Source organism: Diabrotica virgifera, chromosome 7 (assembly GCF_917563875.1).
Source record: "Diabrotica virgifera virgifera chromosome 7, PGI_DIABVI_V3a".
Taxonomy (NCBI): Eukaryota; Metazoa; Arthropoda; class Insecta; order Coleoptera; family Chrysomelidae; genus Diabrotica; species Diabrotica virgifera.
Window position 1 is genome coordinate 163,283,102 of NC_065449.1, and position 72,089 is coordinate 163,355,190.

The following is a 72,089-nucleotide window of genomic DNA, read 5'->3' on the forward strand; positions in this document are numbered from 1 at the left end:
AACAGCTCATATAAAATAGCATACTTAAAAGTATAATCACATATGGCAGTGAAGTTTGGCCACTGAAACAAAGAACGGAGAAAATGCTACTAGTAACAGAAATGGACTTCTGGAGAAGAGCAGCAGGCAAATCAAGAAGATATCGGATACCAAATGAGAGAATACGAGAAATGATGGGAGTCACACCTACAATAATTGATGACATAAAAACAAAACAACTAGTATGACAGATGACAGATTTTTGCATGGACACCACAAGGGAGAAGAAAAAGAGGAAGGCCGAGAAGAAGCTGGAGGGAGGTAATTGAAAAAGAACTAGAGGAAAGAGAAATCCCTCCAGGTCTATGGTTAAACAGAGAAGAATGGCTGTTAGCAGTCGGAAGGCGTCGAAGAACGCTGTAAACCGATAGTAATAGTAGTAGTGTATTTTATTATCCAATATAAGCGAATGTAATGTCCAATATAAGCGAATGTAATGTCCAATATAAGCGAAAATATGAGGTTATCGTTGTAATTTCAGTATTTTATAAATGCTAGAATATTCCACAGAGTGATGCTAGCTCTGTGAAAAAACACACTTTTATTGGTACACCCGGTTTACAGTGACAATAATAATTGACCTGTCTAGCAACAATATTACACAGCAGTATTTATAAAAATACGACAACATATTAAAAAATCACTTAAATCGAACAACAGGCTTAGGAAATTCAAGACATTAACAATGACCTGTTTTTAAGGTGGTGAGTAAATTTTTTGGAGAAGTGTATATCGTTAATTTCGGTATTTTATTTACACTGTTCCTTTGTCTCGTAATCATACTTTTAAATAATAGTCGCGATGTTTCGGCAAATTTTCTGTAACCCAGTGATCTCATAGCATAGGTCATAGCACATTCAGCAAAACCAATACATAATAGTCTTACTATTCTATATACCGATAAGATTAAATTTATTACATTTTTTATCAGCAAGGTGACATATTTTTAAAAAGTTTGGATACGATATTTGATATTACTATTGGCGTCGCAAAGCAAGAATGTTATGTTATGATTAGAAGGCGACTATTTTCATAATAGGTCTGGATCCCGCGTCTGAAAAAAAAGTTGATTAATAGCAAGCTGAAAATTTGTTAAGAGCTTAAGGGTGTCTAGTCGGACAAACTTTGATATATGGGAACACTGGAACAGGGGAAGTTTTAATTGTGGAACAGGTTAAAAATTTGGAAAGGTCAGACCACGAAAACGTCACATGTATTTTGTCCGGCAGAACTTCCAATTGATTTGTTACCCTTTCATTAAACTCTACGCTCATTTGACATGCTCTACGCGTTCCACTCATTATCATGCCCGTTTGGTAATAAATAGCAGCCTGATTTTTGCATGAGAGTTTAATGAAAGGTTAACAAATCAATTGGAAGTTCTGTCGGACAAAATATATGTGAAGTTTTCGTGGTCTGACCGTTCCAAATTTTTAAACTGTTCCACAATTAAAATTTCCTCTGTTCCAGTGTTCCCATATATCAAAGTTTGTCTGACTAAACACCCTTAAGCTATTAACAAATTTTCAGCTTGCTATTAATCAACTTTTTTTTCATACGCGGGATCCAGACCTATAACCCGGACAACTAATTTCAGAGAAGTCGTCTGATGGGAAGGAAAGTACAAAATATTTTATTTTTACATTGTAATAATGACCTGAGTACGTGTCAAATGTGTCAAGTGTTCTTTAAATGGATATTTTGACTCGCTATGTATGTTTATGGTATTGTTCGTAGTGAACATAAGTCCAATTTTCAAAATTTTTGTTACAAATTTTTTTTTTGTTTCTCATAAAGTATGTAAGAATATAGCCGAACTATATGCCTAAAACGACCCTCAGTTCTAACTGCAAGACGCAAGAGTCTCGCAGGCTAAGTCTTGTTCTTGCTCAAGTCTTGCACGGTAAGTCTTGGTCTTGGTCTTGCTAAAATAAGGCGGTCTTGGTCTTGGTCTTGGTCTTGCGATAACGCAAGAACAAGACCAAGACTGCAAGACCAAGACCGATTTTGGGCAACACTAATTACAAGTAATACCCTCAATGTTTATGGTCATCATTGTCAATGTAGACTCTGAGAAGAGCCGTTGATTCTCGTTTGTTTGTTGGGATCCAGTGGTGGAAGGATTGGCCGCCCGGGGGAGCGTTTCCAGGGAGCGCCAGTGACATTTTGTTCTTATAATATCACTTGCGTGGAGGCTCCTTCCGTGCTCCCCTACATTCCAACAAATCTCCATTTTTGTTCAGTGGACCCGTCATTCCAGTGTACCTACCATTCCTCATCACTAGGTCCCATCAACTAATATAAAATATCAACTTCATATTACAAATTTCTTTTAATATCCCAGCAATAATTTGACCTGAAAAAGTCTTGTTTTATTTTATTTATTTTATTTTATTTATCTAATGCTTCGACAACTAATGGCCATTGGCATTATTTTTTATTTATTTTAACATAAACAATATTTAGAATAATTTTTATTATAAATGACAAACAATTGACACTATATTTACCTACATATTCTTAATGTCAGTTTCAAAAAATTCCAGTTGGCAAAAATGTTTCTGTGCATTAAAAACCAAATTCCTGAACTGTTAATGAGTTTTAAAGAAATAAATTTAGTTAAAAAGAATTCAAACGTTGAAGATGTGAAGCCTGTTAAACTATCATACAAAACCTATAACAATAGTGCTGCTCCCCCTTTAGTGATAATTCATGGTCTATTTGGAACTAAAACAAATTGGTCTACGATTGGTAAATCATTTAATGATAATACTATACCTAGCAGGAAAGTTATAGTTGTAGACTGTCGTAATCATGGTGAAAGTCCCCACACTGAGTCTCATACATATACACATATTGTCGCCGATTTAAAGGCATTATTGGATAGTTTATCAATTCAAAGGCTAGCATTACTCGGCCATTCTATGGGAGGAAGGGCTTCCATGCTATTTTCACTTAAATATGTAAGTAAGTAACATTTATTTACGCAAACTATGAAATAATCACGCATATAAGATTCCTATACAGATTTCTGAATCATTTCGCAAGAGAACAACATATTGTAGCGGTTATCAGTGTAATTACTTCTAATTACAATAAAACTAGCGGTTCGTAATTTATATACGACTTTATTTTTTATTTATACAAGTTTACTTTACAAACTTTAGCTTAAGACTAACTCTATTTACAAATATGTCCTATTTATATATGCGATACAGATATTCCAGAAATATCTATATATCTCCAGCTATGTCCATGTGACCGCTTGCACGTCATCGGCGCTGCATCGGCGTATCTCGAAACATCGATAGTGTTCTGCCTGTGCTAAGACGGGAGCTGGTATACGAGGGTAGGTCAATAATTATTTTGTTACACTGCTCCCCTCTTAAGATCTGAGCGTCCCGATCAGCAACTCTAGATGGCCCAGGATGGCGGAATCTACAGGATTCTCCAGCTCTGCATACACCCCTAGAAAAGAAGTAACAGTCTACTGTCTTTGAAGGGTATGACATCTTCGGGTTCATGCAACACACAGTAATCCGTACGCCAGTTTCTCTGAAGATCACTTCCAGCATGCTTCTCACAATCTTCCAATCCAGATTTTCTACTGCATGGCCAATTTTTGGTAAAGCCAAATCTTTGATGTCATAATTACAGACCATTTTCTTTAAATTAGTTAGAGCACGCCATATGTTCTCGTAGCTTGGCGTGTCCGTATAAGACTTCCTGGTCACTATATACAGCAAAGATCGAGGACCATCTTCCAATCGCAATACTCTTCCAATTTTAGGTTGTTGATTCCTTAACTCGTCCAGGCGGCCGAACTTTCTATTGAATACGGACGAGATTCCTTTAGTCATCTCGAGGTCTTGTGCAACACAGTGGGCTAGAGAGACGTTTTCTGGAACACCAAACAGATCTTGCTGAACTTCTGTGGTCACGCCGAATCTAGCACTCTTTCTTTCTGCGTAATTTGACATAAATTGATTAAAACTTGGCTGTGCGACATCTTTCATCTCCTGTTGGAGGACTCGTGCTTCTTCTGTTTCATTTGAGCCAGCATATGGTGCAAGACGATTTATGTGAATAACTTTTGGTTTACCGTTTGGCAACTTCTTAATTCTATATATTACGTCATTTATTTTCTTCTTAACTTCATACGGACCTTCCCATTGTCTTTGCAGTTTAGGACACAGGCCTCGACGACGTTGTGGATTATAAAGCCAGACAAGATCACTTACTTCGAAGCTTTCATTCTTGCAGCGAGAATCATATTGATCTTTCATTCTGTCACTGGCTATCTGGATGTGTTGTCGGGCAAGTTCATGAATGTTGTTCATTCGTAACTTCAGGCGGTCTACGTATTCTTCGCCTGCAACATATTCCTCGGAAGGTCTGCAGCCAAACTCTAGGTCGCAGGGCAAACGAACTTCACGACCCAACATCAGGCAGGTTGGTGTTTGACCTGTAGTTTCATTCACGGCCGAGCGGTAGGCCATCAGGAATAAATGAATGTGTTGGTCCCAATCTCGCTGATTTTCAGATACAACTTTGGACAAGTGTTTACCCATCGTTCGGTTCATCCTCTCGACCATCCCATCTGATTGAGGATGCAGGGGTGTTGTTCTGGTCTTATTGACACCAATCAATTTACAAACGTTTTGGAAAAGAGCTGACTCAAAGTTTCGCCCTTGGTCGGAGTGGATCTCCAAGGGAACACCAAATCGGCTGAAGAATTCTTTAACAAGTACCTCTGCAACGGTAGCAGCTTCTTGATTTGGTAATGCATAGGCCTCGGTCCATTTCGTAAAATAATCCATGGCTACCAGGATGTATTTATTTCCAGCATCAGTTTCTGGAAATGGACCTGCAATGTCGATTGCTACTCTTTCCATAGGACTGCCAACATTGTACTGTCTCATGGGTGCTCTCTTTTTACCAACTGGACCATTACCGGATGCACATTTCTGGCACCATCTTCTTACATCATCTTTACAGTTCACCCAATAGAACCGTTCTCGAACCTTTTGCAGAGTCTTCGTAATACCAAAGTGTCCACCTGATGTACCGTCATGCAACTGACGCAATACTTCTGACACTTTACTTTTAGGTACAATCAACTGAAGCTTAGATTCTGTACCATCATCGTTCTCAAAGGTTCTGTACAGAAGATCATCTTTTAGTATCAGGCAATTCCATTGGCTCCAGTAGGCCTTGACTTCCGGACTACATGCACTAATGTTTTGCCAACTAGGTCTCTCACCTCGACGCATCCAATCCAATACTCTTTTTATACATGGATCGTCTTCTTGGGCTTCTTGTAACTGTTGTGGCTGCCATTGCTCATTAACGACAGTAGTTCGTCTCACAGGGCAAAGCTGTTCATCTACTTTAAGCCGGTGATTACAACTTTCACTGCATGGCCGTATCGAGGAAGCATCTGTATTTGAACCAACTCTTCCAGCCCTCTTCATGCGTCTCTTCGGCATCGTGTCACGAATCACCCTCCGTACCATTTCCACCAAACGTTCATCTTTTCTCTTATCGCCTTTTTCCACGGTTATTACTCGATTGTTTCGTGAAGCTTGGCTAGCTGCTTCGTGTTCCAAGGCAATAGCAAGTGCTTCATCTAAAACTTTCGGTCTTGCTAGTCGTAAAGCTTTCTGTAGTTCATTATCTTTCAGCCCATTGACGAAGGTATCTACTGCAATTTCTTCTAAAACGCTGTCTGGCACCTCTGGATAAGCCAACCGCACCACACGAGCCACATCTGCTTCAAATTCTTGCAGATTCTCACTTGCTCGTTGACTTCTACTTCGCAGTTGTGCTTTGTATACTTGTTGTAGATGGGCATCTCCATAGCGTTTTTCTAGACGAGTGAACAAGGTCTGGTAACAATTTTCTTGACCCTTGGGAATTGACCTTAATATATCTGCAGCATCACCTCGTAAAGCAGCAGTCAAGGAAACAGCCTTTTCTTGTTCGGTCCAATGATTGGCGGTCGCAATAGCTTCAAACTGTCTAAGATATATGGACCAAGAGGACTTTCCATCAAATGGTGGTAATTTGAATCTCATATTATGCGACATTTCTTCTCTCGGTAGTTCATCTTTCACTACAGGATCTAAAGCTACTGCATGAACTGACGGTTGCACTTTTGTATCGGTTATCATGCTCTCTAATTCTTTGATCTTCTCTTCTACGGCCAAAACTACTGCATTAACTGAAGGTAGCACTTTCGTATTGGTTACCATAGTCTCTAGTTGTTTGATCTTATCTTCTAACATTTCTTTACTGTCGTCTACGCTTTTCTGTATCTTATCGAATGTTCTAGAAACCTCTTCAAATTTCTCGTCGTTCTGTCTACAAACGTCTTTAATTACTTGAGAAACACTTTCAAATTTCTCGTTGCTCTGTCTACAAACTTCTTTAATTACTTGAGAAGTCTCGTCAAATCTTTTAGCAACATTTTCGAATTTATCGTCGCTTTTTCTAGAAGTTTCATCGATCTTTTGAGAAACACTTTCAAATTTCTCGTTGTTCTGTCTACTAACTTCTTCAAGTTTCTCGTTGTTCTGTCTACTAACTTCCTCAAGTTTCTCGTTGTTCTGTCTAGAAGTTTCATCGATCGTTTCAGAAACAGTTTTTAATTTCGATAAGATTACTTGTTCTGCTGACTGGAAGTGGAACGTCTCTGGGTCATCTCCGTTCTTCGTGAGGACATCCTTGAGTCGTGCTTGTAGGACTATCTTGCACCCACTGCTGTCTAATTCGTACTCTTCTAATTGTTCACGGAGCTGTTTTATGGTCAGTTCTTGTAGCAACATCTTTGGTCGGCACACACGTACTTTTCAAAATGTCTAAGTCTTTCCGAATACCGAACAATCAACGCACTTCAATTATTCCTGACGAATAAAGTTCAAAAGTCTTTCCGAATACCGAACAATTAACGCACTCCGATTATTCCCGACGAATAAAGTTCAAAAGTCTTTTTTTTTCACTTTTCATTTATTTACACTCCACACCGTTAACACCAACTCTAGCGGTTATCAGTGTAATTACTTCTAATTACAATAAAACTAGCGGTTCGTAATTTATATACGACTTTATTTATATTTATACAAGTTTACTTTACAAACTTTAGCTTAAGACTAACTCTATTTACAAATATGTCCTATTTATATATGCGATACAGATATTCCAGAAATATCTATATATCTCCAGCTATGTCCATGTGACCGCTTGCACGTCATCGGCGCTGCATCGGCGTATCTCGAAACATCGATAGTGTTCTGCCTGTGCTAAGACGGGAGCTGGTATACGAGGGTAGGTCAATAATTATTTTGTTACAATATTTTAAACATACAGCTCACACTCCCTCTAAGGGAAAAATTGAATCATCCCAGATACCTACGGTATCAAAAGGATTGAGCTTTGGTGGCACTCTTTTCCGTGTTATCGAGCCCTAGGTCACTTGGTATGCTAGAGTATCTCACAGAAATTTTCGTACACATCTGGCCGTCGCGAGTAGTACAGCTTTCTGCATGGTCTTATAAAGGTAATCATTTAGACCCAGCTTTTTAATGTTTTCGAGGAGGTTCTTCGGAATGACTCCAGTAGTAGACATAATAATAGGTATATTCTGGGTACTTTTCATTCTCCATTGTCTTCGTATTTGAATTTCCAGATCTCTGTACAGGGCCCTCGTAAGGGTTACTGGCGCCTGTGTGCAAAAAAGAATTTTGGCGCCCCCCAGATTTTTGGCATTTTGGATCATGTTTTTTATTTATTTTTTAAAGGTAGGTAGGTGCTTGAAATAAACCAAAAAACTGAACTTAAAAAATCATATCTATAGTCCCTTCACTCAAGATAAAATATTGTAAAACCTACGAATTTTTAAGAACCGCTTGGAGTGACGTGACATTTGGCATACAGTAGGTATACCTACATATAGCTTAGCTAACGTGTCAAGGAATAAAGTGATATATTTTTTTATTTTATTCACCCCTTTTCGGAGACGAAAAAACATATGTACATACGTTCAAAAAAGTCCGGAATTGGATAAAATAACTAATTTTGAACAACTTTTTTTCTACTTATAAAGTTTTTTCACTAAGTCAATACTTTTCTAGTTATTTGCGAGTAAATATGTTCATTTTCCAGCAAAAAACACCTGTTTAGACGGATTTTCGCAAATACCTAACTCAAAAAGTGTTTAAAAGAAGGTATATTTTTATTTTTTTTAGGTGTTTTTTTTTAATATCAAAAGAAAGAGTAAGGTACGCTCAAAATAATGTTATTCCCTTTTTTTGGAAAAGCAAAACCTTATTTTTACTGCTTGAAATTTTTTACTGAGATTTTTGGTGTCACTAATAATTTTTAAGTTATTTGGAAAAAACGAATGTATTCAAGATTAAGATTAAGATCAAGATTAATAACTCGAAAAGTATTGACTTGGTGAAAATCTCTATGGAACAAAAGTTGCTTATAATTAGTCAGTTTATTCCGGACTTATTTTGAAGGTATGATTTTTCACCCCCCAGAATATTCCCAGGTACAAAAGCACACATCGGCACAATATCACTTATTTTCTTGTTAGCTATGTGTATGACAAATTTCATGTCAATATAAGCGGTTCTTTAAAATTCACAGCAAAAACCGTGAGCAAGCGGACTATTATTTGTAGACTAAAATATCAAAATGAAACAAGCAGAATAAAATCGTAACAAAATAAATTAAAATGCCTGATTTCTGATATGTTCTTGCAAATGGAAATCGGCAGTAGCTGGTTGATATACTAATAAAATTTCTTGTGGAATCCTATTTAATTTCTCAACTTTTATTTTAAAATAAATTTTTGTTTTTTTGTTTGTTTGTCTTTTTTTTTGCAATTTTTGACCCCGGTTTTGGCGCCCCTAACGCCCTAACGGATGGCGCCCGTGTGCATTGCATACTTTGCACAATATGGTAGCGGGGGCCTTGTCTCTGTACTTGGCGATCTTTTCAGTAAATTTAGCACGTAGATCGTAGATTATTGTTGTTAGGTATCGCCACATCAATTATTGATGTTTGTCTTGTTAATTTATTATCTAGTAGGAGATCTGGTCTATTATGTGCCACTGTGATCTGTGAGTACAGTGCGGTCCCAGTATAGAATAGAATAGAAATATGCTTTATTGTCATGAAAAGTTTAACAATTTTATAGAGAAAGCTTACAAGAATCATAAATAAAAACAATAACAAATCGCCAATATAAATAAAACATAATAAAGTGAAATAAAAAAAATCAGTAACAATCTATTGCAAAATTAAAAAAAAATTTGCAAATTGCGTAATCTACCTTAAGAAATTTAATAAGTAATTCAATAAGTTATGCTGCTGCATATGATACTCAAATATAGATTAAGATTCTACTTGTACATAAGAATACTGTAATTACTTAGTTATTGGTTAAGAAACTCTGCTATTGAATAATATGTTCTTTCAGATAAATAGTCTTTTGTCATTTTATGGAACTTAGGGAAAGATGATGCAGATTTAAGTTGTAGAGGGAGATGGTTGTATAGTTTTTTTGCAGAATATAATATAGATTTCTTTACTAACTCACTGGACGGGATCGGTAAATAGATGTCAAAGCAGTAGCGTACTGATAGATCAGCGGGCCCTGGTTCCAGTTGGGATGCGGGCCCCCGCCCTAAACATTAAATATAAATCGTCATAAAATCATTATATCATAAATTATATCATAATGAATTATATCATAAATTATATCATAAAATATATCATAACAACTCAAGCTAATTTATAGTCCATTTACTCACGATTTTTGCTGTAAATTTTAAAGAGCTGTTCGGATTGAGATGAAATTTGGCATACACATAGCTATGTCAAACAAAAAAAGTGATACCTATTGTGCCGATGTGCGCTTCTGCCTTAGGGGTGTTTCACCCCTTCTCGGTTGAAAAACATACGTTCAAGATAAGTCTGGAATTGGATAAACTGACTAATTCTAAGCAACCTTTAAGTTCTATAGAGTTTTTCACTAAGTCAATACTTTTCGAGTTATTTGTGAGTGAATATGTTCATTTTTCAAAAAAAACACGTTTTGAGACGGTTTGTCACCAATACCTCAAAAAGTAAGTATGCTATCGAAAAAAATATTCTTAGTAAAAATATAGCTTATTCGTCAAATTCCAAATCGAGTATTTCAACGTGAAATAACCAAAAATGAAGCACTTTTCGAGACAAAGTCATCACAGCTTTTATTTTTTACTTTCTAGCATCAATATTCAATATTAACTATGTAACGCTGAAAATAAAGTTGGACACTTTTTTTTTGGTAAAAAATCGTAAAAATCACACCTTAATTAGCATATCAAATGAAATTACTCGTTACCGCTTCACAAGTTACTTGACTTATGTATTGCATATATGATCTGTAAGTTTTACCGCTTCAAAGTGCTCATTTTTGAAAACAATTTGGTTTTAAATAAAAATAAAATTATAATTTTTTTTTCAAAATAACTTACTAATTATTGGTGATACCAAAAGTCTCAACTAGTAGAAAAAATATAGGTTTTTCCATTGTGAATATTTTGGACTTTTGGTTTTCCTGAAGACAAAAATTGGTTATAAGACATGTCTGTTCAAAATTTGCATACACTCGTGATTAGTGACTCGTTTAAGCCCATTTGACTAGAGCCTTTTCAAAAATAAGCAGTTTGAACCAACAAATCTTACATATCTTATAAAAAATAAGTAAAGTAATTTTTTCAAGCGGTAACGATTAACATCTTTTTGGATTCTAACTAGAAGGTGATTTTCACGATTTTTTACCAACCAAACAAAAGGTACTAACGTTATTTTGATCGAAATTTATTTACTTTTGATGTTAGAAACTTAAAAAAAAACAATAGACTATTAAAACAGTAAATTAATATTAATCCTATTGTTTTTCATACTGACATGACTGATCACGATCACCTTACGCCAGCCGTTTTTATAAATAATAAAATTCAAAAATTTTCTACATCCAAATCTCCAGTCATAATTAAAAACCTTAATATCGGAATACTAACACAGCTTTTAAAAAATGAACATTGGAATGAAATTTATATCAACAAAATAGATTCTCAAATTGCATATTATACATTTATAAATAAGTTAAATAATTACATACAAACCACTAGGGAGATAAAACACTTAAATAAAAAAAATATCAAAAAAACCTTGGAACGCTGGGGTTGATATTTTTTATCAAATGACGAGATTTTCTTAAAAAGAAATTAGTGTCTATGTATATAGGGTCTTGTTATTCTTACCACTATTGTCTATATTTAGAATTTAATTTCAATTTTTAAGAATTACCTACCTATACAGGGTGTAACGAAAATACAGGTCATAAATTAAACCACATATTCTGAGACCAAAAATAGTTCGAATGAACCTAATTTACCTTAGTACAAATATGCACATAAAAAAAGTTACAGCCCTTTGAAGTTACAAAATGAAAATCGATTTTTTAGAATATGTATATCGAAAACTATTAGAGATTTTTTATTGAAAATGGACATGTGGCATTCTTATGGCAGGAACATCTTAAAAAAGAATTATAGTGAAATTTGTGCACCCCATAAAAATTTTATGGGGGTTTTGTTCCCTTAAACCCCCCCAAACTTTTGTGTACGTTCCAATTAAATTATTATTGTGGTACCATTAGTTAAATTCAATATTTCTAAAACTTTTTTGCCTCTTAGTATTTTTTTGATAAGGCAGCTTCTATCGAGTTGCGGCTTCTTTTTTAATATGTTTACATAAAAATTTTATGGGGGTTTTGTTCCTTTAAACCCCCGAAATGTTTGTGTATGTTTCAATTAAACTTTTAATGCGGTGCCATTAGTTAAACACAGTGTTTTTAAAACTTTTTTGCCTCTTTGTATTTTTTTGAGAAGACACTTTTTATCGAGATATTACTTCTTTTTTAATATGGTTTAAAATATACCTAAAAATGTAAATCATAAATAAATTTTCATATTATTACCAAGGCTCCATAATCGTACTTAGCCATATACAAATATGTGGTGGATTTGACAAATATTCAAAATATCTCGATAAAAACTGACTTATCGAAAAAGTACTAAGAGGCAAAAAAGTTTTTAAAATATTGTGTTTAACTAATGTTACTACAATAATAATTAAATTGGAACGTACACAAAAGTTTGGGGGGGGGGGGGGGTTTAAAGGAACAAAACCCCCATAAAATTTTTATGGGGTGTCCAAATTTCACTATAATTTTTTCTTAAGATACTACTACCATAAGAATGCCACATGTCTATTTTTAATAAAAGATCTCTAATAGTTTTCGATATATTGGAAAAAATCGATTTTCACTTTGTAACTTCAAAGGGCTGTAACTTTTTTATGTGCACATTTGTACTAAGGTAAGTTGGGTTCAATCGAACTATTTTTGGTCCCAGAATATGTGATTAAATTTATGACCTGTATTTTTGTTACACCCTGTATAAAAGTACAGGCTGAATGATGACGGTTCTATAAACACAAGTATCGAGCCTATTGTATCGGAATTATTTTTATGACCCAGTATAAAACTTGCAATGCATATTTGCAACTTGAGAGTTTACCTACCTACATCTTATTCATGAAGCTTGCTAATATAAAAAATATAAGTCTTTGAGTTATCACGTGTAGGCAGGCCCTGGCGGTTAGCCTTTACCTGGTGTTGAAATATGGGCTTTGGAAAGCAGGTAAAACTAGTAAGGAACCTTACAACAGTATTGTACACTGTATTTCAATAAATTTTGTTTTCCAATTTTTTAAGGAATATAAATTCTTCGTTTTTATTTATAAGTACATACCTACACAAAAATTCAAATCTATTAAGCAGATACATTGCCTATGTGTGTACTTGTGTAGTTCAAAATGTCCCTATCAAATTAGAAACAAAAGAAGCAAAAAGCGCGTTAAAGCGGGCCCCTGCGGGGCCCGGGCCTTGGTTCCGCGGAACCCGCGGAACCATGCTCAGTACGCCACTGTGTCAAAGGTAGAATTTCTGGTGGAATAGTCATGTCTAGGTCTTGCTGGAAAGACATGTAGATGTTTACGAATTAGGCAAACAGTTTCTAAAATATATAAAGAAGGTAATGTTAGAATCCTGTGATCTTTGAAGTAGCTTCTGCAATGTGTTGTTCTTCTGAGGCCAAACAGATATCTTATTGCTCTTTTTTGTAATTTAAAAATAACATCGGATTGGGCAGCTGTACCAGAACCCTAAAAAGGCAGACCATATCGAAGATGGGACTCGAACAATGAAAAGTATGTTATTTTGGAAGAGGCTAAATTCATTTCCTTCGAAACAGATCTTATTGCAAAGCAAGCTGAGGATAGTTTCTTCCTTAACACATCGATATGAAGGGACCATTTAAGGTTGCTATCTAAAAAAATACCAAGAAACTTTACAGAATCAACGATACTGATCTGGCTGTTATGAAGAGGTAAGGGTTGAAGAGTTCCTTTATAGGGTAATGTTACTTTTTTATCTATGCTAAAAGAGAGTAAATTAGAAAGAATCGGACCAGGATTTTATTGTGAGTAGATCAGAAGTTATAGTAGCATGAAGAGTTGCAATATTTGAGTTGCTCCAAGTGATACTGGTATCGTCAGCAAATAGAAAAATTTTTCCATCGATTTTTAAACTAGTGATGCCATTAATAAAGATAAGGAAAAGTAGACGACCCAATACTGAACCTTGTGGTACCCTACATACAACATTTTTGAGACTAGGGCCTGTATCATTTGCTCTAACCAGTTGTTTCCTATTATCCAAGTAAGATTGAAACCAGTTCAAAGAAATACCTCGAATTCCATAGAAATCTAGTTCTTTTATCAAAATGACGTGATTTACACAATCAAAAGCTTTGGCATAATCACAAAAAACAGTGGCAGTGTGCAGATTATTGTTTAATGCTTGATAAATTTCATGTAGTACAGAAAACATGGCATCGGTGGTACATTTATTATTTAAAAAGCCGAACTGATTTTGTGATAAAATCTTGTTATCAACGAGAAAGGACATAAGTCGGGCTTTTATGAGTCTCTCAATAATTTTGGAGAGTACCGGTATTAATGCAATAGGTCTATAATTGCAGGCATTAGATTTTTCACCACCCTTACGAAGAGGAATAATGATGGCCGTCTTTAGGCACTCTGGAAATTTACCTTTCTCAAAAGAATCATTAATTAGAGAGATGAGGACTCCCAACACATTGTCTGGGAGATTTGAGAAAATTTTTATGGATAGTCCATCGGTACTACAGGAAGATTTGCTTTTGATACTATTGATTGTTTGGATCAGTTCGGATTTATCAACCGGTCTTATAAAGAATGAATTCGAAACATTTCTTGAATTAGGGAGATAGGAAATGGGATCTTGTTGTGACACAATAGTTGATGTTATATTTTTAATCACATTACAAAGTATTCATTTAGATTTTCTGGGTCTGGAAGGGAAAATGTTTGAGCTGTGTAAGTTTTATTTCGAAGATCGTTTATTATGGACCAAGTTTCTTTTGCAACACTTTTAGAGCTTCTGAGACGATAGCTTGTAGTTGTCATTCTCAAGCGTACTCTGAGGGACGTATTGATAATATGGGAGATGGTCCGTCTGAAGAAGTCCCAGCTTGATAGCTATCTCCTGATGAAGGATCTTTCCTACTGAGTCATGCAGTTCCTTATATTCAGTTGCAGCAAATGCCTGACAGCCCACTGTAAGATGTTGGATCGTTTCTTGAGTTCGACATCCATATCGGCACTTGTCGTTCTGGATCTGAAGGTCTTTCACTATATATTTCAGGTAATTTTTAGTTGGTATAACCTGATCCTGAATGACCAATAATGAACCTTTTGTTTCAGGGAACATCTTTTCTAATGTCAACCAATAGTTCGACGCCGTATTCTCGACATAGTCTTGCCCATCCAGGTGCGCATTTTTTAATCCTTAGTAAGGTGGTTTATGCTCATTTCTGGTTCCCTCAGTTTGATCGGTATTTTGTCATCTACTGCGCAAATGGCGCGGTGTAATGAATTTCTCATGAATTTCTCCTTGGCTTGGGTAAGACTTGTCGACACTTTCTACGGTGGAATTGAGTTTTCGGTAGAACTCCTTCTCGGAATTCTCAAAAAGTGCATTGTCACATTTTCGGTTGTAACTAACTTTGTAGCTCCTTAATCGCCCTGAATAGACGAAGAGTTTTTGTTTTAATGTATCCAGACATTGTTGAGCTGTGTTATTTTCTGGATCGTATCTCGAGTGTCTTCTATTTCTTCCGCTTCTCCTAATGACTTTTCTACTTGATACTCCTCGTAAATATTCTGTGACTTGACCAATATCCCTACGCAGTAATTCAATCTTCCCTAGCAGTCTTTTTTCCCAGGGTGCAATTCTGTTACCAGTTCTTCCATTATTAGTACCCCGACGTGTGCTGATCTTAATGCCCATTACATTAGCAATTGCTATTGCTGCACAGTAGATGAGCATATGCAAATATTCTAATGTGTGAGTTTCTACGACGTAATTGGGTAGTACTTCAATGTTGACAATTTGTAACAGCGTACCTAGTTTCTTACAAGAGTTTATTCTTGGTAGCGGTGGTCTACTAAGTGAATATCTGGGTACTCTCTGCAAAATTCGGCATACAGCTGTTGTCGGTATGGCCGATCGTTTCTTGACCGAGGTCTCTCACCTTGTAGTAGAAACGCAAAATGTTTTCATTGATGTTTTCGCTGATGTTCCAGCGCACCACCTTCAGCGGGTGGAGATCTTGCTGTTGTTTGGCTCGCTTGTGGTTGTTGTTGTTGGGCTGTAGCTGATTGTATGACAAGGGCCCGCCTGCAAACATTATTTTTGTCATTATTCCTGTGCGTCTTAAGCCTCCTTAATTACCTACACCTTTTTATAAGTTCCTTTTCATTTCATAAATAAAACACAAAATGTTTTACATTTGCTAAAATATAAAACGCAGAGAAACAGTTCCAGTCACACATAAAAGAAATCCTACAACAAATCTGAACAGTCGAGCAATCAAGCACGGAAATATTGAACAACAACGAGGAGGCTTTGAAATTAACAGCTGAAAGCACGTTGGTGATATCCCGAACCCAAGAGAGACACGACTGGTTCGACCAAGAATGCAAAAAAATAACAGATGAAAAGAACGAGGTATTCGGGACCATCAAATAACTAAGAACTAGGACAATAATAGATAAGTAGGCTGTTTTGAAAGAACTTGGATCAGCTAACACCAATTTTTCGACAATTTCGATATAATTCTTGGTAAAATAATTATTAGAATACTGTGTTGTTTCGGATATACGTTACGCATAGTGTATAAACATAATCTAACCTTACCTAGTAACCTTGTACCTTCAGCAAATTACATCATATTACATAAAATGTCACGACCAGACATTGAATGATAGTACATTATATACCGCGGGACTGAAGTAGTACATTTAATCCTGAAGGTAAAGTTTATGGCCCGACCGCAGGGAGGGCCATAATTTACCTGAAGGATTAAATGTACTTCAGTCGCAAGGTATATACGATACTTTTCGTACTTCCGGTATGATTTTATTAATTATTTCAATAATTTCAATCAGTTTTTTCTCTCTTCAACTCATTTAATAAACTGTCTTTAAAATAAGTTACCATAGTAACATTGCGTTGTGACAGTTATAATTTAGAAACATTGTCATTACTAGTGTCATTGTAAAGAAACATTGTTATTGATAATTATTGGTATCATGAGTGAAGAAGGTGTATCTGATATTGATAAAAGAGCAGCCGAAGTAGGTGAAGAATTGTTACCACCGAAATCTAGAAAACTATACGAGCAGCAGTACGATGCTTTTAAAAAGTGGTGCCGCTTAAAAAATGTGAGACAACCTACTGAAAATGCGCTGTTAGTCTACTTCGATGATAAATCAAAAGCGGTTTGTGCCTCAACTCTCTGGGCACATTACTCAATGCTGAAATCGGTTATTAACATTAGAGAAGATATTGATATAAGTAAATTTCCAAAATTATTAGCTTTTTTGAAGAGAAGAAATGAGGGATTTAAGCCAAAGAAGTCAAGAATTCTCACGTCTGAGCAGGTAGATCAGTTCTTACGGGAGGCTCCGGATGATAAACATTTAATGCTTAAGGTAAATTTGGAAATTTGTTTATATTCAGAAATTTTAAGAAATCAATTTTTTTGTAGGTTGCACTTATTTTGGGCGTTGCGGGAGCTTGTCGTGGAAAAGAGTTGGTTGATTTAGAAATCGACGATGTGAGAGATTTGGGCGATTCCTTCCTAATTGCGATTAGAAACACCAAAAATAAAATTGACCGAAATTTTGTGATCAAAAATTCAGAAAACAGTGCCATCAGTTTTGTGGCGATATTTCGGAAATATGTGGCATTGCGAAAGACAGGGACAACTCATTCAAAATTTTTTGTTCAATACATCAACAAAGAATGTACTACGCGAGTAGTAGGAAAAAACATGTTTGGTACAATTCCACGGCAAATAGCAGCTTTCTTGAAATTAGAAAATGCGACGTCTTATACGGGACATTGTTTTAGACGCACATCTGCGTCTTTGTTAGCTGATTCGGGAGCAACAATAGACGTGCTGAAGAGACATGGAGGATGGAAATCCTCCAACGTGGCCGAGGGATATATTGAATCGTCTATTAAAAATAAACAAAAAATTTCAGATAAAATATTTGGTCAAGTCGCCGATTCGTCCACTATAGTTATGCCACAGTCCTCATTCTCGCTTCCTGTTTCCGCAGGATCTTCGAAACAAACACCAGTTCAATATGAAAAGGACCTATCTGTTACTCGTCAGTTACCTGCTGCATTAACCCAGGAAAGACTGGTCAATATGACGAACTGTCACAATATTAATTTGAATATTAACGTTAATTACCATTCTAATTAATTATATTTTTCAATAAAATATCCCTTAAATTCGTTTGTTTGTGATTTAATCGTTCCGGGAGTTTCGTCAATATTTAATCCCGGAGGGATTAAATGTGACACTTTAGTACCTGTCACAAGGGAGTGAAGTTGTCACTTTAGGCCCGGAAGTACGAAAAATATATTTAAGCTTGCTGTGAGAAAATAGTCAGGAGATAATAATAGTCTTTATTTGAAGATAGAGGCTGTAAGGGCACGCTACAGTTTCTCAACACGACTCTACCTTATCGGCAGAGTCTACGAGAAGTGTACGGTAAATTGAAGCTGTAATTACAAAAAAAATAATTATGTATGTCTTTGTACTCACTTTATAACGCTCAAAAAATTACGGGATCTGTATTTCAATGCTTATTTCTTTTATAATTCTTGTATCAAAGTTACGTGTGAAATTAGTCGTCAGTGTTGCCGATGTCACGATATGAAATTATGTTAAGCGGTTGCTAAAATTATCAGATTTTGCCAAAAATTATGTTACAATTTTTTATCGTCAACCCCTGCCGCAAGCCACAGAACTTGGACAAAATTTCAGTAGAATTGCTCCTAATTTTTCGGTAGAAATCGTCAAATTTCGGTTGATTTTATTTTTTACTTCTTTTGCTATCACATTGCAAAAAAATGATACTTTATTATACTTCTATTATAGGTACAAGTATTCAAAAATAAACTACCTTCGTCATGATATGATGATCAATAATCATCATTCATCATAAAAATCACTCAAAGTTCAAAATCGGTTTACATTCAAAAATGTATCCATAATAATCCATAAGTTACTTAGTTTGATATTAATGATATTTTTTATATGAAAACCACAATCCTCATTCACTATTCAGGTAGGTACATTAGTCCCAAAATCAAATATAAAAGGACAAAGGTGGTCATAAAATTGATATCTGTATCTGCTGAACATGTGTCGCAAGTCGCAAGCTAGTAAATGAAATGCAAACAAATTGAAGAATTCTTGAAAATTTACTAAACTCTATTGCCAAATCTATCCGTATAAAATTATGTTAAAATTATCAATTATGTTAAAAAAATATTTATTATCAGAATGCCATAAAAATTATGTTAAAATCTGATAATTATGTACAAATCGGCAACCCTGTTAGTCGTATTCATGAGGGTTGAGAAAACGTCGGCGACCCAGGCTGTCGTAAGGGCGTTTGATTTATCCTACGGCACGGGTACAGTACCGGTGCTAGGGTATAAGGTGCCCGCCTGCAAATCTATTATAGTATAGACGCCCTTCAGTTTTTTTTTTAAATCTAGTTCTACAGTGCGTCCATAAAGTAACGCATAAATTCATTATTTCGCAAACCGGAGACTTTAAGGAAAAATCCCGAAACAGGTCGATTTTTATTTTTAAATTACAATTTTTTGGCATACATATCATACTAGTGACGTCATCCATATGGGCGTGATGATGTAATATGTAATCGATGACTTTTTTAAATGAGAATAGGGGTGATGTAATAGCTTATTTGAAAGGGTATGTAATTCTCTATTCAATAATATAAACCTTAATATAATTATTTATACATTGTGTCCAAAAAATGTTTTTTTAAATTAAATTAATTGGTACAAAAAGATGAATGTATGTAATTTGTTTAATTCTAAATATATTTTATTGGTGCCAGAAGACATAAAAATGTTTATTTAAAAAATAAACATTAATTTTCGCTTAAGCGTAATGTTAAACTTCCAAGAGGCAGGTGGGTGGCAGTTCTAACATTGAATTTAAGCGAAAAGCAATATTTATTATTTGTCAAATAAACATGTATTCCTGTTTTCTGACAAAATTAAAACGAATTTTGAATTAAATAAGTTACATAAATTCTTCTTTTTGTCTCAATTAATTTAATTAAAAAATTATTTTTGGACACCCTGTATAAATAATTATGTTATTGTTTGTATTAGTAAATAGAGAATTAAATACCCTTTCAAATGAGCTATCACATGACCCCTATTCTCATTTAAAAAAAATCATCGATTACGTTATCAAACCCAGATGGATGACGTCACTAATATGATATAAATGCCAAAAAATTGTAATTTAAAAATAAAAATCGACCTCTTTCGGAATTTTTCCTTAAAGTCTCCGGTTTACGAAATAATGAATTTATGCGTTACTTTATAGACGCATCGTATATTAAAAAAGGCGCCAAAATGGACAGAAAAACTCATTTTGGCGCCCCCCAAACACGGGCGCCCGCCTGCAATGCATCCCTTGCAGGCCCGTTATGGCCGACCCTGACGGCGTACATCATCTCCTGATAAAGTCACAGTATAAAGAGGGATATCCCTCTTTCTTCTTCTTCATGTGCCATCTCCTCTAAGAAGGTTGGCAACCATCGCGGCAATTCGCACTTTCGATACCGCTGCTCTAAAGAGATCAGCAGAAGTGCAATTATACCTCTTTATACTGTGATAAAGTAGTGAACTGGTGATGTAGTGATTAATAAATAATTTAAGTTATGTCCAAGATATATGCGATAAACTATAAGTGGATGGAGATGTCGATCGAACAACTACATCGTGGGAAGAACTAGACATTGAAGCATGATGTTCCAAACAACTATTCCGTATTGAAACGTGAGCAGTGTTGCCAACCGCTGAGTGAGCTTTTTCCCTCAACTTTCCTTAAAAATTCCCACTTTTATGAAAAAAATCCCTCCCTGTTTACAAAATCTGCGAAGATATGTTGAATAATATTCAAATATTTTGATTTTTTTTTTAAATATTTTACAATTTGGACTGGAGCAAAAATTCTCTTTTGAGTAAACTTTTCCCTTTTTTCAATTTTTATGTTCAAAATTCCCTCAAAAAGGGAAATTTCCCTCCGGTTGGCAACACTGAACGTGAGCATCAACTGTTTGAAAAGATCTACATGAGTTTAAGCATTTTAAGTGTACACGGTGCGTGGACAGGGACGCGCCAAGTAACTTCGGCGCCGTCGTGCAAAATATTGATAAGCGCCTTGATCAAAATTACCCTAGGGTAGAAATATCAATCACTCCTTCACATTTCAACGTGGAAAACTATGAAATTTTTCTACGTCTACCCAGATTTTTTTAAGGAAATAATAAGTACACAGTACTGTTATAAAAAATAATGTATTCTTCTTCCTTCTTGTATGGAGACTTTAAAGCATGTTTATTCTTCAATATTTGCCTCCTAAATTGTTTAGATTATCGCACCATATTTTTCTTGGTCTGCAAATAATTCTTCGTCAATTTGGTGACTTATCTCGTGCTATTCGTACTATCCTATCCTCTGCCATTCTACTAATGTGTTCGTTCCACTCCTGTTTCCGTTTTGTCACCCATGTATTTATGTCTTCTACATTGCATGATCTTCTTAGGTTTTCGCTTCTCTCCCTATCCAACAGACTTTTGCCTGATATTCGTCGAAGTATTTTCATCTCTGTTGTTTCTAGTAGTCTGGTAGTTGTTAAAAATAATTTTTTAAAACTATATTGCATAATAAAAGAGAACAGAATAAAAACTATGTTAAAGTTATACAGCATTACTTAAAATTATTAAAAAAGATTGAAGATCAAAAAACGAAACATATTTATATTGCGATTTTTTAAACAAATGTACTTATTATGATCAAAACCAGCGGATATTTCTTATAGAAATTGAACTTTTCTTGTTTACCTTTGACAAATTCATTAATTAGATTTTCATTATTCAGGTCCTTTAAAAACTCAGATTCTGTAGAAATAATAGTAAGATTTTCTAGCCGTTCCTGACCCATTCTAGATCTTAAGTAATTGAAGCGTTTATTTGAAACACAACACTTGTCCAAAAATGAAAATTTTGGAAAATCAAGTAAAACTGCCCAGCTTTAATTTATTTCAAATCTTACTTTTATTAAGACATTCATTGGAAGGAATGTGGATATCAAAATAATTGTACAAACTTACCAAAATATATTCGAAAATAGAGAGGTATTGTGTTGTACATATAGTTTCTGTTATGCTGAACTATTTCTAATACAAAAGAAACAAACATCACATTATTACTATCGAAGAATGCACACAACTGATAAATTTAAGGATAAGATCATACACACTTACAACTACCGTTGACTAGGATGGGACAAGTGTTGTTTTTACAAAAAACGCATGGACATCTGTTGTTTTTCTAAAACTTTCAAAATTTTCTATGCAATGTGAACCAAATGTGTGAACTGGAGAAATAAACTACTATTCTATAAGAACAACAAATAAAGTCGAATTTTCGAAAAATGGACATATGTTGTTTTTCAAATAAACGCTTAGCTAGAACGGCTGAAGCTACAGAAATCGGTACCTATAGTTAACACATAATATACGTAACGAAATAGTAATATTTGGAAATGAGTGGACTAAGTTATTTTTTGCAATGTTTTTTTTGCTTCAAAAAATATTTAGTTTTGAATTGGATATTTATTTAACTTTCCCGAGTCAAAGGGCGCCTTTAACGCCTTGGCGCCGTCGTGCGCCGCACGACCTTGCCCTTGCCCATATGGACGGCGCGTCCCTGTGCGTGGACATGACTTCTCGCTTATTCAAGTCAATATAAAGTAGAGAGTGATGGCTTCTGTTGAAAATATGTCATGCATACCTGGAAATGTAATCAACAGCGCGATGCTTGGTTTCAAGGTAGTTAGAACAAAGAAAACTGTGTTTAACAACATTACGTCTAGAGGGAGCGGATAGACATGGTGCTGTGGAGGACTACAGTCATGCCGATGGTAATCTTCGTCACAAATGCCCTGTTAAGTATCTTCCATGAGATCTTCTTTGATATTTTTCTCCTACTCCTTCCAGGAATTCAGTGATTCTTTCTAGTAAATGATGATGATCGTTTCGATTTCAAATATCCCCTAACTATTGCAGCGAAAAAGTACTTTTGACCGACCCTCGCATAACGGTTCCCAACTTGAATGTAGACCAGAGTATTCTGGGCGGAGCACGATATGTACTGGAAGTCGTTTGGAGGGGCAAGCGGTAGGTGGAAGGTTATGCGAAAACTAGAGATGGTGAGTCCAGATTTCTCAACAATAATAGTCCAAGCTGTGGGTGAAAAATAGGTCGATTTCAGGATATAATTCAGGAATTTATGAAACCTATTAGGTGTTGTAAAGAACGATGTCAGGAATAACTTATACTAAAATGTAACCAAAAATTTTGTGCGGTTTTTTATTTATGACGATTTTCATTTGTTAAATTTGCAATTTTTAAAGATTTTTAATTTTGCAGCTTAGGATATTCATTTTAGAGAAAAAGTTTTAAATAGAAAATTGTAGTAAATTAAAAAACCTACAATTTGAGATATTGCAAGTTTAATTTCGTTAATACGTTATTGCAAAACAGCCTGCGAAAGGTCCAAAATGGCCGTTTTTTGCAATTGCCTTATTTATTGTAAAAATAACTTTTATGTATTTTTTAAGGCTTTAAAATGAAGATCTATCAATACTAAACATAAAAAAAATTTGTAGTGCCCCATTTGTGAACTTGTTGCTTAGATATTATAATTTGTTTATCCCAAGAGGTCAAATGTCCAAGGCTATAACTTTTTGAAAAAAAATCGTACAGAGTTAATCCAAGATCCACTCTCCTTCTAAAGACTTATATTTTCATATTCTGATGTAAATAAATGCGTATAACATTTTTCAACCTCTTATTTCGGGTTTGAAAATAAGGGGGCAAATTTTGTTATAAACATTTAGAACTGAAGCCGCCCCTGTACATCCCATGAGTTTCTAACTTACAGGTTATTATTGCTGAAGCCAAAATAAAGATTCAAAACCAAATAAAAATATTCTACGGCCAACTAAAGCCGAGATAATTGTTTTTGTTTTCTTAAATCGTAGTGACTTTATTTATAACAATTAAGAAATTATTTCACAGTCATTGACTAAAGAAAGACTGATATTATCTTAAAATAAAAATTATTTTGACCGAAAGTTACATTTAATTATTAAAAATGATTTTTAAAGTGTAGTGGACAGTGGCGGATCCAGAAATTTTGTTTGGGAGGGGTCATGGGTCTTGAGGGTGATTTAATTACCTATCTCTGATGCAAGTTCACTTACTTTTACCAACCCTAGGATACGTGGGTTTACAATTATGGGGGGGGTCATGACCCCCGTGACACCCCCCTGGATCCGCCAGTGGTAGTGGAGATTTATTTTTCGTTTCGACTGTGATTTATTGTGTCGGTTGCCCTTAGCAACGGCTAGCAACTTATAATACATTGAATCGCGGTTTTCGCTTTAACTTTTAAAGCACCGCTTGGATTGACATGAAATTTGGCAAACACATAGATAACATGTTAAAGAATAAAAATGATATTGAGCCTCTGTGTGATTTTGTCCTAGGGGTGAGTTTCACCCCTTATAAGGGGTGAAAAAATATATGTTCAAAATAAGTTTGGAAATGGATAAAACGTCTAATTCTAAGCACCTTTTGTTCTATAGCATTTTTTCACCAAGTTAATACCTTTCGAGTTATTTTCGAGTAAATACGTTCATTTTTCAACAACAAAAAAGACACGTTTTTAGGCGGTTTTTGACAAATACTCAAAAAATAAGTATTTTATTGAAAAAAAGAGTGTTAACAAAAATATAGCAAATTAAAAATTGAAAAAAACGGTGTACGCGTGAAATCTCTAGACCCAGTAAAAACTAAGTTCTAGCTAATGAAAAAGAGGTTCATATCCGTCAAATTTCAAGGTGAATTATTTCAACGTGAAATAACCGAAAAATCATGCACTTTTTGGAGAAAAATCATTACAACTTTTTTAAAGTGTTTAAAAAAAAAGGTTTAAAGCATCAAAAGTAAGCAAGTTACGCTGAAAATAAAGTTGATTTCTTTTTTTTTTTGGTCAAAAAACTCGGGAAAGTCACCCCCTAATTAGCATCAAAAATGAAATTAATCAATTTTACTTCAATGTTGTGTTACTCTTGTATGTGTCGTTTATGTGTGTAAGTTTCATAGGTTCAAAGTGCTTATTTTTGAAGGGGCAGTAGTTAAAGGACTTGAACTAGTCAATAATAACGAGTGTATGCAAATTTAGAACAGCCATATCTTAAGAAATTTTTGCCTTCCAAAAAAAAGCAAAAAATCCAAAATATTTGTAACAGCAAAAACTAATTTTTTTTACTCTGTGATTTTTGGTCACATTAATAAATTTTAAGTTATTTAGAAAAAAACATTTTTTTAAATTAAAAGTTAAAACAGATTTACTTTAAAACCATTTTTTTTAATAAGCTCTTTGAACCGATGATACTTACAAATCATATAAATAATACATGAGCAAAGTAACTTATGAAGCGGTAATAATTAATTTTATTTAAGATGCTAATTGGGGGTTGACTTTCGAGTTTTTAGAACCAAAAAAAGAGATTAACTTTATTTTCAGAGTAACTTGCTTACTTTTGATGCTATAAACATTTTTTAAAAACAGATAGGTATACATATTTTTTTAAATACTTTAAAAAATGATTTTTCTCCAAAAAGTGCATGATTTTTTTATTATTCCACGTTGAAATAATTCACTTTGAAATTTGACGGATATGAACCTATTTTTCATTAGCTAGAACTTTGTTTATACTGGGTCTACAGATTTCATGCATACGTCATTTTTTTCAATTTTTAATTTTCTATATTTTTGTTAAAACCCATTTTTTCAATAAAACACTTATTTTTTGAGTTATTTGTCAAAAACCGCCTAAAAACGTGTTTTTTTGTTGTTGAAAAATTAAGGTATTTACTCGAAAATAACTCGAAAGGTATTAACTTGGTGAAAAAATGCTATAGAACGAAAAGTGCTTAGAATTAGACGTTTTATCCATTTCCGAACTTATTTTGAACATATATTTTTTCACCCTTCATAAGGGATGAAACTCACCCCCAGGACAAAAGCACATACAGGCCCAATATCATTTTTATTCTTTAACATGTTATCTATGTGTTTGCCAAATTTCATGTCAATCCAAGCGGTGCTTTAAAATTTAAAGCAAAAACCGTGATACAATGTATTATAAGTTGCTAGCCGTTGCTAAGGGCAACCGACACAATAAATCATAGTCATAACGAAAAATAAATCTACATTACGCTTTAAAAATAATTTTTAATAATTAAATGTAATTTTCGGTTAAAATAATTTTTATTTTAAAATAATATAAGTCTTTCTTTAGTCAATGACTGCGAAATAATTTCTTAATTGTTATAAATAAAGTCACTACGATTTAAGAAAACAAAAACAATTATCTCGACTTCAGTTGGTCGTAGAAAATTTTTATTTAGTTTTGAATCTTTATTTTGTCTTCAGCAACAATAACCTGCAAGTGAAAAACTCATAGGATGTATAGGGGCGGCTTCAGTTCTAAATGTTTATAACGAAATGTGCCCCCTTATTTTCAAACCCGAAATAATGGGTTGAAAAATGTTATACGCATATATTTACATCAGAATATGAAAATATAAGTCTTTAAAAGGAGAGTGGATCTTGGATTAACTCTGTACGATTTTTTTTCAAAAAGTTATAGCCTTGGACATTTGACCTCTTGGGATAAACAAATTATAATATCTAAACAACAAGTTCACCAATCGGGCACTACAAATTTTTTTATGTTTAGTATTAAACGATCTTCATTTTAAAGCCTTAAAAAATACATAAAAGTTATTTTTACAATAAATAAGGCAATTGCAAAAAACGGCCATTTTGGACCTTTCACAGGCTGTTTTGCAATAACGTATTAACGAAATTAAACATGCCGTAGCTCAAATTGTAGGTTTTTTAATTTACTACAATTTTCTATTTAAAAGTTTTTCTCTAAAATGAATATCCTAGGCTGCAAAATTAAAAATCTTTAAAAATTGTAAATTTAACAAATGAAAATCGTCATAAATAAAAAACCGCACAAAATTTTTGGTTACATTTTAGTATAAGTTATTCCTGGCATCGTCCTTTACAACACCTAATAGGTTTCAAAAATTCCTGAATTATATCACGTTTTTTCACCCACAGCCTGGGGTATAACGCTGTTTAGTATATAAGCGCGCTCTTATTAGAATTAGTTTAGTAGTTTATATATAAGATAAATTCAGTCTGTAAAATTGTATTAATAAATTCGTATAAACGAACCGATCGTTTATTGTTACGTACGTAGGTACGTAGATTTTTTTACTTTTCAGATCTAAACTTTCCTAATGGTAGGGGAGCCCAAGCGGGGATTTTTGCAGTTACTCGAGCGCGTCAGATTATCATATGGGGAGAAACCTGGTACCCTGCAGATGTACCTCTACCATATATTGGCTCTTAACACAGGGGAGTTCGTTAAGGGGGGCCCGAAATAAAAAATCTATCCTTAAAAAACTCGAAATTGTCAGATTAAGATAAGGTAAATTAAGTACATGCAAAAAAGTGTATATTTTAAAAATCTGACGATTTGGGCGGGGCGTAAGGAAATGGGTGAGTCCCAAAATTTCACAAGAAAAAAGCGAATATTTCGCGAAATGAATGACAGATCGAAAAACTAAAAAATATGTGCTCAATATTTTTTAAAAATCTATCGAATGATACCAAACACGACTTTCCCACGGGAGGGGTGGGGGGTAAATTTAATATTTTAAATACGAATCCCGCGATATTTCGCGAAAGGAACATCAGATCGAAAAACTGTAAAATATACTTGTTCAATATTTTTTAAAAATCTATCGAATGGCACCAAACACGACCCCCCGCGGAGGTGGGGTGGGGGGTTACTTTAAAATCTTAAATAGGGCCCTTATTTTTTATTGCCGATTTGGATTCCTTACGTAAAAATAAGTAACTTTTATTCGAAACAATTTTTAGAATTATGGATAGATGGCGTTATAATCGGAAAAAACGATTGTTGAAAATGGAAAATTAAATTAAAAAATGGCAAGCGCCCACTAAAATGGAAAACTTTACTTAACTGTTTTTGGTTTTTGGACCTATTCTTCACAACCCAATAGGTCACCAAAGCGCTCGAGTGACTGCACATTTAGCATACTTTGCTCCCCTACCATAATATATTCATTCCTAATTTACTTGACTCATGCATTTAAACATTCTCGTTTCCCACACATAGATATATTTGTTGTTAATTTTCTTGTCAACCTTCCAACTATCAGTGCTGCAATAGCTACGGCAGTTTTATAGTATTTGCTTTCTAGTTGCATTGAGATAGTTCTGTCGTATTTCGTATTTTACCCCACTCGCCTCCTTCCATTTCATCTCCTCCACCTTACTGTATACTGCATGTATTATGAAATTATTGTAGTTTATGTTTCTTTCTATAAAAAACGTAATACTATTTGGTAAATTGCTGATGTAATAGTGCAGCATTCTTCAAAAGATAAACAGTGGCGTAACAAACTCCGTCGGGCCCCCCTCGCAGAATTGGAAATGGGGCCCGCTATAAAAAAATTACTAAATGTGACTTGTGTAACAAAAACTTATGTGTTACAGAGTATAGCCCAGTAAATGAACGTGAAATAGGGCGATACCGTGTAATTTTGAGTGACCACGCCAAAGTGGTTAAGTCAATATTTTTCGAGTTATTTGCGAGTGAAAATGTTTATTGTTCAACAAAAAAAAAACACGTTTTCAGGCGGTTTTTCGCAAATAACTCAAAAAGTAAGCATTTGATCGAAAATAAAGTGTTTAAAAAAGCTTTATTTTCATTTTTTTCATAAAAGTTTCTAATATCAAAACTAAGCGAGTTAAGCTCAAAATAAAGTTGACCCCTTTTCTTGGTAAACAAAAATTTGTGAAAATCTCCCCATATTTAGCACCCCAAATGAAACTAATCATTACCGCTTTACAAATTACTTAACTTTTTATTATATGACCTGTAAGTTTCACCGGTTCAAAGTGCTTATTTTTGAAAGGATTATAGTTGAAAGGGCTTGAACGAGTCACTAATCACGAGTGTATGCAAATTTTAAACAGACATATCTTAATCAATTTTTGTCTTACATAAAACCAAAATATTTATACAAGCAAAACCTCCATTTCTTTACTCTTTGAGATTTTTCGTATCACTAATACTGTAAGGTTTTTTTACTATAAAACCAAATTTTTTTCATAAATAAGAACTTTTAACCGGTCAAACTTACAGATCATATTTATAAACAATACATATTTTTGTATATATACAGTAAGAGCCACTTACAGATACAGCTGATTTAATTTTGAAGTTTATAGTTGTAAAAATGCTACTTTAAGGCACTGCAGTTCGTATTGACCGTATATGCAATTTTGATGTAACGTCAAAAAAATATAAAATTGGAATGTCAGTCAAGTTCAAGTAAAAGTTTTTGTAGATATTGTCCTGTAATTACGTTTGTAGAAAAAATATTGTATAATATGCGTGTTAAAAAGTACATTTTTAAGGCACTCATGTGAATTTCAGAACTCGCTTTCGCTCATTCTGCAAACTTTCACATGTGTGCCTTAAACGTGTACTTTTAACACTTATATCATAAATAACTATTTAGTCCAGAAAGCCACTGCGCATCCGCTAGGAAAAATATGCTAATTCGGATTTTTTGCACAATCTTACTCAAAAAGGACTCCTTTTAACAAATTTGCATGTTGCCAGGATCAAAAGGTAGTCAAAAATTTTTTAAACGTTTTTTTTTTTGTTTTTTTCCTAAAATTATTTTTTTTGCATGGAACAAAGTTTTTTAGGTTTTTTGGATCATTCCAAACAGAAAAGGTCTTTAGTGACTTTTCTCTAAAAATGATAGTTTTTGACATATAAGCGATTAAAAATTGAAAAATTGCGAAATCGGCCATTTTTAACCCTCAAAAACTATGTGAAAAACTGAAAACTTGAATGTTGCCAAAGTAGGCAGATATTCTTTAAACATCGATTGATGAAATCCCGAAGAGTTTTTTGCAATATAATATTCAAAACTCCTTTGTTTTTAATTTCTAATCACGCGTGCGCGACACTATTTTCCACTGTTGCATGTGTATACAGTATGGTGCAAATGAAAGGAATAAATTCGTTATTTCGTAAACCGGCTACTCTAAGCAAAAAACCCGAAACAGGTCGATTTTTATTTTTAAGTTATGATATTGTGGCATGTTTGGTATACTAGTGACGTCATCCGTCTGGGAGTGATGACGTAATAGATTATTTTTTTAAATGAGAATAGGGGTCGTGTGGTTCATTTGAAAGGTTCTTCAATTCTCTATTCAGTAATGTAAATATTTACATAATTATTTATACAGGGTGTCCAAAAATTTTTTTATTAAATTAAATTATTTGACAAAAAAGAAGTAGAAGGACACCCTGTATAATTAATTATATAAATGTTTATATTACTGAATAGAGAATTGAAGAACCTTTCAAATGAGCTAGCACACGACCCCTATTCTCATTTAAAAAAATCATCGATTACGTCATCACGCCCAGATGGATGACGTCACTAGTATACCATATATGCCATAATATCGTAACTTAAAAATACAAATCGACCTGTGTCGGGATTTTTCCTTAAAGTCGCCAGTTTATGAAATAACTAATTTATTCCTTTCATTTGCACCATACTGTGGGTGGAAAATAGTGTCGCGCACGCTTGATTATCAATTAAAAAACAAAGGAGTTTTGAATATTATATTGCAAAAAACTCTTCGGGATTTCATTAATCGATGTTTAAAGAATATCTACCTACCTTGGCAACATTCAAATTTTCAGTTTTTCACATAGTTTTTGAGGGTTAAAAATGGCCGATTTCGCAATTTTTCAATTTTTAATCGCTTATATGCCAAAAACTAATATTTTTAGAGAAAAGTCACTAAAGACCTTTTCTGTTTGGAATGATCCAAAAAACCCAAAAAAAACTTTGTTCCACGCAAAAAAAAATAATTTTAGGAAAAAAAACAAAAAAAAAAACGTTTAAAAAATTGTTGACCACCTTTTGGTCCTGGCAACATGCAAATTTGTTAAAAGGAGTCCTTTTTGAGTAAGATTGTGCAAAAAATCCAAATTAGAATATTTTTCCTAGCGGATGCGCAGTGGCTTTCTGGACTAATTAAAACAGAGTAATAATACTATTAACTAATGTATTTTTTTGTATCAAAAAACAATTATTTTGAATAGTTTCTTGACAGTAACATGACAGGGATGAAAGTCACATCTGAGAACGGACCGGATTAGCCCATAAGCATAGCAATTAAGTAGGTACATACCCATGTGTCTAGTACGGTGACTCTTACTGTATGTATAAAGTAACTGGTAAAGTGCTAACGATTATTTTTATTTAGGGTGCTAAGTAGGGGGAGATTTTCACGATTTTTTTTACCAAAAAAGGGGGTCAACTTTATTTTGAAAAATAAAACAAAAGCATCTCTTTAAACATTTAAAAAAGTTTTAATGCGTTTCCCCGAAAAGTTTTCAAAACCAAATTTCTCGTTATTTCACGTTGAAATATTCAATTAGGAATTGGACGAATAAGAACAATTTTTCATGAGCTACAACTTTGTTTTTACTGTGTCGCTTGTCTTCATGAATACACCATTTTTTTTTGTTTTTTTGTGAGCTACATTTTTACTAAAAATATTTTTTCGATAATATTTAATTCGATGAAATACTTATTTTTTCAGTTATTTACGAAAAACCGCCTGAAAACGTGGTTTTTTTGTTGAAAAATAAACAATTTCACTGGCAAATAACTCGAAAAGTATTGACTTAGATAAAGAAACTCTATAGAACAAAAGTTGCTTATAATTAGTCAATTTGTTTGTCACCCCCTCGAGACTTTTACCCTCCCCCCCCCAAGTAAATGCAATCAACGGCACAAGTCCAACATTGAAGTGGAGGGTAAGTAGAACCTAAATGCAAATTGTCAAGCAAATCCATCGTCACATTCGTCACGCTGATAATTATACTACAAAACGCGGTCCTTTACTGGGCTACTAGTAAGTGTATCCATGCACTGTTTACGACAACTTACATTTTTTATCTTTATTGGTATATAATAAAATATAACAAAAATTAATAAATGATTACATGATTACATAGTATTATTCTGAGATGAACAACTTCCTTCGTGCACTACTATCAGCGAATATATCTACAATTTTATTAATACATAATATTAATAACTGTCTGATGGGCAATTTAATTTTCAATACTACACTGCTTAAAAACGTTGCGTATGTATGTGTAAAATAATATAACAATATCGCATTTTTACATATTATATTAGACGACAAGATGGGGCCCTTGACATATTGCGGCCCCCCTGCATGCTTCATGCTGCGGGGGCCTCTGTTACGCCGCTGAAGATAAATTATCTATGAGAAAATCGCGCCTAAATGGAGTGTAATCTTTTTCTTCCTTCATCTTATTTATGTTGGATAAGTTACTTATTTCGATCAATACACTACTTAAAAGTTGTTAATATTGCTGCTCTTTTAGGTACGTTTAGGTAAGGTACGTTTTAGTAATTTAGGTACGTTTTATATTATGTTCTAATCATTTACATATGTTTAATTTCTTCAGCCCAATCTGGTAGAGAAATTAATTGTAGAAGACACTTCTCCAATTTCTGGAATGCAGATGGATAACTTTTTACATGTTATTGATACGCTTATGAACGTCAAAATACCTACAAATGTCTCCCTCTCTGAAGCAAAAAAACACGTAGACACACAATTAAATTCAAAAATTACTTGTATGCTTGTAAGAAATTTTCTCCTGTCAAACCTTATCAAAAAAGAGGATGGAAGGTGAATAATATGAGGGTAGATATATATTTTTAACAGATGATGGGTATATTAAGAGGTTTTTGTTTTAGCATTAATTGGAAACTAAATTTGCCTGTTCTAAAAAAGGATTTAAAATATATGTGGGAATTTCCCCTCGATGATACAATGAAGTATGAAGGACCTACTCTTTTTGTCGGTGGAGAGAAATCGAGCTTTCTACCGTGAGTATATTATATTACAAATGATTTTTTCGTTTCCGGGTTTGACTACACGTTAAATAATTCGGGTTTTGAGAAAAACCATTGTTTTGACAACGTTTCGGTAAGGTCCCACTTGCCATTGTCAAGTCAGCCAGTCTTGCTGGTCTTCTTCTTAGGGTGCCTGTCCGTTCCGAACGTTGGCGATCACTCTGGCTATGATAATTTTGTTGGTTGCTAGACGGAGTAGTTGTGTTGAGGTCTTTCTATACCATGTTCTTACGTTAGCAAACCAGGATATTCTTCTTCGTCCTGGGGCCCTCTTTTCTTCAATTTTACCTTGCAAAATGCATTGGAATAGCTCATATCTGCCTTGATTTCTCATTATTTGTCCCAAGTAGGTACTGCAGCTTACATCCCTTCACGATGTTGAGCGAATCTGAGGTTGTGTTTATCTCCCATAGAACTTTTTCATTGGTGACTTTGTCTGTCCATGGTATCTTCAGGATCCTTTTGTACAACCATAGCTCAAAAGCTTGAAGTTTTGATAGGGTTTCCGCCTTCAATATCCACGTTTTTACTACGTATCTACCACGTCTTGCTGGTGCTTGAAATAAACTGACTCTCCCGGTCAACGCTGTTCGCTTTTCCTTGGCAGTGCTTCTTGTGATTGGCCCTGAACGTTTATAGGTAGGAGTGGTCCTACTCGTTGGTCGTGTTGCCTGATTTATTTTTGTATTCTTCAATACTCTTTTCCATTTTATTGGAAGTCACTGAGCATCATATCTATGGTTTAAACTGTTGGGAGTTTCTTCTATTTCTATCGATTCTCTGAGTTCACGTTTTCTTTTAATTTCCATTTTAGCTAGTTGTTTTCTAGCTTCCAATCGTTTGCCCAATTGTTTATCTTACGTCCTTTATTTGGCACATGTTGTGAAAGGGCAACGTTTTTCTCTCCTTTCGATGTTCTTCTCACCTAACATGGATTCTACTACCGGGTGTCCACTTATATTTTCCCCCATTTTAACTGCCTATAACTTCTAAACGGCTTAAGATAGAAATATGCGATTTTCGATGAAATGTTTTATTTTAGTAAAAGTTTTATCTGAATGGATTGAATTTTTTATATCGCTTTCAAATACGAATAGAAAAATGGCGGATATTTGAAAAAAAAACCTTGTTGACTTTTTTTTAATGGAACACCCAGTATATTTTTTGTAAATTGAAAGAAAGATCATTCACCTATCCAGCGATATAAAGTTTTTCAAAATCGGTTGTCAAATCACTGAGTAATTAATTTTTAAAATGAGCGGTGCAACGTGGATATCACATACCTAAATAACATAACTAAGCAAAATGATATTATTCCACATTGCATCTTTCATTTTAAAAATTATTTGCTCAGTCATTTGACAAATGATTTTAAAAAATTTAATATCGCTGGATAGGTAAATGACCGTTTTTCCAAGCTACAAAAAAATATGCTAGGTGTTTCAATAAAAAAAGTCAACAACGTTTTTTTTCCAAAATTCCGCCATTTTTTATTTAAAAGCGACATAAAAAATGGCCATTTACCTAAAAACTTAAAAAAACGGTCATTTCTCTATCCAACGATATAATTTTTTTTAAAATCGGTGGTCAAATGACTGAGCAATTAATTTTTAAAATGAGAGATGCAATGTGGAAATCACATAACATAATATCAATTTGCTTAGTTATGTTATTTAGGTATGTGATATCCACGTTGCACCGCTCATTTTAAAAATTAATTACTCAGTGATTTGACAACCGATTTTGAAAAACTTTATATCGCTGGATAGGTGAATGACCTTTCTTTCAATTTACAAAAAATATACTGGGTGTTCTATTAAAAAAAAGTCAACAACGTTTTTTTCAAAAATCCGCCATTTTTCTTTTCGTATTTTAAAGCGATATAAAAAATTCAGTCCATTCAGACAAAACTTTTACTAAAATAAAACATTTCAGCGACAACCGCATATTTCTATCTTGAGCCGTTTAGAAGTTATAGGCAGTTAAAATGGGGGAAAATATAAGTGGACACCCGGTATTAGTCTGACCGATGTATGATTTGTCACAATCCCCACATGGAATATTGTATACGTATTGATTTTATATCTATATTTTTGTTGTTTCGAATGGTAAAATAGTTCAGTATTTTCTGTCAGTACTAAATATCCTCTCCATTTTGTGTTTTCTTAGCACTCTCCCTATTTTCCCTTTTTATGTACCCTTTACATAATATGGTAGAAGATTTCTAAAAAGGTTTTTCGTCTCTTTTAGGTTATTAACTCCTCTTTAAGCATTCTGGACTTTTTCGATAGTAGGTACCTATATGTTAAGAAACCACTCTTTCTTAACGCTGTTTTCATATTACTCATTTCTTCCTTTTTATGTTCTTATACGCTCTGAGCTTCGCTGGTGTCGCTCCTAGCGGTTACTAATTCAACTTTTACCGGTAATTTTTAAATTTATTATTTAATTGTTATCGCTTAATATTTACAACGCAAAAAAGTAATTAAATTGTAATCGATTTTTTTAAGATTTTTCTAATCATTTTGACGTTCTATTGATAAAATATCAATTTCTTACTTCGGATACTTTGACAATAATCGTGTAGATGGCGCTAAGATTATAATAGATTATTTATAATTAGATATTACGGAACATTAAAAAAACTTAAATTCAGTATTTAAAACGTAGGTATATTTAAGGTAAAAATATATACCACAGCTTTGACCAACTAATATTGTTTATAATTAATGTTTTTAATTTTAATTTTAAATTAATCACTTTGACATTTATGTCAAATTTCCAGTAAACGTTTACAAACTTGTCACTACTGGCGTTCGCGAATTTGTAAATATCCCCTCTACGTACGAGCTCACAGCGTATAGTCTGTCAGTCTTTCAGATTTTGTAATTAGAGTTTTAATAGGTAACTTAATGTAATTGCGCACGATGGTGACGTGAAGCAGTTTGTAGATATCTCTCGGTACGTGTGGGTTTTCGGTGTATACTGTGTGTATATATCCTATACAAGAATAAAAAAAACCGCTAAACGCCGTAAAAATGAGTGGCGCATACAATATTCCAGCTACAAAAGATCTGACATGAATATTACGTGGCGCGAAAATATATTTTCATTTTGATGCAAAACAAAATTCTAATTTTATTTTAAAAGATCTTTTCATATTTGCTAAATTTGAAGTAAACGCGCCACAAAAGAGTAACTTTGATACAGTTTGAATTTTGAAACTCTTTTGTGGCGCGTTTACTTCAAATTTAGCAAATATTATGGAAAATCTTTTAAAATAAAACTAGAATTTTGTTTTGCATCAAAAAGAAAATACATTTTCGCGCCACGTAATATTCATATCAGATCTTTTGTAGCTGGAATATTGTATGTGCCACTCATTTTTACGGCGTTTAGCGGTTTTTTTATTCTTGTATCAGGAGTTTTTCTAAGATATTTATAAATTAAATGTATCAAGTTGAATGCAATGTTCCTCGATTACACGGTAAGCTTTATAAATATGGTCACCTTTGTTGCATTATCTCCCAAATGATCTAGTGTCCATCGAATGTACACTAGATTTTTTCTATTCGAAATAGATTGAAAAAAAATATTGAGATGGCCGGTAAATGAACTCGAATTGCCCGTTGCCAGATCAAATTTAGCGTCGTAACCACTACAACTACATAAACCATTTCGGGAATAATCTTTAATTGGATTATACTTTTGCAGCTTAATAACTTCTAAACAGCTTAACCGATTTTGATCAATAAACATAAGTTTGAAACGTATTGACCAGTTGTATCTGATGAATCTAAGGTCAAGTATGGTAACTGAAGCTATTACAGGACTTATTGAGCTTGAGAAACCGTTTTTCCCATAGGAAATAGATTTGATCATACTTATGAAACCTATAACTTAAAAATTAGAATTTTCCCGGATATGAGGTATACACCGTTAGATTCGTCTAGAGTCCTTCTACAAATGCTCAGTTATTGGCGTAATTCGTAGGTTGAAATTTTGAGTAATTGTCGAAGAACCAAAATTTTCAAAGTTTACTTTTTCAGTTTTTCGGCTATACTGAGCCGTGTGTATGCCTGATCCTGACGGCTTAGACACCATTTGAAAGCTTAACTCAACACTATTGATTTGGTGTATTTTCTGTTCTCCTGTCTCTTCTTGAACCGAAGATATATACCCCCAAAAAATATGCCGTTTTGTACTTACTAAGTCCTATAGCTGGCTTATGGGTGGTCAAGTCACAAACTACACCGGTTCTGAATCGGTCCTGACCCGCTCTTCAAACACAGAAAAAAAATTCAAATCGGTGTAACTTTTCCACACACGTACATACATATCCACAAACATTTTCCATTTTTTAAATAAAAATTGAGTCATACTTCTGAGCTCGGTAACTTTTGAATGGTATAACCGATTTTCAAAATTAGACATGCGTTGGAAAGGTAATGATCATTACTATTAGAAGCCGCAAAGGTCGGACTTAAATTTTTGAAGCTTTTGGGGACGAGAACGAAAAACAGACCCTAAATATGAAGGGCCGTAAAATCCACACCCTTGGACCAAAATGGATGGTTGACATAATGAATGGGTTGGGGGTATGGGAGTTGGCCCAATTTTTAATTCAGTCAGATTTAGAAAATCGAAAATTTCGTGTATATATAGTGTCGCGTGTAGGGGGTGGGTGTGCGCCACTGGCGAGAACTACCGTTCTCTGGTAATGAACGTCTTCCTTCTTTATTATTAACACATCTAAAAGTGGCAGTTGTTCGTTTTCTTCCAGTTTCATAATAAACTGAATTTTATGATGGATATTATTTTTCTAAAAATATCTTTAGTGTGGTGTCCACATCCAAGAATATTAAACAATTTAGACGGCATGAAACCTTTATTCATTATACTTAATGAACATATGCTAATATCTGAATTCAGGGTTGCCAGATGAAGTGAAGCAAAAATCGTGAAACTCGACTACTGAAAATCGTGTAAAATCGTGTAAAGTCGGGAAATGCTTAATAAACCGTCCTTGAGTGGTTACGGGTCTGCGCAGTAACGAAAACTGTGTTATTGCGCATAATTATTCGCTATCGCGCATGCGCGTAACCATTCAAGAACGGTTGGTGACTGGCTAATATTTATACCTTCCTAATATTTTCAGGGGATTCCCCTATATTTTACTTTAGTGTAAATGAGTACTTAACTTGAGACTCTTCCAATGATGTTTATGTTATCATTATGGTATATTACAAATTTCCGAGGATTTATCTTTCTTTGCAAAGTAATTTTTAAACAATACATGGAAGTATTAAGTGAATTTTAATAAAAATGTATTAAAAATACTACTGAAAATTTTTAATGGTAAAAATCGTAAGATTTCGTATTTGATTCGTGTAATCGTGTAAAATAGGAACAAATCGTGTAATTACACGATAATTCGTGTAATATGGCAACCCTGTCTGAATTACATATTATAGGTTATCTGTGAAGTTGGTCATAGATAGATTTGTAGAGGTGGGAAGTAACATAACTGTTACAGGTAGCATACATTACATCCCTCCACACCAAGATCCGAATATAAAAACCACATTGTCATAGTCTTAATTATAAATCTAAACGATCCGGCGGTCTGATGGTTCTTCTCAATCTTTCCTTAATATTAGGTGACTGCAACCCAACGGTTGATTCTGATGCACTGTCTTTAATTGACGAAGGAACCGCACTGATATCTTCACTCGAAAATTCGGTTTCAACACTACCGGACACTCCTTGGGTCTCACTGGTATTTTTTAAGGTTACCAAAGCTTCAGTTTCACTTAAAGGTAATGGCGAACTTATAAAAGTACTTGGAACTGAACTTAGTGGATCACATGTATCTCTATCCTTGTCATCAGAAATTTTAGATATTTCTTCATCGTAAAAATGACCACATTTAACAATTTGGTCCAAATGTCTTTTCCATTCAAGACTTGGATTATCTAAAGGCTGACATAGAAATGTTTGATGTCCTAATTTTCTAACTATTTTACTCTTTGCCCATTTAGGCTTTTGTGCATTTACCCTGTAATCCCTAACATAAAGATCTTCTCCTTCTATAAATTCTACCACCCTATTACCTTTATGGTATTTTATCTGTTGTTCTCTAGCTCTCAATGTCTTATCGTTAAATGTCAAAAAGTCAAATCTGGTTTTAATTTTACGCCCAAACATGAGATAGGCAGGAGTTTGAAATGTCACTGAATGAGGGGTAGTTCTGTAAGAAAATAAATATTTTGAAATCAACTCAGATATACTCTTGCTCGGGGAGCCTGTTAACATTTTGTTTATTGCATATTTTAGGGTTTTAACTGAGTTTTCGGCCGCTCCGTTTGTCGCTGGATGATAAGGAGCTGAAGTTTTATGAATAATGCCATTATTTTTACAAAATCGCTGAAACTCCTCTGAATTAAACTGTGGACCATTATCTGAAATAATTTGATTTGGCAACCCAAATCGGGCAAAACAGTCTCGAAGTTTACCGATGGTATGTTCTGAGTCAGTCTTTGACATCTCATATACCTCGGGCCACTTCGAGTATGCATCTGTAATAACAAGATAATTCTTCCCATGATACGGTCCTAAAAAATCAATGTGAATTCTATCAAATACATGAGCTCCTTCTTGGAACTTAATTAAAGGTGCCTTTCGTGGAGTTGTAGTATTCTTTAAACATGCTTCACAAGATTTTACAAACAATTCAATATCTCCATCTAAGCCAGGCCACCAAAAATATTGCCTTGCTACTGTCTTCATTCGAACTATTCCGCTATGAGTACTATGCAATTCCTGTAAGATTTGTTTATGAAACTTGGAAGGTACCACTACCCTATACCCCCACATAATTAAATTATTATCAATGGTAAGCTCATTAGCCCTGTTAGCATATGCTTTCAATTCATCTGGAACTGTTTTTGGCCAGCCATCTCTTACATACTTAAAAACTTTGCTCAAACCGATGTCTGACCGTATTCCTTTAATTATTTCTACAGCGGTAACTGGTAATTTATCCTCTACCAGAAAATTAAAATAATCAAACTCAACATCACTTTGTACCTCCTTAGGTATGGAAAGAGGCAAGCGTGAAAGTCCATCAGCTGTTTTATTCTCTACTCCCTTAATATGTTTAAAGGTGTAATGAAATCCACTTAAAAATAGTGCCCACCTCTGCAGTCTCCCTGCTGCCATTTGCGGAATGCCCTTTGTCTCTCCGAATATGGCCATCAGTGGTTTGTGATCAGAACATAAAAAGAAATGCTTCCCTAATAAATATTGATAAAATTTTTGTACACCCCAATATATTGCCAAAGCCTCTTGGTGTATAACGGAATACTTAGCTTCATGTTTGCTTAACACTCTTGAAGCAAAACTGATTGGCTTCTCTGACCCATCTGGATACACATGCATTAAAACAGCACCTAAGCCCACGCTGGAAGCATCACAAACCAATTTTAAGTCCATCTGTGGATCATAGTGTGCAAGGCCCGCACCTGAAGAAATTTCCCTCTTAGCCTTTAAAAATGCATTCTCACACTCTGACGTCCACTTAAAACGTTCATCTCTTCTTAATAACCTATACAATGGCTCCAGTACTGTTGATAAGTTGGCCACAAAACGACCATAATAATTGATCATCCCGACATATGCCCTAACTTCAGAGATATTTTGGGGTCTGGGGCACTCAATAATGGCTTTAATTTTTCCTGGATCTTTATGTAACCCTTCCTTATCAATAATATGCCCCAGATACCTTATTTCAGGCCGGAAAAACATGCACTTATCTAAATTTAATTTAAAGCCTGCCTTCTGAAGTCTATTAAAGACATTTTTCCAAATTTTTTAGATGCTCCTCTCTATTAGGACCTGTTACCACAATATCATCTAAGAAATTAATAACATTTGGAATACCTAACAAAACTTTTTCTACAATTTTTTGAAAAATGCTACAGGTCGGTCTTGTACCATATGGTAGCCTGTTTACCTGATAAATACCTCTGTGTGTGCTCCAACTTAAAAGTTTTTTTGTCTCCTTCGTTAGCTCCAATTGGTTGTAAGCATTTTTGAAATCAAGTTTTGTAAAAAGGTGCCCACCCTGGAGGGCTGCAAATAACTCCTCCACTCTTGGCAATGGATGCTTGACATCAATTAGAAATTTATTTACGGTTATTTTGTAGTCAGCACATACACGGATTTTGCCTGTCTCCTTGACAATGGGAACCAGTGGGGTGCCCCATTCAGCATTTTCAATCAAGGTAATGACACCCTTACTTTCAAGTTCATCTAATTCTGCATTAACATCCCTTTTAAAAGCAAAAGGTAATGGCCTTGGTTTGCAAAATATAGGTTTTGCATTGGGTTCCATTTTTAAGTCAACCTTTTCAAACCTATAATGCCCTAATTCATTACTAAAGAGAGAACTATATTTTTTTACTAACCTTGCTATCTCTGCATCCTGATCTATTTTATTTATATTAATGTTAGGAACTCCCGGTAATTTAATCTCGAAATTAAATGTCTTCATTAAATCTCTACCAATTAAGGCTGTTGTTCCATTTTTTATTATAATTAACCTACAGTTATCTACCCTAACATTATTATATTGAATAGTTACGAAAATCTCACCTAAAGGTGTAATAATACTTCCATCAAATGATCTGAGTCTAACTTTAGTTGGAAGTAATGCACTGGTTTTGAAATATCTGATATAAATATTTTCAGGAAGGACAGAGATACCTGCGCCTGAATCCAGTTCCATTAAAATAGTACAATCATTAATTAACATATTTGCCTTGTGTGGTTTTATAAAACCATTATTAACATTATCAAAAGAGGTATGGTACATGTTTACAAAATCAAAATCTTGTACATTTTCTGAATCAGAATTTTCACTCTCTACAGGTTCTACATAATGAGTACTTTTTCCTTTGTTTTTATTACACATTCTAGCCAGATGGCCAACCTTCCTACAGATCTTACAACTATATTTTCGGTACTTACAATTTCTAAAGTCATGTTTTATTCCTCCACACGCATTACACTTTGACTCTCCATCCAAACCTCCTGAACCTCCTTCTCGTGCTTCTCTATTTCTGCCTTGGTTAACACTGGTGCTTGATATCTTATTTACTGGAACTGAAGTGTTGGCTTCTACTGCTGCAGCTTCTTTTCTCAACGCCAACTCATATAGATGTTCTAAGGTTTTTGTATGATCCTCCTCACATAAGCGATCCAGGACTGGTCCCTTTCTCACACCACAAACGAATTTGTCTTTTAAAACATCGTTTAATGTAGTCCCAAACTTGCAATCTATTGCTTTATTTTTAATTCTTACGTAAAAGTCTGCCACGGACTCCTTTTCAGCTTGTCTCAAAGAATAAAATTCTATTCGTTCCTTAAAAACAGAAACTTTTTTAGTGAATTGCTTTTGTAGAAGAATACATAGTTCATCGAAAGTCTTATTCTTAGTGTTTTTTATTTTTATTTTATTTTTTATTCTTAGGTAAAACTGGGTCACACAATCCTTTTAATATCTCATAGGCCTTATCACCAATTATTGTCAATAATACTGGAACCATTCTATCATTCTCTACATAATTTGCAATAAAATATTGCTCTAACCTCTCCTGGTATATATTCCAATCAGTACCTATCCGGTACTATTGTAGGCTGCCTATTGCGCCCCTTAGAACACTCACTTGAGTTGAAGGAAATACTGCACCTTCCATTTTGCACCTTGCAAATACTAAATTATTCAAGCGCCTTGCTTGTAAAATTGTCTACTGCTTATTTATCTTCGTCGCCATATTATGTGGTGTCCACATCAATGAACTGTCAATACGGATGGAATGGCCCTGTCCCATTCAAATAGTGAAGCGAGATTGCCACCAACATACAAGAGAGAGGTTCTAGAGAGAGACAGACAAGGTGCTGGAGAATTTGACAGGCCGTGTAATTTGAGTTGCCTATATAAATGGACCCGATTGAATCAGTATTGACAGTTCGTTGAATCATAGCCACCTTTACTTTACAAGCCATGAAGTTGAAACTTGGCAACATCTAAGCGTAGACCGGTTAATTCTGACAGTTCTCATTTATTTTTAAATGTTTTTAAATAATATTCACTGTATTTACAGAAAAACTCAAACATTTTACAATACTTCGTGCCCCAAATTATAAAGAATATTAAAAGGTATGTATTAAGATGATTTTAGTTCAATATAATATATTTTTATATACCATATTTTATAGTATAATATATTTTTATATAAACTTACGTGCATATAGAAATGCGTCCACTTAAAATTTTTGTCATTTTTGATGTCTTATATTTACTAAACCTGTTGGCCGATTCAAGTGATTTTTTTAATATGTTATAGCCTGATTCTTTAACAATACGCTGTAATAATATTGTTGCTAAGCAGTTAATTCTAAACCCCAACACTTCACATCAAACCATGCGAGAAATTGTTGTTATAGTTATTTCTAGCGATATTTGTATATAATTTAAAATAAGATATTATTTATTTAAAATAAAGTATTTTACACATATTCTTGTTATTGGTTTTTTTTGTATAATAATAATAATATATTAAAACCCAACTATAGACTCTGGTTTTCTTAATAGCATTCTGTTTTTTTATTATTTCGTTTATGTTGGATAATAAAAAAAGTTAGCAACTTTAACAACTAGATTTTTGTTCTTTATCAATTCAGGGTGTTTCTAAATAAGTGCGAAAAACTTTAAAGGGGAACAAAATGCAAAATTTTGACGCCTGTCAAAATTTTCAGTGTATTTTAAATGCAATCATTTTTTTCGAATCCTGAGAAAACTAATAAGTATTTTTGAAAAATTTAAACGCTGAATGAAAGATTACTTTATTATCGAGGGCCAAAAGTCCCTTAGAATTAATGAAAAGTTGTTTTTGAATAACATATTTGAAACTAAAAATCACACTAAATTTTCTTAATTGTTCGCCCCTGTAACTTATTAAAATAAACATAGAAGTTTTCAGGGACTTTCGGCCCTCGGTCCTACCGTTATCTTTCATTCTGCGTTTAAATTTTTGAAAAATACTCATTAGTTTTCTTAGGATTCGAAAAAAATTAATCCCATGTATATTCTTGTTATTAGTTTTTTTTTGTATAATAAACGTTACTTACAAGGAAGTACTTTTAATTTTATTTTGTACAAACTTCTAATTAATAATATTTTCTTGTTCGACTCAAAAAATACTATAAATTTTACCAGAATTTCTACTTTAAAATTGTGTTTTCAAAAGCGGTAGTCCGAAAGTCGGACTACGCACGTCATCAATTGCGATGTTGCCTTTTTCTCTTCATGGCTTGTTAAGTAAAGGTGGCTATGGTTGAATGGACCTCATATTTTAATTTTCAGGGCTGATTGGTAGTACATATTTCAAAATTTAAATACTTTTTTGTATTTACAGAGTAAATAGAGAACAGAGTACCATACTTGGTGTTTAAATCAGTTTAAATACTTTTCAGAATTGTTATTTGTATTTATCAAAACAAATACCTACTTTCCTAAAGTATTTGGGAGTTAAATAATTTTAAAACTATTTAAATACTAAATTAGTGACTGTTTTATATAAAGTGAAGAAGTAGTCCTTGATTATGTTTTTATGTTACTTTTATATTTCCCCGATTTAAGTTGATATAGGCAACTCAAATTACACGGCCTGTCAAAGTTTCCAGCACCTTGTCTGTCTCTCTCTAGGACCTCTCTCTTGTATCGTGGCTGCATTAATTGTCTTCCTGCCGATTCCATCCGTATTGACAGTTCATTGGTCCACATCCAAGAATATTAAACAATTTAGACGGCATGAAACCTTTATTCATTATACTTAATTACTTAATGAACATATAACATATGCTAATATCTGAATTACATATTATAGGTTATCTGTGAAGTTGGTCATAGATAGATTTGTAGAGGTGGGAAGTAACATAACTGTTACAGGTAGCATACATTACATTTAGCTTGTCTTCTCGTCTTCTCCATGTGTCCATATGAAAAAAGTATCATTCACGTACCTAAGCCAAAGTTTGGGTTTCTGTTCGGCTGTCCGCTATGGTGTTTTTTTTAACATTTTGCAGCCTAATCATAAAATCGTATTATATATTCTGATCCAGGTCAAAAGAAAAAGAGATAAATTAAAATAATAAATACACTAATATTTTTATTTTAGAAAATCAGATTTTCCGGAAATTAAAAAATATTTCCCTAAAGCAGAACTAATCTATATTAATGGTGCCAGTCATTGGTTACATCAAGAAAAACCTAGAGAGTTCTTGGATATTACTTTGGAATTTTTAAACAGACCTATTAAATAACATTGTATTATATAAAGATATATCGTTTTATAAGAAATAAAGTTATTTGAAAAATTAATGTAAAGGTATGTATTAGTGATGTAACGAATGTCATTTTTTGAACATTTGCGAATACGAATGCGAATATCTGCTACCGACATTCGCGAATGCGGATGCGAATGCGAATATTCAGTTTTTTTTAATTTGTTTCTATTTTTGTAATGTTTCCTAAATTTTTAATGAAAAGTTAATTGATATTTAGTGTAAATCAATCTGAATCTTAAGCTTTATTACATAATACCAAATAATAAAAAAAAGTGAAGGCTGATAATGTGATTAGGATCCAAGGTTAAGTTCTATCTATATATTGCCCTTCATGTGTCCAAAGTTGAAAGTAGGCCTCCCTCTAATTTTTCCACTCTCCTTGGTTCAGTGCTAATGCTATCGATCTGGTCCCTGCGTATCTTTTAAGGTCATTCGACCATCTCGTCTGTGGTCTGCCCCTTCCTCTTTTGTATTCCCAAGGTCTCCAGTGAGTTATCGCTTCATTCCACCTTCCGTCTCTTTGTCTGCTGTTGTGTCCTGCATATTTCCATTTGAGAGTACCTACCTGCATGTTTGAGGTTAAGTTACCTTTTCTTAATAAAAAAAGATGAGAAGTGCATAGATTTTGATTTTATTAAGCTAATATTATCTTAAAATTATTTTTTTCTGTTTTTCATATTCGCAAAACATTCGCACAAATTTCGCGGATGCGAATGCGAATATGCAAAAACATGCGAATATTCGCGAATGCGAATGCGAATACGAATATTCGTTACATCACTAGTATGTATATCGTTTTATTTATAAGAAATAAAGTCATTTGAAAACTCACGTTGATTTTTCTTCCAATACAATCGTTTAATATGTTTATTTATAAGAATTTAAAGTTTTACTTTAATAAAATTAAACATAACATAATATTAACATAAAACTTTTATTGAGACCAAGTTTCTGGTAACGCCATCAGGATTTCTATAATTTTCAAACCCTACGAATACTGAGGGGGTGGCAACGTCGGATTGATTAATCGGGAGTTACGTATCGTATAACGAAAACTAAAGTCGGATTTATAGTTTGACGTAGCGTAGACGTAGACGTAACGGAGACGCAGTGGAAAAGATCAACACTGAATTTTGTGTACTCGTGTTTATAAATGAACGCAAGCGTCTGACGGAACATAAGAGAAACGTAACGTAACGGAAGAGATGACCAACTTTCATCTTTTACAGTGCGTTTCTTACGTCTGGCCAATCAAAATTAAGAATTTTGTTCTGTCACCCAAAGTGGACACTCCCTCATCAATTTTGTAAAGATAAAGTTGTTTATCAACATATTCAAATTTTGTTAATTATTTGAATACAATGGATGTTAAGTTATTAATTTAATAAAAATATATCATAGAGTCATTTCAATATTTCAGATAAATATGAGTTGTTTATTAGCCTAATTCGGGGTTATATACACATATTATACGATAGGTAAATCCAATAAACATTTTAAAGACCAGAAATGAAACAAAATATTTGGAAATCCCACGGCATGCGGCACCAAGGAGCATATCTTCGTTTATTTCCTAATCCATGTAACACACAAAACAGATAAATATTATAATAAATAGTAGTATAAGTATAAATAAATAAACACAAAGTTTGTTTATTACTGTTCGCATAATTTATAGGCTATGTTGTTGAATTAGAATTAAGTCATTGTTTACTCTTTCTTCTACTCATGCGCAAAAATTCCGCTACGTCGAACTATAAATTGACATAATATTTTCTTACGTTTCCAGTCCGTTTCTTACGTCTCCGTTGCGTCTACGTCTACGCTACGTCAAACTATAAATCCAACTTAATTCGTCGAAATAGATAAGTGATAATAAACAATTGATTTAGTGAAAAGACAAAAATATATACATATAATTACTGCAGAATTAGAATAAATTACAGTAACGAGGTTTACTGATAAAACACCAAAACAAAAACAGCTGATGGTAAGAAAAGAACGTGGATTGCTTGAAAACACCGTTGCCAGATCTGTAAGTAAATACTTAAAAGTAGTAATATGTGTTAAGTTGAATTTAATTAAATAGGGGAATTGTTTTAAAATATTGCATCGATAAAGGGCACAGATTCGACGGGTGGACTGGTCTGTGGTCTTTTCCGAGGTGCATTAAAAAATAATAATAAGATAATACGGAAATTTTAATTAAAATTTTATGCTGGTGTTGGGTAATATTTAGAAAGATAATATAGGGTAATTATAATTTATTAGATATAGCGTTAAGTAGATTTGGAATAGATAATCGAACAGATTAAAAAAAAGGAAAAGAGATGGAAGGACAAGAGAAACATAACTCTGAAGATGAAAAGAAGATGGATAAAATAATGGAAACTTTATTAGTATTGACGCAAGAGATAAAAATGATAAGAGAGGGGCAAAAAGAATATAAGTATTAAAGTCATACATAAGGTGAAAGAAGAGAATGAGGCGATAAAGAAAGAAAATGTGCATTTAAAAGAAGAAATAAGAGTACCTAATCAATGAAAAGTTGGAAGAAATAAACAAATAAAGACGGCGCAATAATATTGTAATACAAGGAGTTAAAATAGACACGAACGAATCGAAAAATTTTAGAATGTGGAATGAAAACCTTTATACAAAATAATCTGGAAATTGAAGTAGAGATAAAAACAGCAAAAAAGATAGGATATGAGACCTGTTAAGTGGAATTCAATAAAATAGAAGATAAAATCAAAGTAATGACAAACAAAAACAAATTAAGGAACACAACCAACAGAAATATACAGTGAGCACGTAAAGGTTGGAATAAATTCATTTTCTCGATAATGGACGATTTTGGAAAAAAATCCGGAAACAAGTCAATTTTTATATTTAAATTACGACTTTTTGGCATATATATCATACTAGTGATGTCACCCATTTGGGCGTGATGACGTCATCGATGATTTTTTTAAATGAAAATAGGGGTCGTGTGATAGCTCATTTGAAAGGTAATTCAATTATCTATTCAGTACTATAAACATTAACATAATTATTTATACAGGGTGTCGAAAAAAATTTTTTTTGAATTAAATTTATTGACATAAAAAGAAGAATATGTGTAATTTATTTAATTTAAAATACATTTTACTGCTCTTAGAAAATAGAAAAAAAATGTTTACTTGAAAAAAAAAATCATTGCTTTTCGCTTAAATTAAATGCTCAAATTGTCAAGAGGCAGGTGGGTGGCTGCTTTAATATTGAATTTGCAAAAAACAATATTTATTTGTCAAATAAACATTTTTTTCCTATTTTATGATAGCAGTAAAATGTATTTTGAATTAAATAAATTACACAGATTCTTCTTTTTATGCCAATAAATTTAATTAAAAAAACATTTTTGGTCACCCTCTATAAATAATTATGTTAATGTTTATATTACTGAATAGAGCATTGAATTACCTTTCAAATATCTATAACACGACCCCTATTCTTATTTAAAAAAAATATCACGCCCAAATGGGTGACATTACTAGTATGATATATATGCCAAAAAGTCGTAATTTAAAATTTAAAATCGACCTGTTTCGGGATTTTTTTCCAAAATTATCCATTCTCGAGAAAATGAATTTATTCCAACCTTTACGTGCTCTCTGTATATTATATTATTAACGAGATGACTGTAAGTGAAAAACGTATTCAAAGAAAAATGAAGGAAATAGCGATTGAGGAGAAGAATAAGGGAAAGAAAGTCAAAATGGGTTTTCAAAAAATATGGATTGAGAATGAAAATGGAATACGGATAAGGAAATAATAGAAAGGGTTCCAAAACGAGATAAAAAAGAAATAAAAGCTGATGTTTCAAAAAACTAAGTAAAGAACAGACGGGAAAGGAAAAACGGAAAATGGACTGGAGTGGAATAGGACAAACGAATAAAATTGAAGGAAAAGTAGAAGGGATTAATAAAAAAAAAGAATGCAGTATTAAAAGAATTTAAAATAGGTACGTGGAACGTAAGAAGTATTAATGGAAAAGAAATAGAACTAAACAAAGAATTTTAAAACGCGGATTTAGATATATTAATAATAACGGAAACAAAGAAAAAGAATAAAGGAATAGCAGAAACCGACAATGACCACATTTTCATATAGAGTCGAGTAGAAAAGAATGCACGTGCAGCAGCAGGAGTGGGATGTTTAATAAAGAAAGAACACAAAAATACACTCAACAAATGGAAAGCAATAAGTGAAAGAATACTGGTGATAGAATTAAAATGCAAGACACACATCAAGACAATAATAGCAACTTATGGACCAGATGGAAATGAAAAAACGGAAGAGAAAGATAAATACTGGAATAAACTTCAAGAGACTATAGAAGAGTGTAAAGGAAAAATATATATCGCTGAAGATTTTAATGGACGAGTAGGAATAAAGGATAATATGGAGCAGTAATCGGAAAACAGTGAAATTACAAGAAATAATGGAAAAAGACTACTGGAATTTTGTATTAACAATGACTTAATAATAACAAATACTTATTTTGAACATAAAGAGATTCATAAGATTACTAGAGAAGAACCGAGCAGAGGAGAAAAGTCAATAATGGACTATATATTGGTAGAAAGAAGTAATAGAAACTCAGTAAGGGATGCTAGAGTTAAGAGAAGTTATGAGATAAACAGTGATCATTAATTGCTAATAGCTAAATTAGAAGTGAAGAAAATATGTCAGAGACATGCAAAGAAAAGAAAAAAGGACATATAAAAATAAGGACTTACAAACTGGAAAATAAAGAAATAGCAGAAAAATATCAACAGATAGTATCGCGAGAAATAAATAAATATCAAGAAAAAATGATACAGAGGCCGCTAGAAACAAAATGGGAAACCTTTAAAAAGATATTGTAATACAAGCAGCAAAGGACGCCTGTTGTACTTACAATAAAGACAACAATAAGAAACAAACATCTTGGTGGACGAATGAAATTAAAAAACAAGTAAGAAAAAAGAAGAAAATATGGAAAGAATATTTAAATAATAGAACAGAAGCAAATTATACAAGTTACAAAGAACAGAGAAACATAGTAAAACAAATGGTAATAAGGGAGAAACAGAGAAGTTGGACAGAATTTGGAGAAAAAATGGAAAAAGGTAATAAAGGAAATCAGAAGCTATTCTACAAAGTTCTCAAAAATCTTGAAAAGAAAAAGTAGATATAAATACAACCGCAATAAAAAACGAAATTGGGGAGATACTGATAGAGGAGGAAGAGATAATGGAAAGATGGAAAGAATATTTCAAGAATCTACTAAACACAGAACAGAAAACAGACAATCAAGATAACAGAAAACAGACAATCAAGATAACGAAATGGAAGAGGAAGAATGGAATATAGAAGAAGAGGTACTAAATGAAGAGATAGCTAGAGAAGTGTTAGAAGAAGCAATAAGGAGTCTAAAGAACGGCAAAGCACCAGGAAGAGATAATATAACATCGGAAATGATAAAATATATGGGAAATAGTGGAAAACTAGTATTATTGAATATATATAGTCAATCATAGAGGGAAGAAATAACACCTGAAGATTGGAGAATGGGCCTAATAATGCCAATATAAAAGAAAGGAGATAACAAAGATTGTAAGAATTATAGGGGACTAACATTATTAAGCACAATAACAAAAATATACGAGAAAATAATAGAGAAAAGATTGAGATTGATCACAGAAAAAACACTAACAGAATCTCAAAGTGGATTTAGAGAAGGTAGAAGTACGCAGGATCATATATTTACTTTGAAAGAAGTTATTAACAGGAAGTGGATGGCGGGGAAACCCATATATTTAGCCTTTATGGATATGGAAAAGGCATTTGATAAAGTAAATAAAGCAACAATTTGGAAATGTTTAAAAAAGAAAAATGTAAATCAGAAACTAATCAGGGTAATACAAAGTTTATATAAAGAAACAAATAACTGTGTGATAAGATATAATATGATATCAGAAAAAAATCGTACAAATGTAGGAGTTAGACAGGAAGGGGGATTGTGTCCACTCTTGTTTATAATATTTATGGATGAAATAATAAGAGAAAGTAAACAAAGAACTAAACCAATATATAGGAAATTAGAACAAATAGGGGTGACAGAATGTGCATTTGCGGATGATGGGGTTATTACAGCAGGAAACGGGAAAGACCTAAGAGAAAACTTGATAGTATGAAATGAGGCATTAACAAAATACAGTATGAAATTTAACAAGAGTAAAACAAAGACAATGGTAATAAATAGAAATAGGAAAAGGATAAATTGTAAATAGATGGGGTAGAAAGAGAGCAAGTCAGTAAATATCAATACCTAGGTGTAATATTTGAAGAAAATGGAAAACAAGAAATAGATATAAACTATAGAATACAAAAAAATAGACTATATTATGCAATAAACAGTGGATTTGTAAATAGACGAGAAATATCAAGAAAAACGAAAATGAGTGTATACAAAACTGTGTATAGACCTGTACTCACATATGGATGCGAATCGTGAATATTGTCAAAAAGGGATAAAAGTAAACTACAGGCAATAGAAATGAAATATCTAAGAAGAGTAATGGGAGTGACGAGAAGGGATAGAGTTAAGAATATAAAAATAAGAGAAGAATTAGAAATAGAACCATTAGAATCTTATAGAGAAGAAAGAGAGCTGGGTTGGTGGGGACACCTACAAAGAATGAGTGATAATATAGCCGTTAAAAAATCTGGTAAAGTAGAAATATAGAAAGGAAAAAACGAGGTAGACCAAGAAGACAGTGTAATGCAGTAATAATAGATATTTTAGGGGAACAACATGGAACGATGCCAAAAAATTAAGAGAGAATAGAAAGATATGGAAGAAATTTGCGAAGAACAAAAAATAATGAAAGAATCAGGAACAGATCCCTACACCTCAGGGTAGAAGGAATAAAGATTATATATACGAAGAGAGCAAGAAGTCTGGGGATCTTTGAATTGCATCTCACTTCCTGCCTACTTAGCGTGGCAAAAATTCCAACGAAAATTTGATCCTGCTTACTCCGTTAGAAGTAAACTAATAGAAACTAATAGAAATAAATAATAATTTTGTTGCAAAACAAAAACTAGAGACGTCATATTTCAATTCATTCAGGAGAGTGCCATAAATACTTTAACCGGTTTCAAGCTCCTATGCTATCATCAGAGAGTGTATATATGACTTTCCATGAATAAACTAAAACAAATCCGACTGCTATAGTACCAAATTATAACAAAATAACACGATACGGGTGCCGTGGCGGAATAATTTTGTTGCAAAACGAAAACTAGAGACATCTTCGTTGGAATTTTTGCCACGCTGAGCAGGCAGGAAGTGAGATGCGATTCATAGATCTCCCCTAGCCTTCTCTACTCTCAGTATTTGTATGGTCTGCAAATTATCGAAACCGCGAAAGCGTTACCAGAAACTTGGTCTTAATAAAAGTTTATTTTAATATTATTTTTAATTTAATTAAAGTTAAATTTTCTTTTCTTGTAAGTAGATGCCGCCACGGCACCCGTATCTTGTTATTTTGTTGTAGTTCGGTACGTGTCGGTACTATAGTCGGATTTGTTTTAGTTCATTCAGAGAAAGTCATATTAAAACTACTACTACTTAATACAACTACTTACGTACTACTACCTACTACTTAATAGGTTTGTTCCAACCAGAGTCAGAAAAGTTGGAAACGTCAGGATTCTGCGAAATAACATAAAACCGCAGAATTTTATATTCTTGCGCAGAATCCTTACGGTTTTCTGACTCCGGTTGGAACAAGCCTAATATTACTACTTTTTATACACTTTGATGCTAGCTTGGGTAGATAGGAGCTTGAAACCGGTCAGAGTAGTGTTTCCCAACGTGGGGCCCATGCCCCACAGGGGGAAATTTGATTGTTAAGGGGGGCAATTCGAAAATGGACTCGACACGAGTTTAACCAACAAAGAAAGTCAAAAGTTTCAGAAGATAAGTGTCATTTTGTTGTTATCAGTAACTTAACCCCAGCATATACCCCTATACAAATAGTACACTACATTAAAGAGAGGCTATGTATTAAGGATTATATTAGATGTTACGCTCTCCCTAAAGACGCCAACACAGCAACTGGTTCCTCATTCAAAATAGGCATAAAATCCAAACCATCTATCGACTTATTATTTAATAAGGAAATTTGGCCACCTGGTGTCAACATTAAATGGTCTATAGTGTGGTCAACCACACTCTGAACCAAAGACTTCATCTGAAGAAAATATGAATCCGAAGTACATTAGAAGCCAGGTTAGCTTGGAAAACCCAATTACCATTCCAAGCAACAAAAATGAAGTTGAAGACACCAATATATTTACAGACAAGCAGGCCATCACAATTTGCAAATCTCAAGAGCCTTTCCGTTCCCATATCAACTTTGTTAAGAAAGATACTTTGGAACCATCCATAAATTTGGATCCTTTAACACCACCAAGAGTTAGACTAACTAATAACTCGAACAGTCGATATCTTCTTGCAAGATTAAGGGAACCGGACATCTTAAAGGCAATTAAACTACATCTTGCTTTTCTTCACGATCAGCCTGCTTCTGTATTTTACGACGGATATACCAACACCAGCGTGAAACTTTTTTGGCTTCCGAAGGACTACCTACTAAGACTGAAGAACTACGAAAAGTTCTTGTAGAATTTAACCACGCCTATGGAATTGGTCCAGCTGAATTGGAAGCTGATCTTGCCGCTTATAGGTCCTATCTCACTTCGGAAAGAATTATACACCTACAAAAGTCAAGGGAATGTCACCGAAGTTATTATTCCACTGGCTCTCCAAAGCGAAATTTTTAAACAACACGACGTGTTCTGAGGGACTAGAAACCTCAAATTATTTTAGTGATGACAACTTTGGCATGGTTCTGATTAATATTCGTTCTATAAGAAATAAAACTGATGAATTATTTTTGTTTCTGGAGGAATTAGGATTTCCTCCGATAGTTGCGGTTACAGAGCACTGGCTTGAAGTTAACGAGCCTTTTTTTGTAGAAAAATATACCACAATTGCCAGGTATGATCGTCCAAGTTCGGCTCATGGAGGCACCCTGATTCTCTCTAGAAATAATGATTTTTCTCTGGTAACAAAATATGACTTTTTGTTAAGTGAATCCTTCTTTGAGTTTTCCTTAGTTTATAATAAAAATCTTAATCTTTACATTATTTGCATTTATAGATCACCTGATTCTACCGTGGAACTATTTTTTCAGAACCTGCTAAATTTGTTAGATAACCTGCCTCATAAAAGCAGAAAAATTCTATGCGGTGATTTTAACATTAATTATGCTGCTGCTAGTGCTACCCAAGTGTCCCTGGCAAACATATTTGAATCGTATGGTCTCTCAATGCACGTTAATTCTCCTACAAGGATTACAAAAACTACATCTACCATAATCGATTATATTGTCTCAGATTTCTCACCCCTTGATGTCTGCTCTACAGTTATTAATGCGGGACTATCTGATCATGAAGCAGTGTTTACGAAGTTTAACATCTTCAACAAACCCTCCTCAAAAACCCGACGTTTAGGTAGGATTTTTTCCGCCCAGAATTTTCGTAAATTCCAAAATTTATGCTTAACTTCTGAGTGGCAATTTCCTTCTATAGACGTGGACTATAATTTCAGTATTTTTCTAGATAAGCTTCTCCACCTCCACATCTTCAATAAGGCATTTCCTTTAATTCCTATTAAGCCAAAACATCGGAAACCTTGGGTTACGAAAGGTATTCGCATATCAGCTAAGAATATGCGTTCACTACTATACATCAAGAAATTTACTACTACATAATGTTGCTGTCACTAAATATATCATGAAGTACAGGACAACATATCTAAAACTTGTCAGGTCAGCTAAAAAAGCCTATTATCAAAATCGTCTGGGAAGCTCTAAAAGTGTTGCAAAAGAAACTTGGTCTATAATAAACGATCTTCGAAATAAAACTCACACAGCTCAATCATTTTCCCTTCCAAATCCTGAAAGTCTAAACGACTACTTCGTTAATGTGAGTAAAAATATAACATCAACAATTTTGCCGCAACAAGATCCCATTTCCTATCTTCCTAATTCAAGACAGGTCTCGAATTCATTCTTTTTACGACCAGTCGATAACTCTGAACTGATCCAAACAATCAATAGTATCAAAAGCAAATCATCCTGTAGTACTGATGGACTATCTATAAAAATTTTCTCTAATCTCACAGAAAATGTGTTGGAAATCCTCCTCTCACTAATTAATGATTCCTTCAAAAAAGGTAAATTTCCAGAGTGCCTAAAGACAGCCATTATTATTCCTCTTCATAAGGGTGGCGAAAAATCTGATGCCTGCAACTATAGACCTATTGCCTTACTACCGACTCATTAAAACTCGACGTATGTCCTTTATCGTTGATAACAACATCTTATCACAAAATCAGTTCGGCTTTTTAACAAATAAATGTACCACTGATGCCATGTTTTCTGTATTACATGAGGTTTACCAAGCACTAAACAATAATCTTTATACTGCCACTGTTTTCTGCGACTATGCCAAAGCTTTTGATTGTGTAAATCACGACATCTTGATTACAAAACTAAATTTCTATGGAATTCGAGGTATTTCTTTGAATTGGTTCCAATCCTACTTGAATAATCGGAAACAACTAGTTAGAGCAAATGATACTGACTCTAGTCTCAAAAACATCGTATGTGGAGTACCACAAGGTTCAGTATTGGGTCCTATACTGTTCCTTATCTTTATAAATGACATCACTAATTTAAAAATCAATGGGAAAATTTTTCTTTTTGCTGATGATACCAGTATCACTTGGAGCAACTCAACTATTGCATCTCTTCATGAAACTATAACTTCGGATCTACTGATGATAAAGACCTGGTCTGACTCTAATTTACTCTCTTTTAACGTAAATAAAACAGTAGCATTATCCTATAAAGGAGCTCTTCAACCTTTGCCTCTTAATAACAGCCAGATCAGTACCGTTGATTCTGTAAAATTTCTTGGTATTTTTTTAGACAGCAACCTCAAATGGTCCCTTCATATCGATTCGTGAAGTAATAAACTCGCCTCAGCTTGCTATGCAATACGATCTGTCTCAAGGCAACTCAATTTAGCATCTTCTAAAATAACATATTTCTCGTTGTTTGAGTCTCATCTTCGATATAGTCTTCCTTTTTGGAGTTCTAGTACAGCTGCTCAATTTGATGTCATTTTTAGATTGCAAAAAAGAGCAATAAGATATTTGTTTGGCCTCAGAAGATCTACACATTACCGAAGTTACTTCAGAGATCACGAAATTTTAACACTTCCATGTTTATATATTCTAGAAACGGTTTGTTTAATTCGTAAACACCTTCATGTCTTTCCATCAAGGCCCAATCATCTTTACTCCACCAGAAATTCAATCTTTGATATTTATTTACCGATTCCATCCACTGAGTTAGTAAAGAAATCTATATTATATTCCGCAAAGAAACTGTACCATCATCTTCCGTTACAACTTAAATCTGCAACATCTTTCCCTAAGTTCCGTAAAATGACAAAAGCCTATCTATCCAAAAGACCATATTATTCAATAGAAGAATTTCTTAATGAATAACTAAGGTTTGAAGAAAATTGGGTTCCATACGCAGTAGCATAAACTTGTCAGTTCCTTATGTTGTACATATTTTATTTTATTTGTTGTATGTTCAATTTGCAATTTATATATATTTTGCAATAAATTGTTTTTGTTTTGGCTTTTATATCTTATACTGTACATTATTGACGATTTATCTAATTTTAGTAAATTGTAGTTGTTATTTGTTATTTATATTATGTTTTTCTTTTGACTGTATGTAAGCTTTGTCCATAAAATTGTAAAAATTTTCAGTGACAATAAAGCATATTTCTATTCTATTCTAACCATTTCACTACTGGTCATTTAAATGCAATGCTAATGCTAGGCTTCGGTACCAAAAACGAAAAAAGCAAGTTCTTAAATAATTGCGGTACCTAAATAAATATTATGTAATTTCGTTTGACCAAAATATCAACTGGATATTTGGCGACGTCAAGTAAACTTAAAATTTTGAAAAGGGAACAACATTAAAGTCTATATTTACTGCTCATACTTCAACTAATAATCGTGTTCTTGAGGCTAATTATCAAAGTTCTTTATAATCGCTTAAACAGGAAAAAATCGTACTACAGGAGAGACTTTAATAACACCATTAATAGCAGCATTTCTTAATGGTTAGCAGATAATACTGTTAACAGCAGAAAAATAGACGAAATGGGTGAAGATATTGAAAAACAACTTGTTAAAAAGCTGAAGACAAGAAATGTGTCACAGAAAATGGATGAATCAACTTTAAGAGGCAGTGAGGCAGTATTGATAACTAACGTAAGATATACTGATAAGTAAAAGGGTAGTTTGTTGAACATTGTTGTTCTGTAAAAGACTAGAAAGCACCACTAATTAAACATAAATACATATAATAAGCTAAAAAACTGCTTGATGTCAATGATATACTTACCAATAAAAAATATAAAATCTTGTACTGCAGATGGTGCTCCTAATATGATGGGCAAGAAAAATGGCTGCTTAAAATTGATGAAAGGTGCAAATCCAGAAATGATTATTGTGCATTGTGTTATCCTTAGGGAAAACTTGGTAGCTAAAAACATCTCACCTGATCTAAATGAAGATACTGCATTAACTAATAAAGTGTATTAATATTATTAACAATAATGTCAAATGTGAGCGTCTCTTCAAGCTATTTTGTGAAGAACAAAATGAACACCCCATGAGACTTTTACTTCATACTGAAGTAAAATGGCTACCTAAGATGTTTGAAAAGATTTGTGGGACTGTTTGATACTTTTTGAAAAAGTTTGAACAGTTTTAGTGACTCCAAAATTGTGAAGTAACTGATACCGCTTTACTTGTTATTGCCAATCATCTGAATATTCTATCGGCTGATTTAAAAGAAAGATTTTCTGATATAAAACAAATTAATTTGAACATGGATGATGCAGCCAATGTTAGATGATTTACCTGATATATCAAATGTGCAGCATCAAGAAGAACTTTCAATTCAACTAAATCCGCAAGAAAACTATTGCTACCATTTTCATCTTCATATTTAGCTGAATGTGAATTTAGTGCTGTAAATGATTTTCTGGTAAAAAAAGAAATCAACTGGATATAACACAACGTGAAGGGGTGATTCCATTTCAAATCACTCAATTTTGGAGCAAAAAAATCTCCTTTTTATTTTTTTTTCAAAATGTTATTTTTTGCACGATTGATCATTTTTGACTGTTTACCGTGACAGATTTTACGTCAGTAGGTGACATTTACTAGCAACTCGACGGCAAGTAATCCCACTCGACGGTAAGTACTCCAACTCGACGGTAAGTAATTCGCTTACCGTCGAGTTAAAAAATCTCTTAATTTTAATTTATAATAATCAAAATTGTACTTAAAATTATTGACAACTAAATAAAAACTCAATTCTCCATTGCTGTTATGCACCCTAGTTACTACCTAACAACCAAAGTATCTATCTTGATAAAATGAATGAAACTAGTCAATATGACGAAAATGTTTAATTTTATAATTTATAATGGTATCAATCGTGCAAAAAACGTTATAAGCATGTCGAACGTTAAGGGTAACCGATCTCAGACAATAATTGGAGTCGTCGCTCCGCTCCTCCTCCAAACAATTGTCTTCGATCGGTATAAAACCCTTACCGTTCTCCATACTTAATATACTATTTCGCGATTTTACAGTGATTTGGTGTTTATTTAAACAAATTTTCATTTTTTATCGTAAAGTATCAATGGAAACAATATTTTAATAAAAGCGACTCAAAAATGTCATTATTTGGCATTATAACAAGTTACTTTGATTCAAAACAAGTCTTTGACCAAATTTTATCATGTAAAAAACGTTAAAATACCGTTTTTTTACATTTTTCTCCATTCCCAAAATACATCATAATCGATTTGGCTAAAAATTTGCCCATAGATAGCCAAAACATAGAACTTTAAGAGGTGAGACCCCATCCTGGATATGGTGAGTGACTGGAGTCCGGTCACTCACAAATTTGATCCTCCCTTCAAGCTGGGGTTAAAACCCCCGGTGGAGGGGGATAAAAGACCGCAGAGTGAGCTAACATGGTTCACGGACGGTTCAGTGATGGGCGGGCGCTCTGGAGCTGGAGTGTATGGTGTAGAACCCGAGGTGTGCATATCTATGCCTCTTGGACAGTACACCACTATATTCCAGGCGGAGGTGGCTGCTATCACGACTTGCGTCGTAGAGAATATTCGAACGAGCCTTGAGAATAGGACCATACGTATTCTCTCGGACAGTCAGGCAGCACTTAAGGCCATTGCCAGCTGGAGAATTAACTCTAAGCTTGTGCTGGAATGCCGACAACACCTGAAAACCCTGGCCTACCGAAACCGAGTGGAACTCGGGTGGGTGCCGGGACATACGGGGGTTGAAGGAAACGAAAGAGCCGACTCCCTTGCGAGAGAGGGCTCGGCTGTCCCCCTTACTGGGCCTGAGCCTGGCCTAAGGGTGACCAAATCGGCTGTCAAAGGAGCTGTTGCTAAATGGATCCTTGCGCAGCACACCCGACACTGGAACGATATTTCGGGACAGCGGCACAGCAAGTTAATGATGGGGCGGCCAAACCCCTCGCTAACCGACGAGGCCCTACGACTCGGAAGGAAAAAGCTTAGGGCGGTAACTGGCTTACTAACCGGACACTGCACCCTAAGAAAACACCTGCACAACATGGGGATCTTTCACGGAGACCCTGTTTGCAGGAGATGTGGGGAGGCAGATGAAACTGCCTCACATGTCATATTTGACTGTCCAGCCCAAACCCGATGGCGACTGCAATACGGGGTCGAAAACTCGAACCTAAGTGTCAGAAGTCAGGTAAAGAACCTAATAAAGGGTCTTGTCCTGCTAGCTGGGAGAATGGACCTCTTATAGGTAACAGACGACTTAACTTCAAGTTAAGTAATCCCGAACCCATTGGGGACAAAAACCCAATGATGGTTTAACCCGAGACCGAACGGTGTGCAGTAAGCCTACTCAGGCTGCAGTATGGGCCCCATGGCCACCCGGTTCGATCTAACAATAATAATAAAAAAAAAAAAAAAAGAGGTGAGAAGTATTTGAATTATATTACAATACCAAAAAAGTTATATGCAATATCATACTTAGTCAAAAATATAGGCGTCTACTAGTACTAAGTAAAAATAACACGAAAATATCGACCTCACGACAAAATTGTTAAAAAGAAATTGTATCTAATAATTGTAAATACGATTTATTTGGAACAATTTCAGTTTCTACCATTTTTGTCGAAAAGTTAAAAATGGCGGAGATATTGAGCAAAACAGGTTCTCCTTTAAAATCAAGATGGCGGCTAACGTAACGGAGGAATTCATTCGTGATTTTAAATTTAGGCTACTATTGACTCCCTTAAAGATTAGAAAAATAAAATTTTGGGCTGCTCGGCATGCAAGGTCAAATGCTATTCCGACTGGACTAATATACTTGTGAGTCTGATATTACTGCATGTAACTTTTTTGGTATTGTAATATAATTCAAATCCTTCTAACCACTTAAATTCCTATGTTTTGGCTATCTGTGGGCAAATTTTCAGTCAAATCGATGATGATGTATTTTGGGAATGGAGAAAAATGTAAAAAACGGTATTTTAACGTTTCCTACACTATAAAATTTGATCAAAACCTTGTTTCCACTGGAGGACATTGAACATTTGGACGACTTTTCAGATATTGAAAATATTGACAACTGAATTATGTTATTGTTGCATTTTATGTTCACATTTTAGAATATAATTTTTTATACAAAAGGGGATAAGCCTCATATTTTTTCAAAAAATGTTCAAAAACTCAAAAACCGTTAAATAAATATTTGTGTTAATTTTATTGTGTATTTAATATCATATTTCCAAACGATTATGGGCTTTACTACGAAGAAAAATTTTAAAATTGGATTTCAGGATTTGAAAATAAGTTTAAAATGATGTTTTCTCCAAAATATTGTTTGGTGGCATGCCCCCTTCTGGTCCCAAGGTCTTCAGTTGTAGTTAGATGGATCATCAGTTAAATTGGAGTTATAGACGCTGGCTTGAAAGAGCAAGTAGAACGCGAAGCTGACTATCAAGTAAAGGTCCTAAGAAGAGTTGTTGTCACCATTAAATTACTTGCTTCTCAAGGACTAGCTTTTCGTTGATCCCATGAGAATTTAACGAGTCGTCATAAGGAAAAAAATTACTTAAGTTGTCTTGTATACTTTGCTTTTGACAACTTCTTAGCTCAGCATTTACAACGGAATGCGAATATGTAAATAAAAAGGTTCAGTTAGCTATCTGTCTGACCAAACTTGCAATGAATTCCTGGAAGCAATGAAAACAAAACATGTAGAAACTTTTGACGCTGTAAATACTTTACTTAAAAACTACGGATCCATCAAACATATTTTTCCAGTTAAGCAATAACAGAGACAAAAAAGCAGCAGTAAGAAGTGAAGTCAAGGCACTGCATAATAAAATGGATATCTTTGAGACAGGTTAACTTGGATACTCTATTGACTCTGATTTGGGCAAGGATTTCAAAACGAGTGAATTCAACAAGCAAAACGTTAGAAACTGTGGACTTGAACGTGTGAATTGGAGTAGAAAATATGACATTTGAGCTTTGTTGGAGACGTAAGAAATAAATTAAGCGAAATTGAACTAGAAGCCAAATATATTTTTTGTGAAGGTAATAATCTCAAACATATTCTATAGAATTGGCCTTCAAAAAACAAAGAAAAAAACATTTTTCGATGAAGCAGTAGAAAGTAAAACAATTTTAAAGGGGCAGGAGATATTCAGAATTAAAGTACCTATTTAATATTATATGCCACAATATTTCTCAAGATCTTTTAAAGAAAATAGAATGCTACAAAGATGTTACATCAGCAGTTAAATGCTTTTTGTACACTAAATAAAGAAGAAGTCAAAAAGTGAATTAATACTTTATGCGAGCATATAAAAACGATGTTGATGAAACCAAAGAGTACTTGTATAATGAAATTATTCATTTTCAAATTTTTGCCAATTTTTAACTTTACTGCAAGTTTATTTGACGATACCAATTTCTAATGCGTCAGGCGAGCGGTCTATTTTGGCTTTAAAAAGAATAAAGATACATATATTGAAGGTCAAAGGGTCAAGAAAATCTCCACGCACTATCACTATCGTATTATAAAAAATGAAGAAGTGGAGCAACTGAATTTTGATAGTATTAATATGGCAGTTTGCCAATGCTTAGACAAGAAAAAAAAGGTAATTTTTGTCTTATATATTTTTAGAATATGTTTTTTTGTTTATCATGTGTTGTTCTGTAGAACTTTCTGTTTTTTTTATATTTTTAAATGTATTTTTTGGAATATTTTTTACGTTTGCTATTTTTCTCGTTTGTTTTAAAAATCTTCTTTAAAATTTTTAAAAATGTATGGGTTTTACAATAAACGTTTATAATTAATGCATGTATTTTTTTGTTAAAAAAATTGACAACGAATAGCAATGAAGGGGCCCCTAATTCTCTAGTGCCTAGGGCCCGAAGTTAGGTTAAACCGGCACTGCGCATAAAATAACATTTTGAGAAACAAAGAAGACGATATTTTGACCTTAAATATCTTATTTTTACGTCCCGCAGAAGCTATATACCAATTTTCAGACAACGGAGATCCAAAATTTTTCGCCTGAGTGATTTGACATGGAGTGTACCGAAGACTTAAGACTGAAGCTAACCGAATTGGACCCTAATATGAAATCTCTGTGCAGCAAGCATCAAGTACAAGAATCTCACTAAGTTAAAATAATAAATTAATATAGAAAAATGTACGAACAGTTAATTTTTTAATATTAAAAATGATATAATGTTACATACAGGTGGGGTGCATACATTTTTTAAAAAGGTTAAGGGGGGACATGGCCCAAAAAAGGTTGGAAAACACTAGTTAGAGTGTTTATGGCACTTTGTGAATGAATTGAAATATGTCTCTAGTTTTCGTTTCGCAACAAAATTATTATTTATTTCTTATTTAAATTTATTGACCGACACATGCTATAATAATAATGCCATAATTTAACAATTTATGATGCGACCGGTATTTTTAGTTTTCATTTTCTTTCTAGACAAAAATAATCCCGGACAAAAAATCCCCCCAAATAATCACTGGACAAAAAATCTCCAGACAACAGACAAGTAATCCCCGGACAAAAAATCCCCGGACAAATAATCCCTGGACAAAATCCCTACAAAAATCCCGGAAAAATAATCTCCATAAATTTTTTTGACAAAATAGTCAATGTTTTGAACATAGTTATTCAAAGCAGAGTGAGCAAAATATTTAAGCGAATAATTACAACATGATTCCTACATCCTTCGCTCATTGTCATGTCGTCCACGATTTTTGAAAAAACTCACACTCTTTTGTCACGTAAAATTTTAAGTTTTCGGCATGGAATTGGAATTTGAAATTTGGTAATCGAAATTACAATTCATGCTTAATCTTAATTGCTAATCATTATTTTAGTGCCTAAAAGCACTGAGGCTGAAAAACATTTGAGTCGTTTGCAGTGGCGGTTCTAGACCAAAAAACTGGGGGGGAAGCAAGTCACAATAGATTTTGAGTGACCGGTTGTCGTTTGGTTCTCAAAAACTCCAATCATTGAGAGGGGATGTAAATATTAAAAAAATAAATTTTACAAAAAGATAGTTATTAATTGGATTTTCAAAATTGCATCCGTTTCAGCACACTTATGAAATAAAATTGAATAATTAATTGATTAATGAAAACTATTAATCCTTCTCCAAAAACATCAATTCAACTTAAATATATCTTTAAATAAAAATATATTAAACAATAAATAAATAAATGAGAAATCTTAACAACACATTTTTTTATACAGATTTACTGCTTGTGACAAAGTTTACATTTATTTACTTTATATCATTTTTGGCCAACATTACCAAAAATGTCTATAATTTGGTCTGGATTGTTCATCAACCTGTCACTTTCTTCTCTGTCTATCGATATTATTGGGAGGTTCGTCAGCCGATTAGTTGTCATGGTAGAGCGCAGATAAGTTTTGACTCTTTTCATTGTGGAAAAACTTCTTTCAGCTACAGCACCCGTTACAGGTAATGTAAATAAAAGCTGGGCCAATTTTGAAAGCTCTGGATACAACATTTTTTGTGGAAGTAAATCAAAATAAAAATCTGTTGTCTTTCCTTTGAAATCATGGAAAACCTCTTTTTTGCCATTTCAATTTCATACTTAAGATCTTTTGTATTAATGAACATACTGTGCTACTCTGCAAAACTGCATGCAGGGTCAGTTGTGAGGAATTCAGCAGTGCTTGATTTAAAACTTCAAAAGCCACAAAAAACACCAAAAGTTACAGACGTTTTGTTTGTATATTCCAAAATCTGTCCTAAAAATTGCAGAACAAATATAATTTCAAACTCTTTGAGTTGCAGCAAGAATCCTTTAGCAATAGCAGCTTCAACTTTGTTTGTAGAGTATTTCAGGTCCTTTAAGGCCGATATTACAGCTAAAAAGTTATTTTTGAAATACATTAGCCCTTTGTATTTACATATCCATCTGGTATCACTTTGTTGGGGCATCTTAAACTTTCTTGACTTTGGGTCTTCTGCGTCTTTAAATTTATGATGTCTTAAGGTAGAAACCGATTGAAAGGAATAAATTGCTTTAAGCAATCCCAGAGTCTCGTCAACCATGTTCACATTTTTAGCTGTATCCAATAATACCAAATTCAACCAGTGGGTATAGCAGTGCACATAAATACATTGTAACGTTACAAACGTCACATCTTTGCTATTTTATTTTTAAATAATTATTTTACTTTATTTTCTTTAATATTTCATTAGTAATAATTTTCTTTTATTTGTTTTACCTGTTTTCTTCGTTAAAAACTCGTTGGCGCCCTCTTTTGTTATCCTCTATCCCTCTATCTACTAAATCTCTTTTCATCTAACATCTAAATCATCACACTGAACGTACTTGATATATCCTTACTATCTAGATATCTGTCTATCATTACGGAACATGCTTATCCTACCTTTCTACAGTTCACGCTGTCATGTCAATGACTGACAATTCTCAAAATGGTGGAGGTAAAGTCATAAAAGCCAAAAGAGCTTGAAAATAGATTTATTTTATTCCAAACAGACGATCTCTTGGGGTAAGAAAATTCATTAATTTTTTTCTTGTAATCACAGTTCAACATATAACAGTTTTCTAATATTTTTTATATCTAACCTCCCATCTAAAAGCATGTGTTCTGATATTTTAGTTTTAAATATATCTTTTTAACTTACATTTTATATGCATGTGGTTAATCAAATTATTTGACACCCTGTCAGTATTATTTTTATTTTATTCCTTTGTCAATTACTACTTTTTACGATTATTTGGCAAAGGCTCCCCATATAGCACACAACGTCCGATGGACGTCCATATAACGTACATTTAAAGTCCAAACGTCCATGGACCAAAACTGGACGTACTATGTACGTCCATTACGCGACGTCCATTGGACGTTTGATTTCAACGTACATTGGACATCCATTTGTGGTCCATGGAGATTTTACACAAAATGCGACTATTATTATGAGTAATTATATATAGCTTCTTGTTTTAATCAAAGCAATATTATTAGTAGAATACAAGAAGCTTCTAATAAATGTAGTCACATATTTTTTCATCATCGAATTAAAACACTGAACCACTAAAATTATTTTAATTAAACCTATATAATATTAGATGACGATAAAACGATGGTTTTCAGAATAACGGAGCTACATCGCGCATCGGTGATTATATAACTTACAATAATTAGATACTACCAATTTAAATCTTAAATGTGCATTTTGTAACTTGTTAAATTGTTAAATTTCCCGCCAAACTAAATGAGAATCTTCTTGACAACGTTGTCGCTCTTCACGCTATCGCTCGTAAAAGGTAGTACTAGACTAGGCAGGTACTTTTAGGGGATTATAGCTGTTAATTGTTGTGGAATACTGAAGGAGGATTTATTTATGATAATTCACAGAATGGCAAACCCGCTTGCAATATACAACAGTACTTTCTAAGAAATGTTTGGAAGGAACAGAACAGAAATAAACCTCTTTTAATGTGCATGCATCATATATAGGGCGCCATTATCTGAATTTTGTCTTTATTAAGTTATTACATACAATGTTGTTCTGAAGCTATTTCCTTGTGGCATTTTTTATGATTAATTATTTATATGGGAAATAAGCCACAATTAAAATGAAAAAAATAATTTTATTAACGTTTCGACGCCCAAATCGGGTGCCGTTGTCAAAATACAAAATATTACTAAAATAAACAAAAGTGTTGTTGCTAAGCAAAAAAATTCTTCTAATAATTTATTTAATCTCACTCATTTATATTGGCAATTCAGACATATGTTATACATTTTAAAGTAGAAGACTTTAAAATGATATTGCCAATATTTATGAGTTGCGTTCCTGGGACGACTTACTGAAAGATAGTTCATTCGATTACATGAAATCAACCCCAACTCAAGAATATCCGTCATAAAAAATTATAGCATGTGATCTGTCTTTAAAAAGACAACCAAATGCAACGACAGTAAAATTCTCGCGTTAGAGACCTCATAGTAAATCACAAGGGAAAACCAGGAAAAAAAAACCTTGTGATACTATCCCGACATCGTAAGTATTTGGTTTTACATTAATTTACTCTCAAAAAATAATACCAAATTCTGACTTGTAACATGTTTAAATTATAAATAATATTAATAATACTAGATATATAAGTAATACTAAAATATAAAATATGTACTAGCTCGATATTATTGACTTACTAATCTTGGTATTTTCTTTCTATTGACTTCCTCTTTCAGTATGGGTAACCACATCCTACTGCATTCTACCGAGGAATTTGCGACACAATTGGTTTCATTTAGCATAATTAGAGCCGCTTCTTTGATTTTTCTCTTTTTACTATCTGATTCTTTCAGGACTATACTTGAATCTCTCCACTGAACTCTATGTTCATTATCCCATGCGTGTTGACATATTTGAGATCTCTCAAATTCTCTATTTTTAATATAAGATTGATGTTCACTTATTCTAACGTCTAATGGTCTTGATGTCTCACCTAAATAAAATTGTTCGCATTCACAAGGTATTTTATAAATGCAATTCTTTGTTCTTTCTTGATCATTGTTAGGTTTAGTTTTAGATAGAATAGATCTCAATGTGTTTGTTGTTTTGAATGTTGTTGAAATGTTGAATTTATTTCCTATTGTTTTAAGTTTCTCGGATAGTCCTTTTATATATGGTATTGATATTTTCCTCGTATTATTTCTGGTAAATGTTGTAGGATCCCGTTCTAAGTTGTTCTGTTCCATTCGATCCAATCTTGACAATTCCTTATTTATAAACGATAAAGGATAATCAGTTTTTAATAAAACAGATGTTAACAATTGTTTTTCTGCTAAAAAGGAATTTTCGTTAGAACAAGTAATTTTGGCTCTATCATATAAGGATTTAATGATTCCCTTTTTAACGTTGATGTGATTTGACTTGTAATTGAGATATCTGTTGGTGTGTGTTGGTTTTCTATACACTTGAGTCTCATATCCAATATCCTTCTTTGAGATCAAAACATCGAGGAAAGGTAGGCTGTTATTGTATTCCTTTTCCATTGTAAATTTTATTGTCTCTTCTTGATCGTTTATAATATTCAGGAACGTATCCAACAATTCTGATCTATGAGGCCATATTGAAAACACATCATCTACATATCTCCACCATACTGTGGGTTTTAAATTTTGTTTAGAAATAATATTAGTTTCGAAATCCTCCATAAATATATTAGCCAATAATGGAGATAAAGAAGAGCCCATTGCTAGACCAAAATTTTGTTTATAGAATTCATTGTTTAGTTGAAAATAGGTATTATTGGTACATAATGTCAATAACTCCATTATAGCTGATACATTTAGAGCCGGTTGTTCGAACGCTAATCAACAATGATCACTATCAAATATTTAATTACTGTCAAACTGTCAATGTCAACTTTGGTTGGGTTGCTAAAAACATAATTGATTACGATTCTGAGACTATAATCAATTAATATAACAATAATTATTAACATAATTGATAATAAATCTCATAATTTTAATTAATTATGTTTTCAGCAACCCAAACAAAGTTGACATTGACAGTTTGGTGACAGTAATTAAATATTTGATAATGGTAATTGTTGATTAGCGTTCGAACAACCGGCCCTTAGTCTTGTCCTAGTTGCCAATGTATTATCATTCTCTAATTTCGTTTTGATTATGTTTAAAGTTTTATCTAATGGTACATTTGTAAATAAACTGTTTATGTCAAAACTTACTAAAATATTATTTGGATTAAATTCAATAGTTGATAATTTGTTTAAAAAATGTTTTGTATTTTTTATAAAAGTGTCATCATTATTAGCAAATGGTTTTAGAATGTTTAATAAGAATTTTGATAGTTTACTATAAGGAGAATTGATGGTACTACAAATGGGTCTAAGTGGTATGTTCGCTTTATGAATTTTCGGCATTCCATAAAAATGTGGTGTCTTACTGTAGTGAGGTGTCATTAATTTTCTTTGATAGTATGTTAGATCATTTTTAAATTTGAATAAAGTTCTATATATTTTGTTTTCTAGTGTCTTCGTTGGATCCTTCGTTAATTTTCTATAAGGTCCATTTGTAATTAGATCTGTAATTTTGTCCTCATATTGAATATAGGAACGCAACTCATAAATATTGGCAATATCATTTTAAAGTCTTCTACTTTAAAATGTATAACATATGTCTAAATTGCCAATATAAATGAGTGAGATTAAATAAATTATTAGAAGAATTTTTTTGCTTAGCAACAACACTTTTGTTTATTTTAGTAATATTTTGTATTTTGACAACGCCACCCGATTTGGGCGTCGAAACGTTAATAAAATTATTTTTTTCATTTTAATTGTGGCTTATTTCCCATATAAATAATTAATCATTACATACAATATAATACATCCTATGCTTTCTTTGTGTTTATTGTTTATCGTGCAAGTGCAGTCGTGCCCCAGCAAACAGACCGACGTGTTAATTACGTGAATTTTGGGTACATTTGTCACCAATATACGTAAATTGTTTACGTGAATTTCACGTGAAAATTTGGTTGGAATGTCACATTGAAAATACGTCTTTAAATTACGTGAATAACTCGTCTTCAATAGACGTGTTATTTACCTTAAGTAGCAATAAAATCTTTCGGGAAATTCACGTTGCAAATACGTGTTGATTAACGTATCTTTTAGGAAATGTATATATTAGTATTCACGTGAAAGATACGTCCTCGGTTCACGTAAATAATTCGACCTTAATTAACTTATGAATCATGTAATTATTATCCATATGATATAAATAAAACAAGCATATAAAGTATTAACAATGTATTTATTTAGTAGAATTTAGAGACTTTAAAACATTTGTCCTGTACCTATAATTATTATATAAGATAATGAACCAAAAAATACCGACCTAAAGACACATTAAAAAATTTGCCAACACAAAACACAACACAGGTCACTTTTTATTTCGAGGAGGACACTTCGACACTTTCTTGTTTTTTCTAATTGCATCATGGCACTTCAACCCTCGAGCAGTGAGGTAAACGTTAATACGAAAGACATTATACTATAAATAAACCCGTCTAAAATAAAACGAGGGAAATAAAGGTTATGAGATGTTAGCACCTCATTGATCGAATTTCGTAAAAATAATTATACCATCCTTTTGCTCACGGTTTGTACAGCAATGATCACTAGGTTTCAGATTTTGATCACCTGTAGTTTATTTTTTATTAAGGGTTGAAAATTCAAGGACGAAAAAAAAGATGTTGGCACCTCATTGATCGAAATCTTTAAAACAAATGACTGTATTCGATAGGAAATAAAGCGCTGAGCAATGATCACCTATTTTGAACATTGATCAGGCTTTTTTTGCACTGAAAATAATTATTAAAGTTGCAATAACATTACCACGCACGCGCAGTCCATTAAAAATTTTATATCTAATGGCTCCAGTACACGTTGGGCCAACCAGTTGGCCAATGAGTTGGGCCAAGTAAGAACAGTGAATACATGGTGATTACACGTTGGTGGAGTTATCAGTCTGCGTTAACCTTTCTTAGTGGATAAACAAAAAACAAACTCTGATTATGGATATGGATGTGGAGACTGTAGCAGCTGCCGCAATTAATTTGTACAATGCGTTCAATGCTTATAGAAAAGTGTACCAAACAAGAGTGATTAAAAAACAATGGCACAAACGACGGTGCTTTTACACCGAAAAAAGTATTCATATTAAAACACAACCTTAAAATTAATACTTATAAACAGTATCAGTATTGTGAGAAGAGAAAACAAATATTTTAAACTCAACGACAACAACGTGTTCAGTGTTCATAACCAAACAGCTCTTTGGCAGATCGCGCAAGTCCCACAAATCCTTTGATTTGTGCACCAAATACCGACAAGATTCGGTTTGTAGACCAACGCTGAACGCCAATCGCAAACTCATGCCAAGTGGTCCTGTACACGTTGGCCCAACTCCTTGGCCCAACGTGTACTAGCCCCATAACAGGAGCCCAGTTCTTTAGCGCGGTAAAAATTTTAAACCTACTGTGAAATCAGTGCCTTCCCGAGTTTTGCTAAATTACTATGTTACGGCTAGTATTTCTGAAATATATTTATACCATCTGAAAGTTAACAAAGTGCTCACGAAAGGACACACATTTCCAGGGTTTAGTCATTAGCAGATAATTTTGTATTAATTATTTGAAAAATTTTCAAGGACAGTCACTCTTCAATCTCATCAAAATTCTTGCAAGCTTTTTACTCTTAGAACGAATCTTTTTCTTACAGTGTTGCGCGATTTTGAATAAGTAATAAATTATAAGTTCTGACCTAGAAAACTCAGAATTGATTTTTACATTATAATCACACAAAGCGGTTATAGTTAAATTTGTTGCTATCTAGAGAATGTAAAGATTATTCGTGATAATAAGAATTGTAATATATTTCTTTGTTGTGGATATTAGGACTAATATAATCCAAGGAGACTAAGTCAGATCACACTATTGGCAACTGAGCATCTTAAAACATATGTCTTATTATATGCATTGTTGTCAGGTCTAAAAGTTACTTTTTCTCTTAGAGTTTTTTATACCTACCTAATAATACTATTATAACTATTATATTATATTATATTATATTATATTATATTATATTATATTATATTATATTATATTATATTATAATAATTATACTATCATTTTTTAAAAAGGAATTTCTTTTTTTAAGCAATGATACTATTATATAAAACTGGT

The 72,089-nt window shown here is 33.3% G+C and overlaps 1 protein-coding gene across 1 annotated transcript; it reads left to right on the forward strand.

Annotated features, from left to right (window-relative positions):
* Positions 1-2,551: 2,551 nt before the first annotated feature.
* Positions 2,552-46,132, forward strand: LOC126888839 (protein ABHD11-like). The gene is made up of 4 exons (XM_050657264.1): positions 2,552-3,002; positions 32,618-32,844; positions 32,913-33,044; positions 45,314-46,132. Exons 1-4 carry the CDS (start codon positions 2,595-2,597, stop codon positions 45,456-45,458), a joined length of 912 nt encoding a protein of 303 aa, XP_050513221.1. The 5' UTR covers positions 2,552-2,594; the 3' UTR covers positions 45,459-46,132.
* The last annotated feature ends 25,957 nt before the right edge of the window (positions 46,133-72,089 follow it).

Coding starts and splice junctions, on each gene's coding strand:
- LOC126888839 (XM_050657264.1), top strand. CDS start 2,595: ATGTTTCTGTGCATTAAAAACCAAATTCCTGAACTGTTAATGAGTTTT. Junction 32,845..32,912: donor ATCAAAAAAGAGGATGGAAG/GTGAATAATATG, acceptor TTTTTGTTTTAG/CATTAATTGGAAACTAAATT. Junction 33,045..45,313: donor GAGAAATCGAGCTTTCTACC/GTGAGTATATTA, acceptor TTTTTATTTTAG/AAAATCAGATTTTCCGGAAA.